Consider the following 72,089-nt stretch of genomic DNA (forward strand, 5'->3'; position numbering starts at 1 on the left):
AAATGTTGCCGGCCCTGTAACACTAACCAGCCCTGTATTAAATATAGGAAATTGACACAAGGTGTCAATAGACAGTAATTAATGAATTACTTGTAGTGAGGTAAACTTAAACATGAACAAGAGCAAATTTAATAACACCATGACTTGGTGGTCACTGTTGATTCATTTAGTGTCACTGCCATGAGAAAAGAACGACATTATTCATTGGCTGAAAGAATTCTTGAGACCAGTCACATTTAGCGTTAGGTAAATGGGCAGGTTGATCTGTGGAAGTTACAGTTTGATTGATCATGAAATATAAAGACATCATCTAGTTACCACAACTGTAAATTATGTTCGAAATATTTCCTGTAGTCAATGACATGGTCAAATATACACCCATGGAAAATGTATTGGCGCACAGGGCCGGCTACAAAATAAAGCTGTAAGCCCGCCATGTAATTAGCAAGCAGCGGGCCGCCGGGCAGACGCTATGTCATACACTGATACAATGCAATGTTTTACTAAATTGAAAAAAAAATGACAACGACTCCACAAATTCACAAATGCTTTTGTTACAACGAATAGTTACAAGCATCCTTACTGATTACGTCCCTGACAAATCTATCTATATCTACAATCAACGAAAGTCCTCTGAAGATCAAGCATACAGGTTACTTGTGATGTAAAATGTTACCGCATGGATAAACGTATACACTGACCATTTTATTCTGCTGCGCTCACTTGTGTATTATGCATCATACATTCCCAAGCAATAAATGTAAGTATTGGCATCTCTTTATGTTAGATACCATACCATACCATACCATACCATACCATACCATACCATACCATACCATACCATACCATACCATACCATACCATACCATACCATACCATATATGGACTACACGACCTGTGGTAAGTTCATCCACGTTTGGTCCTTAAAAACATAGGATATGTTTATTTTGACAGGTTTTGTGTCATATACCAAACTTCTTTTAGACATACATGAACTTTAACTACAAAGTGTAAGTGCTCTGTTCCATATTGTAATTTCACATAAACAGGCAAGTGAAAAGCCATTTCATTTTATATTACATATTAATAACGCATTGCGTTAACCTATATAGAGGGGAAGAAGAAACTCATCGGAAAGCCCCTGAACGTATGTCTCGGGTCGTTATGTAACCAGTGTAGCCAATATGGTGGCAGCGTAGTATTTAAAATTGAGCCCGGTATATTTTCAACAGCTGATTAAGTTTGCTGAGTGTTGTAACAACTGAAATCCAACATGTAGAAGATAGGTTAACTATTTTGTCACTTCAGTTTACGTCAAATAAGTGGTATTAGTGTCAGTATTAGGACAGTCGATTTGTAGTAAAGTCGGTATGTTATAGCTCATTGGCTTCTATTCTCGATTCACCTCGAAGATAGACTAAACTGTGCCGATAAAGACTTCTTTCACACATTCGTTTCATTTTTAGAAGGAGAACATACCTTTAGTTGAAAGGTATTTGCAGGTAATAGTGACAGTTTTATGACTTAAACATTGGTAGGTTGTAATTGAGGTGTGTGAAAACTATGACATTTCGCCATTGAAATGCTATACGCCGTTGTTTGAGTGTTTCTAGTTATTACTTCAAGAACATCTTTCACACACGCCTTTCATTCTTATGAGGGGAATATACTATCAGGTGAAATGTGTTTTCAAGTAATAATGATAGTACCATAATCTAAAACAAAATGTAAGGGTATATTTGAGGTGTGAGAAAAATATGACATATCGCCGATCTGCTCTGATCCGTCATTGAAATACTATACGCCGTTGTTTCAGTGTTTCTAGTTATTTCTTCAAAAACATCTTTCACATACACCTTTAATTCTTATGAGGGGAATATACTATCAGGTGAAATGTGTTTTCAAGTAATAATGATAGTACCATAATCTAAAACAAAATGTAAGGGTATATTTGAGGTGTGAGAAAAATATGACATATTACCAATCTGATCTGATTCGCCGCTGATGCTTGAGGGTTATAGTTCCATAACTTCTTTCTTTCTTGTTGATCTTATTATTTGACAAAACTGGAAAGGTGTTTTAGAACGCTTTGTGGCAGTTTTACACTTTATTTTTGAGGGCAATGTGACAGTGTCAGTTAACATTTAATTAATGTCCATTCCATTCCCCACATGCAATAAGATATCTGAATTAATTCTTAGTGTAAACAAAATCAAAGTAGATTTTTTAAAAGCACAGCTGATGTTAACACAGGTGTTCTCGCGATACTTTTGCGTTCTTTAACATGTTTTGGGAGGGAAGGTGTATCATTTATTCTTTCATTCCTTCACATATGTACTTCTTTCTTTTATGCTTATTCTTAATTTCGTTCATTCCTTCACATAATTCTTGCTCTTAATTCTTACTATAATTCATTCATTCATTGTCAAATTCCAACTGATACAATAAACTGGCTGAAGTTCTGTTAAACCAGGGATAATCTATAACGTATATACTCAATATAGTCTCCCTGGTTAAACACAACTGAAGCTGCACTGGGAACGAGCCAAGTCACTGTGTGTATTGGAGCATGACGAGGCACACGTTAATTAGTACAAATGGTAAAGAAACCAAGCGAGTGACCTATCCCTGTTGTAGATTATCCCTGCGTTAGCAGAATGGATCACAAGTTTACTGAAGAAATATGTACACTTTAGGAAATGTGTGGCATCTTTATTGGCAGGACTTAATACAAAATAAGTTTTCTTCTAGTCACAACTAGTCATAAATTTATGAATTACAACTCCCATTTTATATGATATAATAAACTGTTTCGCCCTTTTTAGAAATTTTGAAAACAAGATATTAAAAAGAGCGCCTTATTTCTTTAAGAATTGTTGGTTTATAAAGATGGCCCCGTTGGTCGAAATGTATACTGGTATGGTGTATATTCCATGTAAAAGATTTTTTTCTCCCTTTTCATTTCTGTGTAAAACCAGGGATACTATATACAGGGGAAGAAGAAACTAATCGAAAAGCCCCTGAACGTATGTCTCGGGTCGTTACGTAACCAGTGTAGCCAATATGGCAGCAGCATAGTATTTAAGATTGAGCCCGGTATATTTTCAACAGCTGAATAAATTCGCTGAGGGTTGTGACAACTGGAATCCAACATGTAGAGGATGGGTTTAAGTCGAATAAGTGGTATTAGTGTCAGTATTAGGACAGTCGATTTGTAGTAAATTTTCAAGTCGGTATGTTATAGCTCACTGGCTTCTATTCTCGATTCACCGCGAAGATAGACTAAACTGTGCCGATAAAAACATCTTTCACATACACCTTTAATTCTTATGAGGGGAATATACTATCAGGTGAAATGTGTTTGCAAGTAACAGTGATAGTTTCATAATCTAAAAAACAATGTTAGGGTATATTTGAGGTGTGTGAAAAATATGACATATCGCCGATCTGATCTGATCCGTCATTGATGCTAGTGATGTTTGAGGGCTACAGTTCTATAACTTCATTCTTTCTTTCTTGTTGATCTTCGTATTTGACACAACTGGTAAGATGTTTACAACGCTTTGTGAAAGTTTTACACTTTCTGTTTTTAAGGGCAGTGTGATAGTGTCAGTTAACATTTTGTTAATGCCCATTCCAATCCCCACACGCAATAAGATATCTGAATTAATTATTAATGTAAACAAAAATGTCTCACAATAGATTTTTGTTAAAAGCCGATGTTAACACAGGTGTTCTCGCGATACTTTTGCGTTCTTTAACATGTTTTGGGAGGGAAGGCCGCAGTGTATTATTTATTCTTTCATTTATTCACATATGTACGTCTTTCTTTTATTCTTTTTCTTTATTTCTTTCATTCATTCACGTATTATTCATGCTCTTAATTCTTACTATAATTCATTCCTTCACTCATTGTAACATTCCCACTGATACAACAAAACTGGATGAAGATCTGTTAAACACAGCTGAAGTTGCGCTGGGAACGAGCCAAGTTAATTAGTACAAATGGTACAGAAAGCATGCTAGTGACCTATCCCTGTTGAAGATTATCCCTGATTAAACTGAGGCAATAAAATCAACCAAATATTAATGAATACATTGTATAGATAACTAGATATTTTGTAATATTCTTTTGAGCATTTGAGTTATTAAACAATGCCAGACAAGTGTACGACCAACCTATATATAAAATCTAAACAAGTCATTATGTACGTTGAAAAGTAGTATGTATGTCAAAGTATATTGTGTCTGAATAGTTTATATATGAATAAATATAGCAAAGTCGTTTTTCTCGTCGTTTTTCTCTCATGACACCAAAGACTAAAAACAAACTATGACTCAGGGAAACAGGTGCGTACATTTCAGTAATTCGTCACATTTTATTGTAAAGACAGAAATTCTGTAATAACACTGAAACATTTGTCAAATTAAATTTCAGATGAATCTAAGGATGAAGTTACTTTTTTAGTCATAGTCATCCACCGCTTCCCTTTTAGCTGTAGAGAAATTAAAATTGAAATCATCTCTTCAATTCCCTAAGTGTTTACACTTTCAGTATCAGTATTTCGTTATAAAAGGTTTGATTCGCGAACGAACAATCAAAATATATTGTAAAGCAGGTAGTGTCCCATTTTCTATAAATACGTATCGTTACCTTTGGCATTCCAACATCAATTTTCTTAATATTTGGCCAGCTTTTATTTTTAGTTTCGAAATGATAAAGGTATACATTAGTACACAGACCCCTTTGATATAACAGCTGTGTCATTCAAAAATTAGAATAAGGTACTATTTTCCGTTACTCTGTTAAAGGCTTCGCCAGTGTACGACAAAATGTGCTGTTTTATTAGCAGAACAAAGACAATACTTGGCTTTGTTAGTTTTTTCAAACATGTTTTCTACTGAAAGCATATTTTGACTGTCATATAGACAATTTAAAGTTACACACAACTGCCAAATGTCGACAAGATGTATGATGAATGCACAGTTCTCTATCTCATGCAGATGGTTGAGAGTGTCGGGTGCAAGGAGCGAACAACAGTCATTTTCGTAAGATTCAGTTTTTAAGAATAGAACGGGCTTTTTATAGAACCTCATTGAGTGGAAACATAGTATTGATAGAACGCTACTAACACGCAGACCGACGAACTATTGATTGAAATAGAAACGACAAACCCTTTTCCACATCCACAAAATTTCTTCTAAAAGCAGCTTCGATTGTACAGTTATCTCTGTATCATGAGCGTATATATATATACACATTTCAGTGGTATTGCAGCTGTATGATGTGGTTCGTAACCAAATCAGGTCTGAACCAGACAGTCCACTGATTGTCACTAGGCGATACGATGGCAGAGCATGTGAATATGAAAAGCTGTAGAATAGTGATGATATCAGTTGTTGGCAAAAAGCTGAGGTATCCTGTATTGTACTTGCCCTACCGGCATGGTAGATGACAGCCCACATCATTACCCTCCCTCACCCGTCCACATATGTATATCGTTCCGTACGAAATCTGTTCGAAGACGTAAATAAAATAATGGCGTCGCAGCCAACGAGCTGATCAGTCAGAATGATACCTCAAACACTGTCTGGGCTCAAATCCTACGCAATCCTGGTGTCTTAGCAGCTGCAAAGATGGGCGTTTCTCTGTCACAGAAGTGAGGAACCCGTATGAACCTGCCCTGCGTTGCACTGGTGGCTTGAGATCAACCGGAACATGTGTAGATCACGTGTTGACCCTGTGTATGGCCTCAGGTCACAATTAATTTCCTCGTTGTCTACAGTGATATGCCAGTCTACCATCATTTATAACGATCGTAGGTTGTCTCCCTGTTGCATGATGATCAGCCCGTCACTTGTCACTTATTGCCATACTACGTTCAATATGTAGTTGAAAATTAATTATGTATACTGGTAAACACATATAAGATGATCCACGAGCTGACAAATGACCCCAATTTGCATACTTGAGAACACCCCACAGAACGATCCACTTGAAACAAGAGGGAGACAGGTTGTCTGATAAATATCGAAATTTGTTTAACAGTATTGAGACAAGTGTAAAACAGTAGTGAGACAGGTGTTACACAGTAGCGAGACGGGTGTTAATCAGTAGCGGTGTTGATTTCATGTCACGGTTAGCACGTATTGCACGTGCATAATCGTCAAGCTACCTGTAGTGCCAAGTGTACTCGCCCAATTCGTTGTACCGCCTCTCTTGTCACAAATGCGTTTAGTGCCCAGGACCATCTAATATGTGTCTAGTAGTAGATTGCATGACGTTTCCCCACAATGTGTTAGGCCCATTTCTGTTGTGCCCCGCCGTGATATTGGTGGACTATTGCTCTAAGCAGCATAGAATCAAACCCACTCACGCACTTGTATGGGAGTCTACTTGATTGTCGTGGTGTGTAAATGCGGGTGGGCAAAATGTCATAAATGCACTGAATGTAATGTCACTTTCAGACAAGATGTATGTCGGACTGCATTGGAACCTTCAGGGTGTATTGTTGTTGCCTATCTGATGTATTTTGGTAGTCTGGAATTGTGGCCCGATGACTGCACTCCTTGTATTGGGTATCTTGCAGCATCAAGGGACTATATCTGTGCCTATTTTATAGGATGTCTGTAGGGGATGAATAGGATGACTGTATGGAATCCAGTGGTCTGAACCGGATGTCAAGGATGTCTGTATACCGGAAGTACAGGGTGTATGCCGTGAATGTATTGGTTGGTTGTACCGGATGTATGGGATGTTTGTGCCGGATGTATAGGATGCCTGTACGGAACGTGTAGGATCTCTGTACTGGATGTACATGATTTCTGAACCGGGTGTATAGGATGCCTTCCCAATGTATAGGGTGTCTGTACCTGATGTATAGAGTGTCTGTACAGAATGTATAGGATGTCTGTACCGGATGTACAGGATGTCTACCGGATATACAGGTAGTTTGATACGGATCTATAGGATATCTGTGCCGGATGTATACGATATCTGTATCGGATGTATAGGAAGCCTGTACCGGATGTATAGTGTCTGTACTGGATGTATAGAGTGTCTGTACAGAATGTATAGGATGTCTGTACCGGATGTACAGGATGTCTACCGGATATACAGGTAGTTTGATACGGATCTATAGGATATCTGTGCCGGATGTATACGATATCTGTATCGGATGTATAGGAAGCCTGTACCGGATGTATAGTGTCTGTACCTGATGTATAGAGTGTCTGTACAGAATGTATAGGATGTCTGTACCGGATGTACAGGATGTCTACCGGATATACAGGTAGTTTGATACGGATCTATAGGATATCTGTGCCGGATGTGTACGATATCTGTATCGGATGTATAGGAAGCCTGTACCGGATGTATAGTGTCTGTACTGGATGTATAGTGTCTGTACTGGATGTATAGGATGTCTGTACGAAATGTGTAGGATGTTTGTACGGAATGTGTAGCATGTCTGTACCCAATCATACAATTAGCTTTGTATGGTTATGTTGAAGCGGATAACAAGTTTTCCTCATGATTCTCTCTCATCGATGATTCACCTGACAAAGCGGTATGTTCATGAGTGACGATCTCAATGTGCCACAGAACCACGCTGACACTTGTTTTGCCAATTTTCTGCAGGTTATTGCATTATTTCATTGTTATTACTTTATGAATATAACACAATTAGTTTTAGATGTAGATGATTATTCTTATCACAATTACAACATCAGCGATGTAGGCACGAGCGAAATGTCTCACCTTTCTTTGTTCAATGGAACTGGATCAGAATTTATTATAGTTACCAATGCTTGTCGTAAGAGTCAACTAACAGGACCGGGTGGCCAGGCTCTCAGACTTGGTTGACACATGTCATCGTATCCCAGTTGCGTAGATCGATGCTGTTCATCACTGGATTGCTTGCTCCAGACTCGATTATGCACAGATCGTCGCCATCGATATTGCTGAATTTGGCGTAAAACTAAACTAACTCAGCAGAATTAAACAGCCTATAATTTTCAATCGATTTCTGTATTTCTTTTAAACTGTCAAATACCGTTGTATCGATCTTTGATTAGTCGAGCTAACGGAAGTCTCGAAGTAAATGCTTGGTCCCTGTATATTTCTTCTTTAGTCATCATTTTGCTGTTGTGTCAAACTTTGGATAACTCGAAGTATTTGCGTGGGCCCTTAATCCTCGACACAACGCTGTTTGATTGTATTGCACATGATGTCTGAATACATAACACCGGTACGGCGGTGGGTGAGCTGGCTAAAGCGCCAGGCTAGTGATCCAGCGAGGTTGAGGTGTCGGGATCGAGCTCACCTGTGACCGTGCTGTGCACGTAAAAGAACCCACGAATCCCTTGGTATATGGCCAGATGGTGACACATGAATACGTGCATACACCTAGTTGCGGGTACAGCAACGTGCAGTAACCTTTGACTAAGTGTTGTGACTATGTGTCCCAGTCCACCCACGTGTGAATTGGGTACCTCGTTAGGATGAAAGAGCCACAATAAACTCGGTGCGCCTTGTGGCAGCAACAGTTGTATGATCCCAAGGGAGTTGAGATTGAAATACGATGTGACGCTGAGATGGACATCCAATGATGGGGGGAAACAAATACCAGTGCCTTGAGCAAGCAGTAGTTGCATGGATATGTTCGCTATATAAATATACAATAATAATAATGATAACAACGAAACGCATTTCATCACCAAACATTTTAACGCAGTTTCATATTGTACCATGACTCGTAATCATGGGAGAGAAGAGAGTATATGCATTTATGCCACTTTTAGCAACATTCCAGCAACACCATGGCGGTGGACACCAGAAAGAGGCTTCACACATTGTACCCATGTGAAGAATCGAACCCGGGTCTTTAGCGTGATGAGCAGAAGCCTTAACCACAGGCTACCACCCAACCCTCCCGTAATCAAAAACAAAATACGCATGTTGACATCACAACAAAACCGCACAGATGGCAACAACAAGGCTATTTATTGACAACTGACATGCCAAACAAAACAAACAACGCCGATATGTACAGCAGTATGTTACAAAACTGCAATAGAAAAGTAAAATATCTCCGTATGTACAACGATCTGTGAACTACAGTGAGACAAGTACTTGTGATACATATTGCTTTGTTCTAATATTAAGATTCTGTGCGTAGAAGCGACCTCAAGACAAATGTACACATACAGGCGAAAATACATTACATGTATATATATAAATTATATATATATATATATATATATATATATATATATATATATATATATATATATATATATATATATATATATATATATATATATATATATATATATACACATCCGGGTACATGTCAGTACGCAGCATGTACCATCTATATGTACACATACATGGAAGAGCATACACGCATTAATTACACTTTGTACATGAATACGGTTTGCCAATATTCAGAGGTGGGCTATAGTTATTGGACTGAAAAACTGCCCTACTCCTTACGCTGTAAATTCACTTGCTGAACAAATCAGTCAAAAGGAATGACTGAGTTTGGTTTTAAACCGCTTTTAGCAATATTCCAGCAATAGCAAGGCGGGACGCCAGAAATGGGCCTCACACACTTTGCCCAAAAGTTCAAAGCCTCTGACAGAGCTCAAAGCAATTTCAACCCGATACCTATACACATGCGAGTGATTTGTGTGTGACGTCCCATTTAACTGTATTCGGTTATAGCATGACGTAACAGATTAATGCGGAGGAGAATTTTGCCATTTCAACGGATATGGAGCTGAAAACATACAAACATAATCGAACCGGAATGACACGGTCAAATGTTCCTGAAGTGCCAAGGGAAACAACTCCGCATAGCAAACTGCAGGACCATCTTTGTCCATTACATCGTACTGTACTGTATATTATATACTGCATATGATGTTTAATAGAGACAGTTATGGGATACAGGAGTGCGCAGGATTAAGATACACGGCAGATTGCTTAGCTAAACAAACCAGCGCAGTCCCACGTCATATATACGTACGTGACGTCATATCCGTTGTAATGTCAGGGCAAGACACACAAAATCGTGTTCGGTTTCCTTACTTACCATTTCAACTTTATCCTGTTACCAAATATTAATAACAGTATCCGATAACGATCTCATGATATAATTTTTTGAATATTGTAATAATGATGTTATAATTAAGTTTTCGTATTTACTATTTAACCTTTATTCTGTTACGTAATGTCAATATCAGTATCTGCAATATCAATATCAATATCAATATCAGTATCAATATCAGTATGTTGAAGTGAATGAACATATCAAAGCAAGATCGATTAGAAACACTGAAATGTGTCCAAGATTGGATAAAAGTACCACAAAAGGATCCAAAATGGACCTTAACAATGCCACTCTTTGATAACTGTCTGAGAGTCTGAAAGCAACTCTAGAAATATCTTATAACAATTTCCGTTACTATTAATGACACCAGAAACTTTAGATTGATGTTACAGCGTAATGTCAATGGTCTCAATATTAGACATCACATTTAGATATTCTACAATTATGTTAAAATTATGATATTTGACAGTACTTTGGAATGATTATTGTAAATACGAATTCGGTATTTGAGTATGGTATATCGACAGTGATGTCACTATCTGACAATTAGCCTGGAACCTGATGAAAGTGTTTTGAACAAACTACTTCAGTATCTGATAACGTTACTTGCACTGTCTGCTATAATACTATCGTATCCCGCTAATGGTCACTATCTATCTCTACATTACGATATACAAAGGAGAACTAACAACTACCAAACATATGTAACAAACATACAACAAACAACTGGTTTGGTGAAATGATTAGAAAAATATGTTTGTCATTTAAATTCATAGTGCTACGACGTAGGCTACAATAAACAACTGGTGTTGAGATATAATTTGAAAAATATGTTTATCATTTAAATTTTGAGGTGCCAAGAAGAAGGCTACAATAAACTGCTTTTGCGAAATAATTTGAAAATATGTTTATCAATTAAGATTATTACAGCAAAGAAGAAGACTATTGTTGTTCCCAAAGCACAAACTAAGTGTTATTATAAGGACCCACACGATATGAATAGATTGTTGATCCTGTATTGGTAAATGAAAATATATTTATATATACAATTCTTCAGCTGTCATTATTCTTGAAAACATGTGTATTGTGAATTTCTGTAGCTGCCTCTTGGCCTGTCATTCAGGAGTGATGGTTAAGACGTTCTCAACAGTTGTATTATGTTACATCTATTTTAGTTTTCAACAAAATCAATGAATGCGTGTATTCTCGCGATAGATTTAAAACTAGATGTTCCCTTTTAAGACAGAGTGACGAGTGTGAATGTTTATATTATTTGTTTAGAGAAATACAATACTTTGGCAGATAATAAATATTATTTGGGGAAAATGAATATCGTTTATGTTTTTATTAGTGGAGACGTTCTATTAAATGCCATCTTTTTTATATATTACTGGGTGTTAGTGAGTGAGTTGAGTTTTACGCCGCTGTTAGCAATAATCCTGCAAATACGACGCTGGGGGACACTAGGAATAGGCTTCATATACTGCACTAATGTGCGGAATCAAACCCGCTTCCCAAGGCCAGCGTATGCATTAGGTAGCCTGAGATGAACCGACCGCCAGTAACACACTAAGAGATCGCAATAAACGGGGATGGAGTAAGGGAAGGAGTTAAACTACTCAAGGGCCCGTCATTGTTAGTTAGTTTCTAAATTACTTATTTGAGGCGAATAGCCACCATGTAGTATACACGTTGGCAACGACCCTGGAAAGGGATGTAAAACAATTTTCAGGACAAGAAAATGTGAGAATAGTAACTCAAACGATTGTATGGACAATAGGGACAACCATTTCTCTCCAGTGCAAGACATATGAAGAAAAACATCAATATAATAGCGGACTAACCTATTAACTTTTGAATTCGTACAAGAAACCATATCATATACTTGTTCAGCCTAATTCCAACTTTCAGCAGTTGCTACGTCATGCCTTGAGCGTCCGATGCCGAAAGAACACTGGCCGTACTTAAGGACCGAAAGGGACGTTTTAATTTAATAGACTTAACCAACCAAGAGTTTGCAATACAAACAGAAACAAAAAAAATCCTAACGTCATAACGTCCTTGTCGTAACGTCATTGCTCTAGTTATTTTCTGTGGTGATGTTTAGCAAAGGATAGGAAAAGAATTTGGGTTGGTGTTCTGAATATGTGACAAGTGGACGAGACGTTTCTGAACAAGAATGCAAGACTTTTTCATAAAGAGGACAGACTAAACTAAACCAATGAAACAGCTCTGTCTTTTGTCAGGATTGTGTGAGTGTCTGGTCTCTGAGGACGATTGTGGTCAGTGGTCAAAACGAATGGTGAGCTGTAGTCCGAGTGTTTGAGGGAGATGATTCTAGGGCTTGATGGAGGCCACTTGAGATCTGTGGGAGCTGGACCATTGGTCTTGGGTAACGTCACACGGGAATTGCAGATATGAGCTCTTTTGAAAGTCCTGAGTTCTTCAACACCTGAATGGATGAATGTTTGTTGTTGAGTTCGGTGTCAGTTTCAACTTATATTTGCATGTCATTTCAAGTATGTGCTAAGCCAACAGTTTCAGAAACAGTAATCAGAATTATACTTTTATCTGAAGCGACAATCGTTGGTGAAAGAACGACTTGCCCATAGTTATACCTCTGTGAAGTCCGGCAGTGATGACCCCCTGATGACGTCACGGTTCAAGGTCATCGATTCAAGGGAGGCGAAACCACGTGGTCAGAACAGATGCTATGGAAAACGACGGCCTTTTCACGATTTCTGTAAAAGAATAAACCGTTTCGATCATTTCTGCAGTACCTTTAGTTACTTCGATGAATTAGATGCAATCATATTGTTAGAAAATCAAGGGCGTGTAACACCCAAAAGCATTTATGGCAAGAAACACAATCTGGCCGAGACCTCCAAGCTGTGACCAACATGCAAGTCACACAGTCATTAGATCATTATGACGAGATTTAGGTACATGGGATTATAACCAGTTTAAATTCACCTTTCGACGTGAAATATCCCTTGTTTTGCTTTTCTTTCTTTGTACGTGTACATAAATTCACATCTATCACTGTTTTAACAGACATATCAGTACCTGAAGACATACATTGTCATCTTCGATTTCATTGCCAACTGGACACCGTCTGACACATTATGACCAAACCCAAATAGAGTATATCCTGCCCTTAATTAAGAAAGGCGTCAATTATACAACGAAAATTAAGTAGACTTTGATCAGTTTGAGAATACATTAAAGCAACTAAGTCCTTTCCACCTCCATCAGGAGCAAGACATTTGTGGAACTAACAACACTAATTGTTTCATGGAGGCGTCCAGGAATCAGGTCTTTGACCCATGTTGATTGTCCTGGGTAATGTAAGAACAGACGCAGGGTGGCACATCTGTCTTGGATCACTAACTTGATCGTCGATCGAAATTCACACATCTCACCCATTTTACAGTACAGCTATGTATCTGTCGGATACGCTTATAACGAAATGTTTGTCTTGGCCACGTCACGAATATTTATGTGCATAACGAACTACGGTTATATCGAGGTATCATATTAGTGGTTATATGGGTGTGTTATATCATTGTATTCATCATGTATACAGTCCAGCGTGCGCTCAACTCTTATCGCTGTAATGACAGAGATATATAGCCACAAGAAATCCAAAATTTGTGTAAGTGTACGAAAGTAAGATATCACTTGACCATGTCTGATATTTCGACAATCCAATGGTTTCAAACATGATCATTTCTTGTGATAGGAATACGTTCCTCCACCTGCCTCCCCTCTCTTCCAACAAACATAATGTACATTTATTTCACAGTCTAGACGATATTAATACTGTGTTTGTGTCGTCGCGTGTGTCTAGCCTGCATCCTGGATTATTGTGTCTGGTTGCCATGGGCAACGGGTACACTACCCAATCACTGATTATAGATCTATATTGCTTTTGTTAGGTAATCGTATCAATACATTGTAGTTGTCGTGTCCAGCTATTCTTATCTCAGATGATATTATCATCCAAAGTCAACTTTTGTCAATCTCAAAATGAATATCTTATTTATAGTTATCACCTTTTAAATAATTAATGAATGTATATGTATAGATGACTATATATATATATGTGTGTGTGTGTCCTGAAAATGGTCTTTGGTACGTAGATGAAAGCATGGTTCAATGGGTATAATGACTATGAATAGCTCATTCATGCATTTAGTACATCCTTACTCAGCCAGATTAACATGTCGCCGTAGAAACCGACGTTGCTGATAGCAGGGGAGCCGATGTCGTTGTGGAGTTGTGGGAGAGAAAATAATAATGTGGTCTTATTTAAAGCTGAAAGTCTCTTGAACATAAATGTCAAATTCATTAAGGGCACCCATGTTACATATCTTACCCAGAAGGTATTCCAGGATGGAACTGGTTTCCAAGAATTTATACAGATCTGGTGGTTGGCTGGTACCTAGTTTTGCCTATCATCAGAGTTCAGATAAGGCAAAAGGTTAAAATAGTTGTGAAAATCAGCGATGACCCACCAAACAATGGTTTGTTTGTGTTTAACACCGCACTCAGCAGTATTCAAGCTATATAATGTCTATATGAGGTCTGTAAATAATCGAGGCAGGACCAGACAATCCAGTGATAACTGCATGGACATTGATCTAGGCAAATGTGATGCGATGAAATATGTCATCAAAGACAGTGATCCTGACCACCTGAACCCCCCCCCCCCCTCTCTCTCTCTCTCTCTCTCTCTCTCTCACACACACACACACACACACACACACACACACACACACACACACATTTTAGAAGTTGGGAGGTTCAATTCAAAATTTAGGGGCAAGCACTGCTTCATTCAAAGCTCATCAGTCACCAAGTCTCTTTCTGTGTCTCTCGCTGTCTCACACACACACAGACACACACAGACACACACACACACACACACAAACACATTTCATTTTAGAAGTTGGGGGGTCCAATACAAAATTTAGGGATAAGCACTTCTGTATTCTGCTTTTTCTCTCCTTTTCACACTGTCCCCAGTCAGGTTAACAAGAGGTACCGTCATATTGTGTGATCCGACTGATCACCTGAGAGAAACAGTATCCGCTGAGCTGCGGGGAAGGTTATACTCGGAATGAAGTACCCAAGTTAACGTCATCGTCATCGATTATCTCGTTCGGCAATGTCGATATCTATTCAAGGTACTGCAATGATTTTGTAAGTCTACCACAAAAACGAGACGTCCCGTCATGACGAAAATTGCCACATTTTATTTTAATTAATGAATTTTACTCATAGGGTGACGTCATATTAATGCAAGTGCTCACAAAAATTGGGCGTTAAGTAGATGAGGATAAACAAAAATAGCAAAGGTTCCTCCGAACAATGGAATGTATACAGTCACCGGTCCCACAGGTTAAGTAACACTGAACATGTACAGGACTCTTATTTCGATTTCTTTGTAGTTTGTAGTGTTAATGCTGTTTACATTTTCCATAATTTGTGACACTTTTCCAAGTTTTTTTCTGGGATGCTTGGAAAAGGTGATTTCAATGCTGAACTGAGAAAATATTTTCCACAAATTACAAAATACAATGCTGATTTGTTCAATGGTTTGTGTCAGCTAAGATCGGAATGTTGATGTTTTGCACCGGTCCTCGGTGTTTACCCGATCTCGATGTCATACACAGACGGTGACACCATGATATTTTATTCTATAGTTATAAACATAATCATTTTTTCTTAATAAAATCTACCCGCCTTGCCATACAAAACAACGCCTTCATAACGTGTTATTATAAACATATTTACATGCTAAAGATACGTATTTATGTTCATGTATCCATCTGTTTATTCGCTTGTGTATATATTTAACTCTTCTTTTGAATCTGAAATGATATATATTTTCCATAGTCGAAACAACAGCATCTCAGAATGGTATATTTTAGATTCAAGGACAAAATACCACCATTATGCGGCAGAAAAAAATGCATAAATTGTCTCATTTATGGTCACTCCTAATATACAGTTACCAAATTTCACCCATAACTGTCAGCTCGGTCGGCGCAATTATACCGCTATGACGTTAAGCGAGAACCACACACACTCACATCGCCCGGCTCTTCCAGGGTCACGTGACTGGCAATACCTCCACTGGCTCATTGAAGACGAGGCCTACGCCAGTGGACTATATTTAGACAGATCGATATTGATGATAGTACTGCTGCATCCCCTGCTATTTCCATCACGACAACGAATTCTGCGTATCGATCCGGCTATGTTTGTTCAAGTTAAAGGGACACGGATAATATTTTTAGTAAATGTATATAACAGAGTGCTGTTTTGCGTGCTGCTTCAGAGCATAGAATAACAGAGCTGTCCAAAGCAGCGAATGAATGTTGTTTATCGGCGCAATCCAGCAATTTTATGACAGCATGCAGAGAGAGTAAACGGCTATAAGGCGCAAGTTAAGACGAACAGACAGATATAACGAACTGGGTTCCGTTGTACAAAGCTACCTTAGCGTTTCACCAGTCGTAACTCTAAGTTAAGATAAGCGGGTTACGATCACTTTAGCGCTACGCCAGTCGTAAGTCTGTGCTAAAGTAAGAGGGTTACGATCACTTTAGCGCTACGCCAGTCGTAAGTCTATGCTAAAGAGGGTTAGGAGCATCTTAGCGCTACGCCAGTCGTACGTCTATGCTAAAGAGGGTTAGGAGCATCTTAGCGCTACGCCAGTCGTAAGTCTATGCTAAAGAGGGTTAGGAGCATCTTAGCGCAACACCACTCGTAAGTCCATGCTAAAGTAAGACGGTAAGGATCACTTTAGCACTAAGACTGCATTATAAACGGCATCCTGGATTTCTAGTTCCCGACATTTGTCATGCACTGCCGTCGAGATGTATGTACACACAAACTAGAGTTAAACTGAACCTTAAAATAGCGAGCTGGATATAACCGTAGTACACTTTTGGGTACAAATTCTCAACAGAGTGTTTTGATGAATTTATTTGTAGTAAGAAAGACTGGGTTCAAATACCAACATGAAAACAGTGTTTGGAGTACGTGGTATCACCCACCATGGTGTTGCTGGGACAGAGATGGAAAGACTGAATATGTTTGTTGTGTAACGTAACGCTCAGCAATATGCCAGCAATCTAGATCAGCCCATCCAGCCATGATCCTATGAGAATTGACCTTAATTTGGCTACTATGTCACGGAATAGGGGAATGTCGATGGCTTGAGGTTATTCATCACACCAAGAAGACGATGCGGTGAAAGAACCCTTCATACATACAATACTTATTTCCAGGAAGAGTTGTTGCAATGGTTATGTTACAAAAGGAATTTAAAGTTTAACACAATCATATTCAGCAATCCCAGTGAGACCTAGAGTTTGCTGCAGCTCTCAAGCGAGCCCGAAAGCTATGATCCTTGGTTCGAATTCCAGACTATTATGTGATTTTGTTTCTTGGTTTCTCTGTCCAATGCGCGAAACCTTACATACGTTAAATCTTACACACTCACAAACTGACAAAATACTTATTGTCGAGGTCAAACGAAGCTCTGAGAAAACCTAGATCAGCTATATGTTCATATCAGTGGATTTCAAAGAACTGAACATCGATGATGAACACGAGTTCAGTAGTTCGACGACTGCTGTCCTAGATCACTTAGCAAACGGCGAACAGGAAGAGTCGGGGTCCGGGTTCCTTCTGCCAGAACTTGTCTGACCAACATCAAAGGAGACAAAGAGGGTGAGATGCAGTTTTTCAGCCCACATCCTTCTTCCATCTTTTTATTCCCCGCAACGCGTTTTGCGGGGGTTATTAAAATGCACTCCGTTCGTGCGTCCGTGCGTATGTGTCTTTTCAGGAGCAGAACTGTAAAACCTTTCGATCTAACCTCCTCTAACATTGCACACAGATAGATCTTAGGGTGTGCTGGTGTCTTTTGGTGGTTTGGGAATACTGAATAAAATGTATTTCTGTGTTTCCATGGCAACATGTTTTACTTTGACTGAATTTGGTGGTAGTGTTCTGTTACGGAGCAGAACTGTAAAACCTTTCAATATTTCTTAATCAAACCTATTACTTAGCTTAGGCTGGGTTTGTACTGGTGTTTTTGGTAGCTTTGGAATTATGAATAAAATATTTTCAGTAATCTCCTTCCATTCTGCCAAAACATTTGACATCATCATAACAGTAGACATATTCATGAAGAGTATTTTGTCATTGCGGGGAATATTGATGACTTTGTCTTGTTCAAAATTGTGAACGGCTTTTATTGTTAACAGTACAGCTAACGAGCTTCAGTGGCTTGTAGGTTAACGACGCCATTTGACTGTGATCTCATGATAACCTTTTCGTCACAACAGTCTACAAAGTATTGTGATGCTATTTGATAATTTGATGGAACGTAAGCAAAATCTGGAGGTCCGTTTTGTATGACACATAGGTATTGTTGTCATTTTAGCCAAAGAGCATCACAACCAAACTTTCTGCATTCATTCGTATCGCGAAATCTTCCTTGATGACCGTGTAGAAAGTCCCTAAAGTCATCATCAAGGGTGACGAAACAAGGACGGCTGAATGTTCTGGATCTAGACTTGAATATGTACTGGGAAGGACCGATATAACTTGAGTTTGGGGACTTTAGGGGTTAAACTAAGTTTATTCTTCTCTCTCATTCAAAGGAAGAAGCAGAGGAGCCTAGAGGATCAAGATCTGGTCTTATAAGCTTCATCCCTCCTGGATGAGCATCTGTGCTATCTGTTCAGGATTGCAGCTGTGGTTCATCAACTATCAACATGAGGTTATGTCGACTGCACATTCCTGAAAGCCCTCAATTGTTTGACACAAGGCAGATGAGGTTGTGTGATACAACACTGTGTCATCAATATGAAGACCTTGTTAGCCATTTCTGGCAATTCTGACAAAGGCTAATTTACTTGATGAGCTTGGTTTTACGCCGCCCTTAGCAATCTTACAAAAAAAATCAAAACAGGGCCCAGTCCAAGAAATGGGCTTCAGACATTGTAGCTATGTTGGGAATTGATTCGAGACGAGCGAACGCCGTAACCACTTGGCTATTTCAATGCCCGCTGCTAAACTGGAGACATCCTTTTATTGTACATAGCAACTGCACTACTGAATAACTGAATGTTAGAATTCAACTTCTGGTTCAGGAAAGAATTCGACAAAACATTACGTCGTGCAGCAACCCATGAAGATCGGGAGAGGCAGACTAAAATAGGGCATAAAACCCCCACTGTACACAAGTTCAAACCTTGCTAGGTTGATCAACAACGTGTAGATTATGAAGCTTGGAGTTGTGGCAGTTGAAGGGGAAACCTCGAAACTTGCCCAAAATGATGGAAGAGATAATCTCAGACCGGGTGTTAGATGATAATCCACACCATGTCTGCCTGTGCAACTCACAGGTATTAAAGGAACTTACTGGCTTGTTTTTCTTCTGTATTTAGGCATCAAAGGTTTTAAGGTAACTAGTAAAGGTGAATCAGGTAAGGGTGAAAGACGTTCCAGAGAGAGAAAGTATGAAGGCAAGGAAATGAATGGTTGTTTTCTGTTGAACGCAGCTCCCAGCAATATTCCAGGTATATTGTGGCGGTCTGTAGAGTCTGGACCAGACAATCCTGTGATCAACAGAATGAGAGAGTAAGAGAGAGAGAGTGAGTGAGTATGGTTTTACGCCGCTTTTACCAATATTGTTACAATATCACGGCGATTATAACCAGAAATTGAGTTTCAGCAACTGCCTGACATACAAGGCAACACTTCAGCCCTCAGACACACATGTGGGTCCACGGCATATTTTCCAAAGTGGCCTCACTCTGTAACATCCTCGCTCCACCGACTGATTGTCCGAATGGAACAACAAGAATCCAAGGACATGTTTACCTAGAAACTACGCTGATGATCTTCTCGCTCAACAACACATTGCTTCACCCACTCTTATCAAACATGAATACTGATAAACCAAATACAATAATATTTAATCCCGTTTTTCTTCCAAAAATTACCATCTATATTCATCTTAATACTACGCTATTTTTTCGTATTTCCTTTTCGAGCATTAGGGGTGATTTCTTCAACAGATTGCGTGTGTAAACGCATGCTGATACTATGCTGGACTACCGCTTAAGGTGCTGTTCGCATTTTCTCCATCACGTAGATGACTGCAGAATGTATTCTTAGCTGTTGATTCTATTCTTGGAAAGAAATCTCATTTTCTTTACAAGAAATAACCATTTATAAATTTTCTTAAACTGTATTATATTTTCTTGAAATGTTCAACCTGACGTAGAGCCCTGGTTACAAGCTATGTCTCAGCCTTTCTCGCCCAATAAACCTTTTTTCTTGAGCTCAATGATCAGCAAGCTAAAAATACGATGGCCCGCTTCAGTATCTCTGGCCGGGAAAGCCTCAGTGACAGCCGACGGCGGCTGTTCAATATGCCAGTGAGCGAGGCATAGGCAAGAGCGTTCTATCATTGATTTCGGGTTGGTTTCTGCGCTAAATATAGATCATGGACAGCTATTCCTGAGCGGAGAAACGTACAAATAGATAGGCGCTGGTTATGGCTGGAACCGCGGCAAGCTCTTGTTTCAAAACTCACGCAATGATCATAGCGCTGTTACAGTCCATGTTGTTCTGTAGGATCAATGGTTTTTGGATAGCTACATCTCTTTCAGATTTGTTTCCGGTTGAGTTCATAATAATGCTTTAATACGACAACGTTCTTGTATTTTTCAGTATAGATGCTTGAAGATGTGTTTAAGTCGTATAAAATTTGTACTGTTATATACAGTGCCCATGAGGGATTTTTTATTTCTCCGAAATGAAACGCTGAGCGTCATTTTCTGGAAGTGTGGTTTTAATAGCTGAATTCTTTTCTTACTGGTGAGATTTCTTTCCAATAAATCCGTAGCCATTTTGCAGGGTTAATATTTGTAAAATATGATTGACGTTAAGCGATGTCAATTGCCAATGACGCGATGAACGAGCTTGGTATGTTGCCTGACGTCACTAAGGGATGCACGCGCTCTCTCGCGCTCAAATGAAAAGATAGAGTGTTAGAGCGTGTGACGTAAGCAAGGGAGAGATCGATAACGGGAAGGGGGAGGGGAGAGAGAGAGGCGAGGGGTGGTGACGGTAGGGACTGGTGGTCAAATGGAACGGAGTTCACAGAAAAGTTTACGTTGAAAAAATAATAAAACACTGAAGAATAGAGGCATTGTATACATAACCTCGAAACATTACATAAATGACACACGTTAACAACAATGATAGAAAAGAGAACTGTCTGCACATGGAGTTGTCGGTATATCACAGCAACGTTTTGTCTCTGAATATATATAAATAGAAACAAACAATTCCTTGTCCACCTCAGTGGCGCCCCAGTGACCTGGAAGACTCAGAGCCTGAACCTGTCTTGCTCTATTCGGGCTTTAGCATTGCAGAAATAAAGCGGTTCGGGGACTGTGGAACAGACTATCTGTATCTGTGGTATCATGGATAATTTGTTTTCAGATTCGATTTAAACATAATAGACAAAACCCTTTCCACACCCAGAAGAAATCACTGCTGAAAGCTGTGTCGATTGTACTGTTGTGACAACATTACAGTTACGATGTTCTTTGCAAACAAATAGAGTCTGAACCAGACAATCCAGTGATCCAATCTGACGTACATCACTGAGGAAATCACAGAAACTTGACCAAGGAAGCAGGAGATAACAATACAAAAACACAACATTGGCAGTCATTCTGTACATCACACTCCTGCGTTATTATTAAAAGGGATGATCTCAACATCACCGGCTAATCTGGATCACCAGAGAAAAACCTAGAAACTACGCTGATGATCTTCTCGCGCAACAACACATTGCTTCACCCACTCTTATAATACATGAATACTGATAAACTAAATACAATAACTTTTAATATCGTTTTTCTTCTAAAACAAAGAATAGTGATCTGGAAGTTATTCTGTTCCAAGGAATTACGTAAGGAAAGACAATTGTTTTGCATGATCATATGGTAAGAAATAAACAGATGCTGATTTTTTTCAGAAATAATGTAAATAAGTTAAATCCCTTTCATTTCATCTGATTAAATGAATAACAACATTTTTTAAAAGGAAGAAAATTGTGAAACACAATCTACACGTTGTTTTCAAGTAGGCAGTACTCTTGTCAGGTTAGAAAACAACCAACTGCAGCTGTTTTTCAGAGAGTGAGGTGTTTGGGATTTCTATTCATATTTAAGACCCCCGTCTAATACAGGCATACAGGCAAATAACAGTATCAATTAAATAGCTGTCTCATTTGTAGCCGGTACATGATGTACTGCCTCAGGTGTATTTCCATGTGATGAGTGTCTGTTCCATGTCTTGTTAACTGATATTCTTTAAATGTTATATCCCAAAAATGTGAAAGAGAGCCAAGGTTTTACCTTATATATTTAGAATGTGTATATATGCTAGTTTTAGGTCTTAGAATACAGGCAACTCAACTGCGTAACCCATTTTAAAACCTAACGATAAAAGGAGCACGTTCCGTTTTAATTAAGTCAATATTTTCTGACTGACCATAAACATCAACAGGTTTGCAAAATATGCTTGGAGTCCTTATAATAAACTAGGTCAGTCCTGAAACTCTGTGGTTAAAAAACGATCAAGCATCCAAACAAAACACTTGTAATTATTTTTATTTGACGATAGGTTCACATGACGACATTGAATAAATCGCTTCAGAACGGAAAAGCCGTGTCTATATCTGAAGCCTTGTCGCGCTGTTTGGAGCTTGAGCGTCAAGAGATTTGTTATGAAGGGACAAGGAAGGAGGGGGGAGGGGCACAGGGAAGCTGGCGCTCTGACGTGGATCACTAATACCAATATTGCCCCTCACAGCAAGCCAGACCCTAAGACCGTTTGTTTAGTATAGTGAAAGCTCCACGTCAATGCATGCGACAGTCGACAAGAACACAATCGTCACATAAAGTCAGGTTTTTACGCAATTGACGCCAAAAGACAATTGCCTTCGTAAACAATCTTCCATGAAAGCTTTACGGGGTCACCTGGGAGATCATATCGCGTTTGGTGGATCGTAGAAATGACTATTGGTGCATTGAGGCTCGAAGTATAACACTACTAGCATACTTCAATTGAATGAAGATTATTGCCATCATATCTGAGTGCTGTCACCGACCTGACGTGCGAGTCTAGTGAAATATTGAGGTGACAGCTTGAAGAAGCATTCATTAAGCTAGAAACGAAACATGGAACACACCTCACTCCTCTGCTCAGGGATTTTATCACAACAATTCATGATTCTGGTGACGACATTGTTTTATTATCTGCATTTAGTCAAATGAACAGAAAAAATCAAAAGCGATTATACATACATCGTAAGCTGCTTGTTCATTGAGTAAAACTGATTAGACACCTATTTATATGAAAAATACATTGCAGACAGACCACCCCCAAACTCGACGATTCAACGGTATCAACTGTTTCGATGCTTTACAACCTAATATCTAGAATTTTAACACATGCAAACCTGTCTTAGTACATATTATTCAAAGACCACAAATGATGACAAGTCCAACCGAATTCCTGCCACAAGTTATCGCAAAGTCTGCAAAGTTAAAACTTGAGACCCACCTCGGTCATCAAAATTCTACTAACCTTAATTGCCCATACCTTTAACTACAGAATACGGAAGACTTCTATGCTACTGTTTTTCGTAAGGACAAAATTCTACAATTCCTTACAAGCCTTTAAAGAACCTCAAAGGAATTGACATTAATGTTCTTAAGGTTGGTTGACAACACCATACCGAGAATCCGACCTTTTTCATTTTCAACAGGAAGCCATATGAATACCACATGAGATGACGAAGGCAAAAACAGACATGGGTGGGGTGATGGATGAGGGGGGTGGCGGGTGGGGGGTGTATGAGGTTTGGTCATGGGGGACAAGGGATGTGATGTTCAACGATTAAGTTTTGTTGTCCCGGCACTTGGTGCACCGAGACGCCATGTTTGTTCTTTAAGCCACCAGCGCCAGAAAATGAGGTCTTCAGCGGGCAGCGAGACAGACGGCGGAGCCATGATGGACATAACTGGACAATACTGGACACAAGCTAAAAATGAAGCAACGACCCACAGAGAAGAATTTATGCAATTGTGCAATGATGCAATTGAATGTTTGTTATCATCTATTTATGCTCGTTTCGTTTTTTTTGCAGCACAGAACCTCAAGTTTAGGTCAGTCAGACCTCTGAGAGTGAAGCATGTTACTGAAGATACACCAGATCGGCGCCTCGCGCCGCATCCCGCAACAAACTCCGTTGACATGGAGACCACGGACCTATGACGTCATTAAACGAAATCAATGTATCCATGGCGACCGTTCCTTGCCAACGTCATACCTACGTGAATGCAACGTGCATTCCTAATGTACTGAACCTGTCTGTCTCTCGCGTCACGTGTCTGTGTATAGAGAACCAACACCACCTTGTGGAGCTATACAAACCGATATCTACGTAAATATGACTATTTGAATAATAACATGTATACGAACGACTTAGTGACGTATGTGACGAGCAGGGCGTATTTTGGGGATATTTGTCAATACATGTCTCACGTGCAGCACTTACACAATATATCTTTGTTAATGGCGTTAAATAAGAAACATAAGCTACATAATAGTTCCCCCTGGCGATCAATAGTGAGCATTTCAAAATATAGAATTCCCTGTAAGACAATTCTAAATGCATCGTCCCAAAATATCCCGTCCCGCATCCAGTTTTAGCTTGCACTGGAAGCTTACAACTGTTTGCATGAATAAGGCTGAGGGAAATCAATGGCGCTTAACGCTGTGTGGTTTTGAGAGATGAGATCTCAACGAACACCAGCCTCATTGATGGTGGACGCTTCCTCCTCTAGAACTATGGTTTAGTTTTTACAGGAATGGTGATGCCGTTCCATGACTTCTCCCCGATACGATATTCACACGCGGGATGATAGATCACGCACTGCATTGTGGTGTGGCACCGCTGTACACTGTTTTCAACACGTGAAAGTATTCAGTATATACCCTATGTGTTCACATGTGGTCTGTGTGCTTGCTTATTTATTGTTGGGAGAGTGTTGACGTTTAATATACTCATTACGTATATTCATCGGAATGCTCAGCGTACATATAGGTCTCTCTACGTTTTGTTCAATGTTCAATAGCCTGGTGTTTTCTTGTTTTTTTAAAGTATTTGTCTTGAGGAAAGAGAGAGAGTGTGTGTGTGTGTTGGAGGGGGAGGGGGAGGGGGGGGGGGGAGACACACACAGGCACAGGTATACATTCACACTCACACATGAATTCAAACAAATACAGATGCAAATAGGACCTCACACAAATACACACACGCGCACACATACACAAATTAATCATTCATGATCATAGACAGTATCATGCCGTGGTTCCCAAGCCTGCAATGTTTCCCATCCTCTTCAGCAACATGCAGTGTAGTAACGAAAACGTTACCCCGTGCCGACTTAATGTTCAAGTGTGGGTTATTTTCATACATTCGTCATTTATTTCATTTTGATATTTGTTATATGGTATCACACCAGATGTACAAAATGGATCCGGGTGGATCTAAACATTCAAGGCGTAGATTAATGTAACAAAATGGTTCGGGTAGAACCAGATATACAAGGCATAGAGTAATGGTAACAAGAGGATACTAATAGTTCCAGGCACCCAGAGTAACGGTGCCAGAAGGATACGGGTAGAACCAGATATTCAAGGCATAGACTAACGGTAACAAGAGGATACTAATAGTCCCAGGCACCCAGTGTAACGGTGCCAGAAGGATACGGGTGGAACAAGGAACAAGATATTCAAGGCATAGAGAAATGGTAACAAGAGGATACTAATAGTCCCAGGCACACAGTGTAACGGTGCCAGAAGGATGCGGGTAGAACCAGATATACAAGGCATAGAGTAATGGTAACAAGAGGATACTAATAGTCCCAGGCACACAGTGTAACGGTGCCAGAAGGATACGGGTAGAACCAGATATACAAGGCATAGAGTAATGGTAACAAGAGGATACTAATAGTCCCAGGCACCCAGTGTAACGGAGCCAGAAGGATGCGGGTAGAACCAGATATTCAAGAGTTATGGTAACAAACTAGATATGGGCAAGTTCCTATACTCACAACGTAAAGTAACGGTTACAAAACAAGTGGAGTCACTGAACTCACCTCAGTCCCTCTCTCCTAAAACTTAACCCCCGTCCATGCTCTACTCATACCCTATCTCCTAAGACAGTCTATGCTAAAGATCCATTAACCACCTGTCCATCGAACCTAACGGTAAACACTACCCCGCTCTTTCGTTTCCCTACAGTGCAGCTCTTTTGCTCTGACATATCCACTCGTTGGTAGAGTGAATATATTCCTGAGTTTGAAGCATAAACCTCAACATTGCTATGGACGTGAATGTTACCGACGTTTCTGCGGTACGACGGGGTATCTGACTGAACGAGAACAGAGCTTAAAGTGAGAAGTGAGTGTCATGCTTACCTGTATCGGCAGCGCCAAGTGAGTGTTATGTTTACCTGTATCGGCAGCGCCAAGTGAGTGTTATGCTTACCTGTATCGGCAGCGCCAAGTGAGTGTTATGCTTACCTGTATCGGCAGCGCCAAGTGAGTGCACATCAACTTGTTGTATGACAGAAGTGTCTGTACAGCCGTGAAAATATGCATCACCTGTCTGACAGACAGTAGTATATGCAAAGCCGTGAGAATGTACGTCACCTTTCTGACTGACAGACGTGTCTGCAAAGCCATGATAATGTACGTCAAATGGCTGTATAACTGAATTATATGCAAAGTCATAGGAATGTATACATTTATACGTCAGCTGTATGTCCGACAGAAGTACCTGGTGAGCGAGGGGATCTGTTGAGAACTATCAAGAAAGCCAAGAGTGGTAAATGTGGGGACAGTAGACTAAAATCAGACAAATATCATGGGGAAAAGTTCATCAGTTTCCAAGGGAACTGTGTTCAGTAACGCATCATAATGGTAGGATCACAGCATATTTGTCCTACCCTTTGCACCCATTTGAAACACATAGTCAGGCAGTCCAGGAATAGGAGAATCATAATTCTTTGGGAAGACAGTATATCCTGGACTAAAACAAGACGATGATATCATGACTTCGACTTACAAACGATGAAGAAATTAATCGGAAAATAGTGTCCACTTTTATTCCATAAAATCTGTTCCAGAAATTCACTGAAATGAAGAGGTAAGCCTGTCGGACATGATTGTGGGTCACAACTGGTATGACACGATCCTATTGGCACTCTGACCCTATTGTGTCCGACTGTCATTGAAAGGGACAAATATTTCAAGGTTATACCATATCAGTTAGGTCCTTACTGGACATGTTACTAAATACCGAGGTGTGGACCTCAAAACATTGTTAACTTCATACTGTCAGAGAGTTCCTTTTCTTCTTTCCATTCAGTCTCAAACAAAGTCCAAGGACCTAGACGAGAGTCGCGACGGGGCCGACAGTCAAGACGATACAGTATTGGGTGCCAGAGTGTAAACATGATCTTTTGGGATCCGACAGTTAAGATATGACCTTATTGGGTGAGACAAACCCTGAGGGGTCAAACAGTCAAGACAATACACATATGGGGCCCGACAGTCAAGACATGATCCTGTTGGGCCATACGGTCAAAACGTAATCCTGCCGAGTGCAACAGTCAAGACACAGTGGAGACTGTCAGTCAAGACATGACCCTGTGTCTGTCGAGAGTCAACGCATGGCACTATTGAGCCCGGCAGTAAAGACGTGATCCTGTTGGGCCATACGGTCAAAACGTAATCCTGCCGAGTGCAACAGTCAAGACACAGTGGAGACTGTCAGTCAAGACATGACCCTGTGTCTGTCGAGAGTCAACGCATGGCACTATTGAGCCCGGCAGTAAAGACGTGATCCTGTTGGGCCATACGGTCAAAACGTAATCCTGCCGAGTGCAACAGTCAAGACACAGTGGAGACTGTCAGTCAAGACATGATCCTGTTGGGCCATACGGTCAAAACGTAATCCTGCCGAGTGCAACAGTCAAGACACAGTGGAGACTGTCAGTCAAGACATGACCCTGTGTCTGTCGAGAGTCAACGCATGGCACTATTGAGCCCGGCAGTAAAGACGTGATCCTGTTGGGCCATACGGTCAAAACGTAATCCTGCCGAGTGCAACAGTCAAGACACAGTGGAGACTGTCAGTCAAGACATGACCCTGTGTCTGTCGAGAGTCAACGCATGGCACTATTGAGCCCGGCAGTAAAGACGTGATCCTGTTGGCCCGACAGTCAAGAAGTAATCCTTACGAAGTCAACAGTCAAGACATGACGCAGTGGAGTTTTTCAGTCAAGACATGACCCTGTTGGTCCCGAGAGTCAACACATGGTACTGTCGGGGTCGACAGTCAAAAGATGACCCTAAGGGATGATACAGGCAAGAAGTGACCCTGCCGAGTGCAACAGCCATGGCATGACTCGGTGAAGTCTGACAGCAAAGACATAATTCTGTGGGTGCCGCGAGTCAAGACAAGATCTAATGGGTACCAACAGTCAAGAAATGGCCCAATATCATTCTAGCCGCTACAGAAATTCAGTATTTTGTCAGGCAGAAAGACCCTATTGTTTACGTATTGTCTGTCGGGGCCAGAACCACCTCTCGGCTATTCATGACCCAGAATGAATATAGGATCTATGACAATGTACACAGGTGGCCGTGAAGTAGCTGACGTGTAGGTGTACAAACCGCATCACCTACACGCCTTCGTCAATGTGATGTGTTTATCTTTAGTAGCAGAACAGCTGTCAAACGTAAAAACATCCTGATACAGCTGTTGTTCTGACGTTGCACAATATACATGACAGTAAATCAATATATTTGACATACTAAATCATGAATGAATTAATCTGAACTGAATCCACACTACCCACTTTTCAATTTACAGAGGCGGTGGAGTAGCCTCGTGGTTAGAGCGTTCGCTCAACACGCCGAAGACCCTGGTTCAATTCCCCTCATGGGCACAATGGGTGAAGAACTGTTTCTAGTGTTTTCTAGGAATATTGCTAAAAGCGGCGTAAAACCACACTCACTCATTTAAATTTACACATGGGGTTCAGTAACATGAACAGCGTTTGTGGAGGGTGCAGCAGTCCTGCAACATTTTCACTTGTTGGTGACGATAACGTCCAAACAATATAAAGTCGTTCACTGGTCGCGAGGGGTCCATGGGCTCATGTACCCTCGTGGTGTGTTTATGCCCCCGCAGGGGCGATTGGAACATAAACAAACCTCGAGGGTACATGAGCCCATGGACCCAGAGGGACCAGTGAACAACGTATTTATATTACCGAACACCTGAATTTTAATTTTGAACTGTTTGGAGCACTTCTGTTGCATGCGAGGCGAATCGCCATTTGCAGACGACACAAGGTAAGATTTAGAGTGATCTCCCTTCCATCGATTTTCAATCGCAAAACTTCGGTAATTTCCGTGTCTGATGCTTGATTCAATGTTATTCGAGGCAAATAAGTACTACCATGAAGCACCAGAAGAGTTCGGAATTCCCAAGGATGTACACTGAAAATAATACATCGCCTGTAAGCGAGGTACATTGAAAATAACAGAATTGCGCTTAGCCAATCAGAAAGCGACATTCATGTGTGAGGTAAGATAATAACATTTGTTATTAAGTAATGTCACTTTATGGGACGGCAAGACTGAATGGGGGCTGTACGTTTTCGATTCAATGTAACTGTAAACAAGGTCGACTGAGTACTGTTATGAAAAACGTTATTCCGTCTCTATGTACACAGAGAAACTGTTTTCGTGACGTCAATAGCACGTGTTGGGAGTTTCGACCAATCAGCGATACGCTAACCGCTTTCATGGTGTAACTTCCTGCCATGATCTGATTGTAAACAACTGTTGTTTTTCTGAATGTGACGTTGAGGACTTCGAATAATATGGGATGCTAACTGTGCAACTAACATTTTTATTCACTTCAGCGCCGTCTGTGAGTAATGAGAGATGTGTTTCAAAAGAAAGAAACTATGATCTCTACGAACGTTTAAATATGAAGTCACCATGGTAGGGCCTCTTGAGTTATGTAAGGCTTGTGTCATCAGTGGCATTTTCTGACAGGGTAAAGTTTTGATGACAAAACAACAAAGGTTTTCCGACTCGACAGAGCATTGTTTTGTTATTCGTTTGATCAAACAGCAGCATCCTGTGGGTAGTTTTGTTTCGACAGGGCAACGTTTTGTTGGTGGGTCTCATCACACGCCAACGGTTTGCTGTGTTTCCTATTTGAAACAGCAACGCCTTGTTCGTTTTGATCAAACAGCAACATCCCGTAGGTAGTTTTGTTTCCAAAGGACAACGTTTTGTTGGTGGTTGTGATGGGTCGCTGGTGCTTCTATTCGACAAAACACCGTTTTGTTGTTGGTTTTGATAAAACAACATGTTATTAGTTTTGTTTCGACAGGGCAAAGTTTTGTGGTTTTGACCTGGCGTCAAGGATTTCTGGTGCTTTCGATTCGTCAGAACACCGTTTTACTGGTGGTTTTGATAAAACAAAACGTGTTAGAAGTTTGGTTTCGATAAGGCAACCTTTCGTTGTTTTGGCAACTCACTAATATCTTGTTGACGGCCTTGACAAGACAACACGATCAGTTGATGTATAGTGAGTGAGTTTAGTTTTACGCCACGCTCAGCAATTAGCGGCGGTCTGTAAATAATCAAATTCTGGGCCAGACAATCCAGTGATCAATCACATGTGGCAACAAAGTCAGCGAGTCTGACCATCCGATCCCGTTAGTCGCCTCTTACAACAAGCATGGGTTGCTGAAGATCAGTTCTAACCCAGATCTTCCCGGTGTTTTTTGGTGTTTTAGTAAATACAGCTGCATGTTGGTGATGCAAATGCCACGCCGGAAAACGGCCTTTAATTGTATGCTATTAAATTGAAGAACGTCAAGGGTATCTTAACGACTGCGCAAAAACGAGCTGTGTTATTTTGCAGTCCTCATACGTTTATCGACACACACTTGCAAGCATTGTCATGTAGGCGCTGTGTGGGTAAATAAGCGATTTTTCATATTACCTAAAACAAAGTCCATTTAACAAGCGCATTGCTACCCAATCGATCGCCCTTCATTGTGTTTTTGGTGTTGTTTTAATTCTGTTGTTTGTTTATTTGATTGTTTGTTTAACGCCAGTCGGCAATATGGCAGCGATCTGTAAATCTGGACTCGATAATCCCGTGATTAATATTGAGAAGAGCCTTCCACGGCGTAGGGATACGAGCAAAAGCAACCAATTCAGTAACAAAACCAGACCACTTAATCCAATTGGACTTATGACCAACATTGGCCTTTGGGACCAAATCCCATTCGTCAAGCGCTCTTGAGACAAAGACCATCACTAGTTAACACCGTTAAAGACTGTTTAAACGTAAAATGTATATGCCATAGAAGCAGAGACGAATCTCTCTTGTTTGTCCTGTGGGTTTACGTGAGTATCTCTGGAAAAATGGTTTGGTTATTACACATGAACAATGTGCGTACTGTTCCTGTGAGTTAAATCACATAAATATGTATTCCAGCACCAAATCTTAACAGGCAATGTTCCTTTATTCTAAAATGGTAAAACTGTAACATCAAGTTTGTATGCGTTTTCAGCATACGTTTTCAGAGTATTATTCAGTAAACATTTTTCTGTGTTCTTCCTACGCAGTTTTAGGTGTATTTTTTTAAATGTCTTCAAGATGCCGATCTTGGTGCGCCCCTTGACTATACATCTTCAAAGGACACTCATCAGCAGGTAGAAAGAGGAAAACCTTATGACTTCTTAAAAATTAATCCAAGCAAAATAGTTTTAATATTATTCCAAAACATGAGCCTTTCGGGCCATATATAAAATATTGTGAAAGGTGTTTACGTCCTCTCACAATATCATGGAAGGTTTGAACATATGTGGGTTGACGGTTATTACCATACAACCAGGAGTCGAAGAAGCTGGTTTCAACAATTGGATGCAAGATTTTCCTCCCTGGCATGACTCCAGCATCAATGGGATCTATTTTCTGGGGACGATCGCGAGCAGAAGGAGGCGTACCACGCCGCCAATTGTCCCCGCCTACCACCGTCATAAACACGACATCCGAGTACACATAGAGCTATGACGTCATCAAATTGATGTGCAGTGAACCTTCAGCTAACCGTGTCCGCTTCATTGAATGTCATTTTCGAAAACCCAATACAGAATTTTTTTTCGCCATGCAAAAAAAATAATAATTCATATTCTGTATTTGCACATATGCTCGAAATTAATTATATTCCCTCTATTTATCTCGTTGACGCTTAATAAATCTGTATAAACAAAGACCATTCGGTTTAATATGACGGCCACAGCTGCCGTGATACATAAAGCGTAAGCGCGTATTTGTATCCGTTCATAGTCAGCTTTGTTTCATTGATAAACTTCCAGTTATCCTTTGTCAATGAGGCAGATATTTATATACACTGAAATTAATGCTTATCCCGCGGGGGTGGACGTATCAATGAAATCTTTAGAATCATCAATCATTTTAACCGGCGAATGCCATTGTGTCAGACACTGGAACCATGTCTGGAAAACCTTCAACACAAAGTGCAACTTACCTGTAACTGTACGTCCTACGTCAAAACATCCACCCGTCAAGCGGCGATGAGGAGGGGGTGTATCGAGGCTGTTCTACACCTACACCTCACCCCCTAATTCATGGGAAAGTATTTCTTTCTCTCCTGTTTCATGATTTCGGCAACTGCACGCGCGGAATATTGCACGCGCTTGTAATGTCCTCTTCCCTTTCAAAAGGCTTGAGGAGAGAGACACCAGTCAGTTCTCGTACCGCTGCTGTCGCTATTCATGGGAACTTCCTACGCAGAGCATTGTCTAAGAATAGCGAAATCAATACTATATACAGCCTAGTGTATTCCCACGAGCGACGAGTTGGTTTGTAGTCTAAACCATGAAATAACGGCGTTTCTGTGACGTCACATAACATCACCACATTCCCTGAACCAAAAGGCGGGGCAAAGCGCCAAGATCAGCCCCTAAAAATTGCAGGAGCCCGCTTTTGATGACGTAGTACTCATAAACGTTGAATGGATCTAGTGTTAGCTTTGGCAGAGGGCTGGAAGCCAGCCCAGCCAATGAGAAGAGGCCTCGGCTCACGCGTCACAGGTATTTTCCGTCAGCTCGGTCGACTATATTTAACGCTGTGACGTCAGAACGGAGTATAAATGTGTGTTTAGAAAGACGCCGAAACTAGAAGGATTTCTCCCACAGAAGAGATAGAAGGAGTGCGGAAGGGAGAGAGAGAGGGCGATAGATATGAGAAACTTTGCAGATGGGAAGGAAAACGACCTGTCACTACATGTTTGTAGTGTGTACCTCGCCACACTGTATTCGGATTTCCTACACTGACGAGGTAATGCTGGATAGATCGTTGTCACTGTTTACTATCATGTTGTCTCGTGGGTGTTGTACCTCAACTTAAGTCAGGTAACTATATCTTTGACTTTACCTGTTTACCTCAGGTCTTGTCCAGTAATCGTGTTGTTTCCAGTCCAGTTGAAATAGGATGCAGTAGCTGTGTCTAGTACACACACCACGGTACGATATTCATTCATATCCTCCCGACTGGTATATTGGTATGTGTACTTTGTTGTGTTGGTGGACTACCCAGGTAACAAAGGTGGCATGTGCTTGCCAAGACCATTCTCTTAGCCGTGCTGTCGCACCCGTGTTGATGTCGCCAAGTGAGGCTGTCTCCGGATACCCGGGACTTTTACGACATAACTGATGATTTATTTATTAAGTATCTTCCTTGCTTCTACGCTGTACAGGTCCAGGTTGGACGTATTTAGCTGTAGCTGTCTTACGAATGAAACACTGTGGCCACTCTGTCCTCGATGGCAGACGGGCGAGTACACGGTAAAATCGGTGACATTACAATGTTTATTACGAGGATGTAACTCTGAAACTACTGTCCCAAATCGTGGTTCGCCGTAACACGGCAAGCTTAGGTTTAAGTGACACGTATTGTCACAATGCCTCAGGATTAATGAGAAAAATATTTAACATTTGGGGATTCATTAACCTTTTCTAACTGAAATAACTGCTGTTACGTTGAACTAATACTGATATCTTTCAGTAGATATACTAATTTTATGTGTTTCAATTTCATTCATTCAGCTGATCCGTAAGCAAAGTAAACAAACGTAATCCTTAAAGCGGTTTCAATATAGGGCTTCATTCACTCGTTGCTTATAATTTTCGGTATTAAGCCATCGTTGACATGACTTAACAGTCCCTTGGTACATTCCATTTATTGACTTCACAGCTCGGTGATTCCATCAGCAAGATACAGTGAGCCTTATTCGATGTAAGACGAGTCCAAATTTGCAATGCTGGGCCTTTTCATACCTATACATAACTACCTTTGGCTATACGAATCATTATGTACAAAGGAGCTGAATTATCTGATGTTTCCTGTTATTGTGTTGTTTGATGAGCACTGTTAATGTTGTCCTTGTTTTGTTGTGAAAATTATGGTAATTGTACAAATAATATCTAACTGGTCCCCTAAACAGAAACCAATGGACGAGGAACGTCTTGCGAATTGTATGTGCATGTAGGCATAACCCGTATTCATAATGATGGGGATTTCTCTGTGAACACATGTAAACAATGTAGGCTGATGTGTAGGCGAAACTCGAGGCAGCACGCTTTAGCCACAAACGTCAAGGTTACTTGTCGATGATGTCGTGAAGTCGGATTAGTTGATGTAGTTGTGGACGTTTTGCTATGTACCAAGGATGGTACAGACCTTGGTGGTATGTATCGTATACGACAAAGTAGGGTTTGTCCGATTCTATGAACAAGAAGCAGTCGTTCTGATTTGATATCTGTCTGATTCATAGTGTGTATATGATCTGTTTTATTAATGGTTCAGAGGCTGTTTTGATGTCCGTCCTATTTATATGTGAGACTTGTCTGAATTGCAGGTTTGAACTAGTCGTAGTTCATATATGAGGTCTGTCCAATCCATGGTTCAGGTATGAGGTCTGTCCAATTCATAGTTCATATATGAGGCCTGTCCTATTCAAAGTACAGATATGAGGTCTACGCGATTAAGAAGTCTGTGTTATACATAGTTCAGATATTAGGTTTGTCCTGTTCATAGTTCAGACATCAGGTATGTCCTAATCACAGTTCAGATCTGAGGTATGTGACATTCATAGTTCAGATATGAGGTATGTCAAATTCATAGTTCAGATATGAGGTATGTCCTATTCACAGTTCCGATCTGAGGTATGTACCATTCATAGTTCAGATATTAGGTATGTCCGTTCATAGTTCAGATGAGGTTTGTCCTACTCATAGTTCAGATATGAGTTTTGTCCTGTACATAGTTCAGATATGGTGTTTCATTCATCGTTCACATATGATGGCTTATTCATAGTTCGGGCATGAGGTCTGTCTTTAGCAGGTTAGGTAAGTCACTTTGTATGTCGGGTAAGGTTTACAGTTTGGATACGTTCTTTGATTGACTTAAGGTATGATATGGGTTTTGTCTCAGTAGTTTTAGTGATTCACATATCAATACTAGTTGATTATATTCAGTAGACCCAACTCGAGTTCAGATGAATTGACTGACGGCAGTGAGTTCGGATCCGGTGGAGAAAGTATGCTTGTAGAGAATCTTGACATACAACGAAGGAAAGGTGTGCATCAAGGCAGGGATACACGTATTACAAGCTACATTCATTTGGCAAGGAACATGCTCAAGACATGCTATATTCACTTGACAAGGAACAGTCTGAGGAAAAGGGATGTATGTTGCGGAGTTATAATCCTAGGACAAGTGATGCTAAGAGATATATTTAGGACAACGGATACCATGTGGAGGAGGTATATTCTTAGGACTAGTGGTGCAGTGTTAGGCCAACAGAGACATTCCTAGACCAATAGGTAATCTGTTGATGGCACATATTCTTAGGACTAGTGGTGCAGTGTTGGGCCAACAGAGACATTCCTAGACCAATAGGTAATCTGTTGATGGCACATATTCTTAGGACTAGTTGTGCAGTGTTGGGCCAACAGAGACATTCCTAGACCAATAGGTAATCTGTTGATGGCACATATTCTTAGGACTAGTTGTGCAGTGTTGGGCCAACAGAGACATTCCTAGACCAATAGGTAATCTGTTGATGGCACATATTCTGAGGACTAGTTGTGCAGTGTTGGGCCAACAGAGACATTCCTAGACCAATAGGTAATCTGTTGATGGCACATATTCTTAGGACTTGGATACTCTGTACAAGAAGTATATCCTTTGGTAAAGTGATTCTTTGATGTCAAGAGATATTCTTAGGACAAGTGACGCTTTAGGAGATGGGATGCTCCAATTAAAGAGATGAGTTCTGGTAGGACAAGGGGAACTCTCATTGAAGGGATGTATTTCCATACCAAGCGATACTGTCTGCAGGATGTTTGTTGTGTCTAAGCACAGGGAAAAGGTTTCATCCTGGAGATGATCGAGAGACATTCTTGTGACAAAGGATACTCAGTTGATGAGTTGTGTTATGAGGTACATTCTTGACACAGGGAAGGCTGTTTTCACGGAGTATATACTTAGGACAAGGATTCCATCGTTTACGATGTTTATTCTCAGGATGAGGGATATTCTGTTGTGAGGTGCATATTTGGGACAAAGTAGGCCCTTTTCACAGACTATATTATTAGGACCAATATTTTGTTGAGGACGGTGTTTTGTTTTTTACTAATTATAAGGGACATTGTGAGTTACATTCTTGGTACAAAGGATATTCTTTTACCTATGTATATTCTTAGGACAAGGATTACACTAAAGATGAGTTATGCGCTATGGAAAAGGGAAGGTATGTTGACGAGGTACGTTCTTGGCACAGAGCATACTGTGTTCGCGATGTATGTTTTTAAGTCAAGGGATAGACTATAGACGTGAAATGTTCATTGCACAATGGATAGTTCGAAGTCGAGATTATTCATAGGACAGGCAAGAGGCACTATATTGATGAGGTGTGTTCTAAGCTCAATGGATACTTTGAAAGTCGGAATATATTCATAGAACAGTGGATGCTATGAAGTCGAGGTGTATTCAAAGGACAAGGAATGCCGTGTTGACGAGGTATGTTCTAAGCACAATGGATACTTTCAAAGCCAGTTGTGTTCATGGGACAGTGGATACCGTTACGTCGAGATATCAAGATATATTCAAAGGACAAGGGGTACTATATTCAAACGACAGTGAATACTATGAAGTCGAGGAGTATTCAAAGGACAAGGAATGCATTGTTGACGACGTATATTGTAAGGACAATGGATACTTTGAAGTCTAGTTATTCATAGGACAAGGGGTAAAATGTTGAAGAGGCATGTGCTTAGGACAAACGGTATTCTTTGAGGAGATATATTACTGGCGGTAGGGGTATTCTGTTGGCAAAGATCATGTCGCGACAAGGTGAGATGATCCTTCTCAGAGAAATCATATGAACGGTCATCAGAGAAATCATATGAGCGGTCATCAGAGAAATCATATGAGCGATCAGAGAACGTTTGATATATTGCCACAGACCAGATTCTAACAGTCGATGGACCGACATGAATATCCGAGGACCATTTGAGGAGGACACGACGTGAAACGCCCGAGGGCAACACGAGGATACATGCACCTCTGGCAATATTGGAGTGCTGCAATGTGTGTCAAGGAAAACTGCCCACAACATGAACTATTTAAGGCTTAATAGCCAGCCCAAGACGAGGTACAACAAATGACTAGTTATTTTGAGCAACAGCCTACAGCTGTGAAAGGATAACTACATCTACAGGATAAAACACCAATATCGTTACTTATAATATGTCACGTAGACACGATCTGAAGTTGCCGTGGTGTCCAACGATACGCATGATAGAGAACCTGGAGACTTAGCCTTAAATATTTATCTTCGAGCTGTTCTTGTCTTGTATTCCTATTTAACGTTTGTTTGTAGTGTGGACAACAGTGTTTGTCAGACTTTGTATACAATTCTAACAGATTTTCAGATGTGTTATTTCCCTTATATGTAATGACCTGCACGAGCTATTCCTTACTCAAGATGAACTTGATTAGACGCCATGGTCAGACGTTCTGAATTAGCTATACAGAATGATATAACGTATATTGTCTGAAGTACTAGTAATGTTTGTACGCTTATGAAAACACGACAAACGGTATCAAAAATCCATTGAATAAAAGTGTAATTCAGTCAGATTATTGTTTAAGTGCCTTTTAATGGCTGACAGCGAGCTCCCAAAGTGTGTTACGTAGGATCTGCAATCGTATATATTGCATTACGTACTGGAGGAATCAAACTGTGGGTTTAACGTGGGTTAATCCAGTTTGTGATCGATACTTCTGGGCATAGTCGGTTGTCCCAGTTTCAGTTTGTTATCCCAAATATAGCTGCCATATCTGTTATATGAGGTTGTTCTGGTGGCAGATGGATATCCCCGTGCAGTCATCTTTATGATCCTTTCCGAGTCCTTCTAGTTTCATTACCTTAGCGATACGAGAACAGTACACTCATCGCACTTTCAGCCAAATGAAATGTACTAGATCATCCGTGTTTTCAACATGATGCAATACTTGTTCCGGCAAGAGGTATCGCAAGTCATTGTGTGGGGGAGGGATTTAGATCTATAACAATTGGTCCGATCTGTCAGGCCTCTTTATAATTCACATGTTACGATCATATGGCAAGGCGGGGGTGGCACGTGTAGGTGTGAAACGTTGGTAAATATCACTGTATGTAAGCCTACGGTTCTATTATGTGGTCTCATTCTGGTGAGTGGGCACTCTCGATTGCCAAATTTTGATAGATGCGTTTAGTTCAGTAGTTCCATAAGGCCAAGGGCGAAAGATAAATGTAAAGGATTTGGCTATTTACTTGAAGTTTTCTTTTTTGTTTACGGTAGTATGTGAAGCCTTACTTAACAGTAAACAATTCCTGATTATTTTGTGAAATATGTAAATACCTTTCAAACAAACCCGACATATATCGGTGGTTTGTGTGTTTCTTATTTGTGAGTGCAGACGACATTTCCAACTCTACTATAGGCTGTGCTTCTCTCGTGAGTGAATGAATTCATTGATTGATTTCTCGGTTTAGAAGCGACGGGCACCGGCTGTCGTTGAGGCTATATGCGCTGCTACTCTCATTCACATAGCTCTCCAACAATATCTGTCGTCTGCGTGTACGTTTGTCGTCTGCCTACACACCGGTCAAACTGTTGGCAGAGATTTGACACCCGGTATGGTGGAAGAAGGTGGACAGTCAACGCCAGCCTGACCAATCACACACAGCGCGACTCAGTGTGTGGGATTCCGATAGTATTTCTGGCTAAACCCTTGGGTCCATGGCTACATTTAGCACTGGCAATAATAGTTCGGCTTTGGGGATATTCTCGCTCAGGAACCGTCAGGTCGGACCGCAATCCGACTGCCCGGACCAACTATGTTATAATTGGAAATTTTTGTCTAAGGGATTTCGATAGAGAGAAAGAAATAAACTTCTTGATTGAATAAACATCGTGACGTGTCAATTACAATGAGATATGATATTACGTCAAAGCCTTGGCAACCCTTAGTAACGACCGGTAGGGGCGCTTTATCGTGACGTCAATGCTCGGGCCGATTAAGTCTCGCGTCACGCCCAAAGTAATATTTCTGTTCGAAATACAATCGTTTAAGCTCCATGTTATAGCTGCTTCAGCAGCAGATTCGGAACAGCCCCTCCCGTCTGTATTTCCACTCCACATCCCAAGTAGTTTCTTTTACACCATCATCGTTCCTGGGTTTAGATGTGATATCGCAGACGCTGGACAATATTGATGAGGAGCACAGTCTCCCTGTGCAACTGTTTTCAATATACTCGCTCTCCAGCTCAGACAAACTCAAATCCACGATAGAAAAATGGCGAAACCAATGATGACATGTGCTATATCTTATTTTAACACACTAACGATTCAAACTATAATAAGAGTGACTATCTCTCTTAAATTGGATCATTAAAATTTGCAGGTCAGTCGTTTGATGGCTATGTTCACTGTAAGTTGAAGTCATGTGAATTGGGGTTTGATATCACGTTCAAGATGTTTTCAGTTGTACAGCAACATGCATGTATGTGCGTGCGTGCGTGCGTGCGTGCGTGCGTGTGTCCGTGTGTGTGTGTGTATGGGGGGGGGGGGGGAGGAGGGGTTGCGGATGAAGGAGGGCTGCTAGCATGACCACGATTTAACTGTGATGTACGTTCTCTTAGCCCGTCTGGGGATGTAGTGAAATACAGTGTAAGGTGAGTTCGAGGTAATTTCAGAGATGTTGGGATGTGCATGGACGTGTGTTTGGCTGCTTTTTATTTGTCCGAACCTCAACTGGTGATACTGCTAGTCCGTGCCGCACATGAGGTCACCTCACACATAGGATATTGAAGGAGCTTAGTTATCCTCTGCACCCACCAATATTCCAGCTATATGACAGCTGTCTGTAGATAATCAAGCCTGAACCATACAATCCAGTAATCAACAGTATGAGCATCGATCAACGCAGCTGGGATATGATTACATGTCAGCGAGTCTGATCATTCGTTTGTCTCCTCTTACGACAATACTTGTTGTAAGCAGATGATTTCTAACCTGGATGTTCTAAGGTACAAAAGATACTGACTAGGATCCGACTAGTCCGATTTAACAACAAGTAGTGTGTAAAAGCATTTTGTTATGACGCGGTTAAGGGCTTGAACCACGGACCATCTGTTCTTCCAGCAAACTGTATCCACTAGCCCTCTGAAGTAGCTTGTTTCTTATGTTCGTAGATCAAACTGAGTGCTTAGTAATTTTCTTGTCGTGGGAGGGGCGGAAAGGTAGACAAGTGGTTGAAACGTTCACCCCTCAAGCCAAGGACCCGGGTTCGATTCTCCATATGGTTACAATGTGTGAAGCCCATTTCTGGTGTCCCACGCCGTTATATTGCTGGATTATGGCTAAAAGCGGCGTAGTTCTAACCGCGTACATTCAGTTCTTATCAAGGTTGCGACTCTTGTCCAGGCCAGACACGTATGTGGTGGGGTTCGACAGCCGGCTCACTCCGGTCGTTTAATTAGCAACAGAACAGTGCCCGTGATTTTTAACTACAGTGTGTTCTCCCGCGTCTTATGTAATATTGTTTTAAGTCATGTTTCACCCAAGTCTCTCACTTGCTCCGACTGATCAACTGTTTATCAACCAGACCCAAAGTATTCTTGGGCATTACAGCGAGAACTCGTTAATCTGAACAGTAACGCTTCTTTTGAATTCGTTAGTATTGAGCAAGCATGGGTTCGAAAAGACAGTGCCCGCATTATTCTGCCGTGGTCAGTGTATATGTGCATTTTTATTAAAATCAGATATTTTTATCCTATGCGATAGCCTTCTTCAGTGACACCACGGGACGGCTCCATGGGAAGTTGTGTCAGGTAAAGTGCGAGCTTGCCAGATGGTCTCTTAGCATTTAACTATGTCCTTTCCAAATATTTTGCTTCATTTAGTTACCTAATTTCTGAAAATTCTATTAAAAAAGAAAATATACACAAATCACGACTATACCTTCGAAGGTACTTATTTGGATGTACATGATTTGGCGCTCAGGAACTTGTTCAACTTCATTTTCGAAATACAGAAATCTGGTTCGAATGCCTCACACACTAGTACCTAGAATTTAGAGACCTCGGCGCTGATTGGTACCTGAAGTACTCCTGGGGTGATTTCTTGTAAAGGTGTTCTTCGCTCGCACAGGTATCGTATCGGAGTTTAAACTTTGATTTTAGTTAAATTAATGACAATAGACTAAAAATGTTGGGGCCGCGTTTGTATTAAAATGACTGCAAAATCAACAACTAACTGCAAGTAAGTGTTATGCTTCAAGTGTAATGTAGATTAGCCAATACTTTGTTTGACTCGATGTGCATGACTGAGTGAAGAAATAAGTCATGGATGAATCATGTCATTTGAGAACAGAATTTGCGTGTCAGTGAAGCGATTATAATCGATTGCATTAATTGTAATTATTTTCAGCTACACCCTGGCTCCGTTCCAACCAATGGGACTCGCGTTTAATGTTACTTGCGCCCAAATAAATATACATTTACACATTTACGGTTAAACCGTGATGAAATATATGAAGATATCCCAATAAAACGTCCATCTACTAGGTCTTCACCGAGGTATTACCATATACTCGTATTATACATGATCCATACAAGATCGTTGTCTCTGAAAATAATGTTGGTAGAAACAAATGATAAATATGTGTTTTAGTGAGTGAGTTTATTTGTACTCCGTCTTCAGCAATATTCCAGCAATGTCACGGCCGTGGACAGAGGAATGGGCATCACCCATTGTAGTCATATGGGGAATCGAACCCCGGTCTTTGGCGTGACAAGCAATCGCTTTAACCTCTAGGCTACCACACCACGCCAATCTATGTTTGAGCCTGTGGTGTCTTTGACCTATTTCATTAACGGTGGAATGGAAAACAGTATAGTTAAGGGACAGTGGGACGGACGAGAGTGCCAGCCATAAAAAAGTACGGAGGGATGTTTGAAACATTTTTTGAAATAATCTAAAACCAGCTTAGTAAGAATATGTAGTATGTTTCATTTCAACGTGGTTCGGCCGGTCATCCGTATAAATAAGCTTTTATTGACAACATAGCTAAAACGAAATTTGGTCTTCCTGAGCGAAGAATAATGTGTCCTATGCTTACGCTAATTAAGAGCGACGCACATAGTATCTACACATGATTATGAATGCTGAATATTTGAAAGTGAACATTATTTAACAGATTCTCCTCACTCAGTCACTGATGACTACGGCGACCCACTAAGTTGGTATTGGGTGGTGGTACAGTTATCTCCCCTGGACTCCCATTTTAAGCCGGGGCCTTGCTTTGTGTAACCGCCAGTCTTGCCGGCTAGCCAACACGTACAAGGTTATAAGGCTGGGTGGACTAAACAACGCACTGCACTTGGCAATCGTAGAGACCATATCTTTCAAGTTTTGTTCAGGATGTGTGATGTCAGGCATGTGATTTAAATTTAACGATACATGTCATATGTTGTGAGAATTAGTTGTATTGAAGATACAATGCCAGCAAATGTATAGACTAGGCTAATTCCTTGGATAGACAAAAGTGATCACGTTTTAGGAGAGATCATATCATGACATACTACTCCAGGTTCAACTGGAATAATCTGTAATGTAAGATATATTTAAATAATATAATTTGTTTTTGACGATAATGTCTCGCACGTTTATACCGGAGTAAATAGTTGGATTTAAAATAATGAAACCTTTAAACATAGACAAGAAACAGCAAGAAAGTCAGCTGAAAGATGAAAAAGTATCCCTATTAAAAACAATCAGTGAGTGTGAGCTTGGTTTTACGCCCCCTTTACCAATATTCGAACAATGCTACACCAGAAATGAGCCTCACACATTGTACCCAAGTGGGGAATCGAACCCGAGTCTTCGGCGTGACGAGCAAACGTTTTAACCAAAAGGCTATCATTTCAATTAGGGTTAGCAAAGATATATTTTTTGTGTTAAACTGTTTCACAAAGGGGAAAATTTATCACAGATCATAGTTTACAAAGCACAACGTACACACATTATTTGTTATGAAAAATCCTAAGAAATAGTTTTGCTTTAGAAACAAATTCGTATTTTTTAAAATTCATGATGGAGTGAGTGAGTATGACTAGACGCTATCTTGAACAGTTCTTTAATTCTCGGCGTGGAATCACAAACTGACGCATGTGTGATACATTTTGTTTACTAGGTGGGATACGTTTTCTATTCAGGTGTGACCCGTTTTCTATTCAGGTGTGACCGTTTTCTATTCAGGTGTGACCCGTTTTGTATTCAAGTTTGATACGTTTTCTGTTCAGGTGTGATACGTTTTCTATTCAGAAGTGATACGTTTTTTTCAGGTGTGGTCCGTTCCCTATTCAGGTGTGATACGATTTTTGTGTAGGTGTGATACGTTTTCGATTCAGGTACAACCCACGGAGACAAACATTCAAACACTGTACGGGGTAACTAGTAAGACTTTCAGATTTATCACAGGAAAGTAATTATCGTTTACGTTAAAAGATAAGTAAGTGATTATTTATCCCATTTTTGCTTCAGGTGATCTGTAAGCCAAATGCTTCAGAAAGAGGCTTTTATTGCTTTGACTGGAGCCATTTTTAGAGCAAAGCAAAAATTAGCGGCAATACATCATAATCGTTTTAATGCTAGAACCGGCGGGGCAACGTCCATAAATAACACTTGTGAATATGTGTTGTGACGTAAGCAGTTTCATGTTACAGTTATTAGAGGAAGGACCGTTGCCAAGAAAAGGACTGTCAAGGTACATGTCGTTTGTTGTTAGCGGTGCTGTGCGAACAATCAAGGTAGCTGCATCATTTGGATCAGTTTTGGAACAGTAACGGCGAGGAATCCAGGTTATTCCAAAGCACAAAGTTTCTAAAGAATGCCTTCGGTTTGAGAAAATGGTTAATGAAAAGCGATATAAAGGTTTGCATTTCTGGATATTTCCCATCAAGGTACTGTTTTTTCAGTGAAAGGATCAGGTAAAATCAGGTAAGAACTATAATATATGTAAAATAATACCTGTAGTGCAAAATTAAAGTCGGACGAAACGAATAACACCTTCGGAGCAATAGACATTTCAAGATGACACGTGGTGTATTTCTAAAATGTGAGGGGCTGTGAGGTAGCCTGGTGGTGAAAGCGTCTGCTCGTCACTCTATAGGCGGGGGTTCGATTCCCCACGTATACAATTTGTGAAGTTTGTTTCTGGAGTCCCCGCCTTGATTTTGCTTGAATGTCGTTAAAAGAGGCGTAAATCCATACTCACGATAAAATCTGTAAAATATGTTAAGATAGGACAGAACCAGGGCCATGCAGATGAATCACGAATTTGTAGGTTATTGATAAAAATAGACGGAAACCATGTGAGAAATCATAGATAAGACATACACATGCAGCACACTAGAAAAAAATATCTTTTATCAAAATTGTGGTTTAAAGTTGTTTTTAATTGTTCCACTGATTTTGTCGAACAGAATATGTAGAAACAAATATAAATATCAATTTAAAGATCATAAAAAGATACGAGTTCATCTTCATCATCATCATCATCATTCTCATCGTTGTCGTTGGCGTCATGTTCGTTACACACATTCAAACAAAATTTGCCACGCAAAAACTGCATTTCAAAAGAAGAGGTAGAATTTAACCCCCACAATGTGACCTCAAATCTAAGACCTCGACAACGATACGAACTGACTTACGAAACCTTTGATCGTGACTCCGTTTGGAATATTTAAGTTTGTAGTTAATAAATATTGCAAAATGCCTCCATTCTAATGACCGCCCACGTGGTAAGAATGCCTACGTCCTTCCCTCTTTGCGCGGTTGCACGCGCGTGTGCGGTGTCACCCGTGTGCACGTGGGCATTGCGCATGTGCAGAAGTGCAGTGCGCATGTCGAAACAGTCTGAGTAACCCAGAATTGCAAAATATCGTCTTAAACTGTGACACTCCACGCTCTGTCAGTGGGAGGTATATATAGTCAGTGGCAGCAGTGTCCAAGAAGCACTCGTCTTCGGACATCGGCTGCAGCAGGAGGAGGGTGACAGTGGTCAAGCTCCCCTCCCATCTTCACAAGCCAAGGCTGATGGTGAAGTCTCTGTTGTTATGTGTGTTCAGGATGCATCGACTTACGTCCGTCAAACTGCTAGGTCTCTGTTGTGCTCTGTGTATATGTGCAGCATTTATTTATGCATTTATATGTGTTAGTGTCTGTGCATGTTTGTTAACCGGTGGGTCTTTGTCGCTGTGGTGATGTTTGTGTTGTTGCAGTGGCACTGTCGACGTCCCCGTGTTCAAGTCGACAAGGATGGTATGCTCACGCGGGCAGTTGTACTTCATCAATTCCTGCAGCACCTTCATGCTACATCGCCTACCTAGTGGTGTTTCGTCGTCTTTGACTGATACAAGTGCTCCTACTACTACTACTACTACTACTACTACTACTACTACTACTACTACTACTACTACTACTATACAACTTCAACTACTACTACTACTTCTAGTACTATACTACTTCTGCAACTAATACTCTACAACTATTACTACTACAGCTACTACTACTACTACAGCTACTACTACCCCCTATACCGGTCCTACTTCACCTCCTGACGCTGCTACAAGTGATTATTGATTATACTTCTACAAATATCCTTGAATGTCTGCTAAATTTAAATTCTATTACTAACCATACCTCCTACTACTACTAACACATTTCTGCTGCTCCTTCTACTGCAACAACTACTACAACTACTACAACTACGAGTGCTGTTGTCGGCATTGCTGCAACTTAAAAACAGACATTACAACCTATAGTGTATAATTAGCAGTACTACACTGTGGCTACTACAACAACTTCTGCTGCTTCTACTTCAAATGCAACTTCTACATTGTCTTCTGTCTCCATGGCTACCTTACCTGCGTCTCTTTATAACTACACGCTCGCCTACAATGCAACCCGCCTGTTACAACAGTGTTATTGTCTTGTGTTGGAGAATCAGTGTGCTCGTGACATATCTCACCACAAATGTCAATGATGCATATGAGTTAAATTGTCAATTTTATAACAAATAATGATAACTGTGGTGTATTAACTGCTATTGTTATCCATTATCGCTTCTCACAAACCGACACTCTCTAATAATCATAATCATTGTATGTTGTATAATGCTGAGCCTTGTTGTCCTCCATCTGTTTTGAGATATCGTGAAATGGTTGTTTGTAGACACTGTTGTTTGTGTCCAATGAATATCTTGATAAACATATCTGTCACTAAAGGCATGCCCTCATTTGTAAACACCATGCTTTGAAAATGTTTCTGTTTAAATTTATTTCAAGATAAGAACTTGTTATTTGTCATAAGTTAGATCTACTTTACCATACTGTTTTCATTGTTGATATTGATGTTGACTTGTGAAATAATAGTTCTTACATAATATACGCTTTGTGAAAAGACTATTTCGAACGAATAGTCACCCATAAAAATAAACGAGAATATTCTTTATAGTATACTTGTATAGTATTAGGTAAGAAAATTAAACTATTTGCATTTTAAACTAAAACAAAATCAGAAATCAATCATTTGCACTGCTTTTAACGCAACAAAATGCTTGTAAAGAAGCATTTTTTTAGTTCGGTCATGGATAAAAAATAATACAAAATGATGGATGACTGAAAAAAATGTGAATTTTTATTTTAATGATAAACTTAAAGGCTTTAAAAAAGTACCCTAGTTCCCGATGTTAAACTGACTTTTAGAACAAGTGGTGGCATTTCTGTTGATGACTAAATTAGCAGGTGGTTTGTACTCCGTAGACGTCGAAATTTATTGATTACATCAAGAACACCACCTATGTAAAGTATTTAAAGAATGATCTGTAGGAAGTATCGGGACACTTTGGAGGCGTTTGCCAGCGTTTGTCTGTACAGCTGCTTCGTTACCTCATGACACACTTGGCGGAATCCTGGTTGACCTACATTGAATCCTTGTGGCCTTGAACTTTTCCTAATCGGGGTTGGCGCGGTCGCATGCACATACACGTGTATGGCTGATGTGCGTGAGACAGCGACCACTTCCGGTCAGGAACATTCGCCATTTCACCATAGAAAGAACAACGAACAAGAACAGTGGTAAAGTATCAGCACTTCAAACTCGACATCTTGGTCGCTACGATATATATTCCATAAATAAAATCACATTTTGATAACTGTATTTTTTGCAATAAGCAATGTTTGTGCTTGTGATATAAATGACATTAAATGTATTATTTGAATTGTTATTTTTGAAATAAATTATTTTGTCAAACATTTACCACTGTCATGTTGTTTTTAGCATTGACCACATATGAATCACTATATGATAAGTGGGTAAATATATAGTAATAGTGAAATAATACAGTGGCATGTAAACAGACTTTTTAAATCGGTGTGCCCATGCATTCTGTATTGGCAGTACTGCCCAAAGTAGTCATTTCACTATACCAGTTATATTAATTCAAATATCTTCTTTTTTTGTATCAGAAATAGCTACATATACTACCTTTAGAATGAAATACAAAAATATAAAAACAAAACACGAGTCCATTGCACATCCATGTAGAAAAATAATGTTAAAAACGAGATTATTTTAATGTACATCTCAGACAATGAATTATTATACATATCCGATTTACATCTTTGGAGGCACTATAAGTGTTATAATGGGGCTGTTACAAATAGACGATAAGGTTGGTCAAACGTTGAGTAGATTGAGGAAACTGAATATTTTGATTTCATATTTTACTGTGTTCCATCGTCGTCGTCGTCGTCGTCAACATCATCATCACTGGAATCAATATTATTACTTACTCATGTATGATTTACATACAAACATCAGAAGAAAACAGTTTCCTGTCAGTCAACAAAATATAGAAGCTGATTAAAGTTAAAAGTCTATTTGTGAAAAAATCAATAATGAAAACTGTCTCAAACAGTTATGGGATACAGGCATCGAACCGCCGAGACGCTTACTTTTCTACTATATTGTTGTTTAAGGTTTTATTAAACCTTGCATACTCACTATTATTTCAGTTTGAAAAAAAATAGAGAGAAATACAGCTTGTGTTGAAAACCTTTGTCCTGGTGACGGCCTTCGTGCGGGTCATGTTGACCTATAATTGCTTGATGTTAATTATATATTTTCAAATCAGGAAATAGTCATGTTTTTCATGTAAATATGAGTGTATTAATCCTTCACAGTTTATTAGACTGATTATTCTGCTGTTAAGAACTATCATCGACAGAAACAAAAGGTTACTCCTACTATGTCCCCATTTATCAAAACATCTCATTTTGACTAAGGTTATTGAAGACAATAAAAAACAAACAATTATGCATCGAGAACGAGAAATACATCAGCCCAAATCTGCCACGTTGCAGTTCATTAATCGTCAAATTGTTCGTAAATTAGACACGGTACATTTATCCGCACGTATGTCCTAGACACATGTGTAATGTCCTAGACACATGTGTAACATAATATGTATCTGAGATGTCATGGAAGCTTCAAGGGTTTTAGTACACGAGGAGGACTGTGAGGTACATACACGACCGGTCAGCCAGGACAAGAATCAATAAATATATACCGTGCACGACCCTTGATAACACAGTTTACACATGGTGACCTGTAGCGAATAATGAAACTTTTCGTAACGGGATGTTTTGTTCGAGTAATGAAACCCCACCCTACATCCTTTGTGGTATGTCGTTGTTTACTTTTATTGGTAACTGGTAAATGAATATTAGACATATAGCCACGTAACTACTATTTGCAGTAGTTTACAAAAACTATTAGTATTACGCAAAATATTTTACAAACAATTTTGCAGCGAGGAACATACGACTTACTTGAAAGATTTGTTTTTGTAAATATTTCTTTTCTTGAATATAAACAACTACAGTGATAATGTTTTGATAAGGTGTTTTTTATTTTCCTGAAACTTTCTATTGCTAAATATACTTGAGAAAATCATCAAATTTTACACTGTCAAAATATCCTGGATCCTACACTGTTGTTTAATAACCATTAAACAAAAATGTACACCCGTATAATAAACGCTTTGAGGTTTTGACTGCTTGAACATAAACTCCAAATCTCAGGAAACGAATTATGAAAAATTGTGTAATACATTTGATTTTATACAATGAAGACTGAGAGTTCTCACAAATATAAATATGAATAAATCGTTGTTGAAGGAATATATATGATGTATATGTTACAGCATTAACAGAAAAAGCTGCTGATCAGAGCTCATATGTGTTTCAAACTGATTTTAAGCATAGAAATTCGTTTAACATCTGGTGTATTTTGTTGTCAACTGTTTTTGAGATAGACACTTTCTACAGACAAAATTGCACACGCAGCCCGATCCTCATCTTCATATGAATTTGTTTACGTGTCTCCGTCTAACATGCTTGTGAAATAGCAATGCTACGGATAGATGCTGAACGTGAAAATACACCTAATCGATGTGCGAAAAGTTGGTTTAGTCCTCTCCGTCCAAATTACAAAAAAAAACGGAATTATTTTTGCTACTCGAAACGGAGTTTTTCGTGGCCGTTGATAAACGTTTTAAATTTTACGCTTGAAATCACATAATCTGGGACGTTGTCTATCCTGCCCGAGTGCTTCCCCAATTTTATAACGTCTGAACAATTGTAATTTCATTTTAAAAATATCCTTGAAAAAATCCTCGGATTCTGCAGTCACAAAATATGTTGCCAGAATTTACACCGATTACGGCAATGGATAAATATTAAAACCATGTAATGCACGTATCGGTACACAAGTGGTCCTCATGCACTACAAGCAAGTTGAAAATTGGACTTCATTTGCTCACACAAAAATCTTAAAATGAGATTTTAAAAAATGTCCTTTGAATTATAAGATTTTGTTTGGTTCTTCTTGATTAAAAGAGAATCATTTTTCTTTGAGGGCAATCGGATATATTCAAAACATATTTCTTGATTACGTTTTTGGTTATCTAACATCTATATCACTGTCCGTAGATGAACAGGTATATGGTAGATGCATTTACTACTAATTTAAGATTACACAGTTTGCTCGTGGATATATCCCTTCGTTGTCTTTTGTATTTAACATTATTTTAAAGATATTTGTGTGCATTTACCATTGAAGATCAGTTGACCGTATCTACAGAAAGTGCTGGTTAGGTTAAGATAGCGACATTGTAATATTATTGAAATCCTGTAGATCTGTTAATATGTCATAGCAAGTAGTGTATTACTGTACATGTTAGATTAACACATCAAACATCAAGAAACGAGCCCGAGACACGAGATGTTCTTGATGATAGAGTGTTTAAAAAGCCATCGGGTTCATCTGCTCACAAAGGGATAATATGCGGAAGTAAACCATGCACTTACAGACGACCCTTGTTTACCGTTATGTTAGTTTTTCTGATTGTGGCACCATGCAAGATATGCAGACTTCATTGTCTCATGGGTTCAAGGCACACGGTGCCATCAAAGACATCCCTTGTGATTCAGTAGATGTTGTTGGATAAAAGACTTACTTAGTTTGAAATACTTGGGATAAGATTCCTGAATATCTCAAATCAGTTTCTGAAATGTCCAAGCTATGTAATTTTTTAATTTTTAAAGTCATAGGAACATTCCTGTTAGCTTCCGAACGATTATAAAAACTTTATTCTTATTTCTAAATTTTCCTATTTCTATATTTTTATTCTTTTTTCACTTTGCCCCTCTCATCAAAATGCATAATATACAAGATGACACCCACTGTATGATTTTTCCGGCACTCTCTTTCGCAAGGAATTCACCTTAAAATCTTTGAAATCTTGAAACAATACTATACTATCTGCGCTATTGAAATAGGTGACAGTTTCATTCTCTAATAAATGGCAATAAGGACGCATAATGACTATAAGGACACATAAGGGAAATATTTATTGCCATCTACCCTAAAAATCTGTATATTTCAAAGAAAGAATACCTTGTCTTACCCTTGTCAGATTGAAGTCACAAGCCTCCAAAATGATATGATGCCGGGTGTTTCAGATGATGACAGCTAAATTACAACGATACTGTGAAGAAAACGGGTTATGTGAAAACTGAAGCAAGAATTCTTGCAAGAAACGGAAAATGATATTTTGAAAATAATGTAATTAAAAGTGTTACTTCCTTTAAGTATCAAGGAATAGTTTTCTCAAGACCTCTGTTGGATTTAACTCGCGATACGTTACATCGATGCAGTTGAATCCGGTACGCGAAATGTTATTAGTATTTGATAATCTGATCATATCATATCATTGCAGGGATTTGTCAGTGCTGAAGTACCACGTCGAAACATGGAGTATGTGTTAACTGCAATGGTGCAATTGAAAGAAGACAGGTGCAAGCATGTCAGTATTTTCTGAGCGTTAAAATATCGTCCTCGAAACATGGCGTTTGATGCCGATGTGGGGAAACACCCATTATATATATCAGTAAAATGTTCGTGTTCGTGTACAATTCTTGCACGTGCCAGAGACAATTGCAAGACTACAGCGGAAATGTAGCGACAGTATAATTTTGCCTATGAATTTTGGCAATGAAACGGAAATGCTTCTCAGTTCGACTGGGGCTTGGGTACGTAAGTGAGAATCAAGAAATTGACATGATACATGTTTTTCCGTTGGGATGTATGGATAGAGTTAAATGTATCTGCAATAAAGATTAAGATGCATCTTTGTCTCTGAGACCAAAAACGTTTATATCAAACAGTTTTGCAAATATGTTCCCAGTAGTGTCGGCTGTGTTCAGATACAGGCTCATGAAGTAGAAATTGAAATTGGCATATTTAGAAATGACTTGATGATACACTGAGGTATAGAGAATATAAGAAATATTCCATGAACCTTCTCCCTCGACGTGCCCAAGTGCTCCCATATGTGAAGGGCCGTACCCATACCAGAAGTTGGGTGTGATATGTCTGTGTATGCAAAAGATTGTATTTTTAATCATTCCTGGTTTCATATAAACATTTGACTACGGAGTCATTATTATCGCTATAATATTAGCACTTCAAAATAAATGCGGACATATGTTGGACATACGTGGACATTATTGCAGGATTCGACCGATAAATTATAGATTTGTTCGAGAACATTTTTTCGGACCACTGATTAAATTCCTGCAAAGTTCTACTGGAAAACATACTGTCCTCTGCAGTCGCCGCCACCGCGAAACAAAAATAACAACCAACAAACGTTTCTGAACATCCTCAATACCGAAGCCCATATTAACCTTTGAAAACAAACATATATAAATGAAAAAAATATTCCTTAAAGGATACATTGAAAGCATCCCACACCAAAATTTCATACGTTTGTACCATATCATAATAAAATGACATGTAAACAATTAAGAAGTAAACAATCTTGAATGAAGAGAACAGCAGGGAGCTATGTATTGCGACTTCTATTAATATACTATTGATACCAAACTGCGTTAAAACGGTATCGGAATCCCTGTTGAAACGGTGCAGTGAAATACTTGGCGGTCGGCTCGGAATCGGTGCACAGTGTCTGAGCGAGGTATCAGGAAAAGAAATCTATTGGCACAAATCATGTGTTGTGACACAGAGAACATACAGAAACCTTACAATATGGACACATGAGTTTATACATCCCAACAGTTAAAAAAATGCCATCATGTACATGATAGATTCCAATTGTGCAAACAATATATATTCGGTTAATTTGGTTTTAATTTCGGTTTCATAGATGAGATGTATTTATCTATTGAGGGATTATTACAAAAAATGCAAAGGTAGACATTTTTCTTGGGGTTAATAGACTTCGGCATGTGAAAAGGAAATGGTACTGGCCACCCCCTGCTTCATTACCTAATGTACATTCTCTGTCAGAACCGACAAGTCTATCTTCCAGTTTCTGTAAGGAATGCACGATTAGCGAGGTATGAGACCATTTGTGCTATGAAACTGACTGACGCTCATATAAGTATATAAGTAAAATTAGACGCGTGTTAAATGTTGAGTAATAGTTAAATCCCATTACTCCAGGCATGATTGGTGTAAAGCGAACAAAGCATCGAAAATTATCACCTCGATCACTGAACAACATTTACATAACAATGAATCGGTACATAGTGTGGTAACATTGTGTATTGATACATGTTATACCTGTAACATAATTAAATCTGCACCAAGGATTGGACACAAGTGGTTGTTACTATGGAGATAACAGGATATTCATCTTGAGCATCATTATCGAAAGTCTGTCATGAAAGCGATGATAATAGGACGTGGGCGTTTCTTGTGTAAATCTTTTTATTTAGAAAACTTAAAAATTCATGTTTGCACTTAAGAAATCCTGCATGTCCAAGCACAGATCATTTCAATGTCTCAGCCAAACTGCCTAAAAACTACATGCAAATAACTCCGCTATATCCTGTAGTTAACTATGTTATATTGTCCAATTGTATGTTTCTCCTGTCTTAAAGACTTTAGGCCCCGCCCACAAACCGACGAAAGTCGTAGACGATGTCGTGTAAGTGTACTGAACGATGTCACTAATTTTGTGTCGTTGTTTAGTGAAATTTATATCTATGGCGTTTTACGTCAACAGTGGAGCTCTTGCAGACCTTTTATTTAGAAAAAATATATTTCAATATTCTTTTGTGCTTGTGGACTTATTCACGTAAACGCGTGTATCCTGTGCAAACATTTAATCAATTCTTAAATGACTAGATGTCTTAGATGTCAAGACAGTTCATTTAACTTTCTATAAAACATGGGTAAGCTGTTTCCACACCACTCTTCTTCACACTGACATAAGATAATCGCACTGCTTCAAACATATTTTAAGGTACGATCGCATTACTTTAGCCTGTTCGCGAAATATTATTTTGCGAGATGCAATTTAGAGCTTTAATGCTGACGTTTGGTTTGGCAAACTAATCCTCATTTTTTCTTTAAAATGGTAATTACATTGTCTTGTTACTGTTGATCACTGGTATGTCTGGTCCAGACTCATCGCTGATTTTCAGTCGGCCATTCATTTCATTTTCACAACAATTTTAACCATTTTTCGTTTTACGTCTGATGATAGTCAAGAGTGGCTATTCTTTTGCACTGACGTTTGACATTATGCTAATGATTATGATATGATATGATATGATGTGATATGATATGATATGATATGATATGATATGATATGATATGATATGATATGATATGATATGATATGATATGATAAGTGTATGCTTCACGCCGAAATCAAAGATTGTATAATAGTTATGGTCGTGACAAGACCTCTGTATTAAAGTATAAACGGAACACAAATTTGTTTTAGTTATTGACCATTATGGTCAATATTTGTTGAAAAATCAGTATATTCAAGTGACATGTGTTGAATGATCGACCAATAGCGTTGTTACCCGAAAGTTCTTAGGCGAGATTGTTTCAAATGTAATATCTTGTCTGGTTTGTAACACCGTATTTCAAACTCATATGAATTAGTCACGTGGCCGTATTTCAAATTAGTACAGTCAAAGGATTAACAACGTTATTCATGTCTTCAGAGGTGTAATGTATAAGAAAAATATTTAGCCTTTGGCTGACCAGCACAACACCATGTTGATGTGTACTAGCTATTACGAAGCCAATGAATAATAAAACAACCATTTCCATGTCAATTTGAAACTCTAAATGACGACTGTAAATTCCGAGGGTATCATTTGTAACCATAAGTTTGTGAATCATCATAGGTCATGATACCAGGTGCTCGCGAAAAGGTGAGCACATGGCGCCCGAGCGGTGGCTTCCCTTTTAAAGAAACGGGGTTGTCCACGATTTACAGCAATGCCTTGACGATTGCCTGTGATTGAAAATATATTTGCAACATGTATGTGCGAAGAAACAATAATTTGTCAACTTGGACCTATTTATAAAGCAAGCACGTTGGGATGGGACTCAAACCAAAAAAGTACTAGAATTTGTACTTTACTAAGAAAGAGAAATCCCAAATATGACATATGTTGCATTTGACCTATTGATATATTAACACCCATCTTTTTTCATTCAGGAACGCTTAACATGTTTGTCTATTGAGTAGTAAATATAGAGATTATACATATTCTACTTTTCTTTTTCCCGATTTTATTGTCATTCAATCGTCACAAAGTCCGTTTAGAAAATCGTTTAGGCTTGAAGGGTGGACTGGATTTTACATTTTGAATTGGGTTTTGTTTCGTCTCGTTGTTTTGCGGGAGGCTGTTGTTTGTATTATGCACGTATTATGCATGGAAATATTACTATACACAATATAGTACTTGAATGTTATAATTCAACAGTCAGAGAATGAAGTCAGCAGCATCGTAACTTCTTATTAGAATTATTACAGTGAGAGAGTTGTAATTCAATGTTACGCGGGCACTTAATAGAATTATTAGAAGACGATAATAATTTTGACCTTACGAAGAAAATACATGTCAGCTTTGTGCCTTACAAGTAATTGAAACTGAGTGTAATTCGCTCCCTCTGCGACCTAGTTAGGGCATTTCGAGAATTTAATATATACCTCTATTTAGCTGTTGCAGCGTCACTGATAAAAATGTAATAATTTGCCTCTAATAAATCCTTTCTGTTTTCTAAAGCATTGTACTAACTTTAACATGACGTCATATTGTCCAAAGAAAATGTTAATTAAAGGTAAAATATTGATGCAAATTGTCATGACATCATGTTTGGATTGTTTCGCAACGTCCCACCCATAGACTCAATGATGCTTCTGTAGGAATCAGAACGGCTATATTCCGGTTGAGACAAACCAACATGCCAAAAGCTGTTATCAAACAATTCATTTATATTTTGTTTATGTTTAGCTTAATTTCACTAGGGCACTGTTTATATCGAAATCTTGAACAACATTTTTGTCGGAGTAAAATGATATGGTATTACATAGCTAGCTTGCAATCTTTTGGTACCTAATGGAGTGCATCGAATAGGTGAGAATACATTGGCCAGTATCATGTCGTTGAGTTCAACTTACTGGATTTTAAGAATCATGTTTCTAGCATTGTCTGTATTGTTATAGTGGGATTATCCTAATGACAAAGAGTTCCGTTTAGAGCACATACGATATTTACATATATTTTAATGTTTACTATGGCCTCTCTTTCTTTTTATAATTCTTTTTTTTGCATGTTGTAGGGAGAGAAGTGTTTTGTCTTTTCGTTTTGACTTCAAATGTTCTCACCCCCTTATCCTGCATCACTCTTGTACGGATTTATATTAGTTAAGATGGTTTAGATCTAAGACGGTACTCATGGTAAAGAGGACATACTAATGTGATGTGGAATTTATCTTTTACAAGTCACACATGAACCAGTTCATGATCAGTCCCACAATAAGTACTAATTTAGAGTAGTTTTGGGAGTACCTATACGATTTAAATTAAAATTATACATTTTAACAAAGGTTTGTCAAACATTTCCGTAAAGAATTGAAGTAATCCTTACAAGATAGTTTTACAGGAAATTAGTTTTTATGGCTGAAAACGATTTGGAAAAAGCCTAAATATGAGTTAAATATAAAAGTACCTTCATTCATTTACATACTCCAAAACATTAAAAACCATGTATCCAATTCAGTCAATCTTTATTCAGAACTGAAGACCACAGGCCCATAGTACAGATGTATAAAAACAGTTCAACAGCAGAGTGGATGTCTTTTCGAAATAGCATGATAAATAAACAAAGCAACATTTTCAATGAGTATCCGATTGGAAGTTGACAGTAGTTGGATAAATTTATGTTTTGACGGTTGTATCGTAAAACAATTGGGTATATATTTGATTCTAATGTTTCTGTAGTAGTCACAAATTAATAGTACATGGTATTCGTCTTCCAGGATATTCAATTTACAGTACTTGCACACGGTGGATTTCTTATGGAATTTTCCTTTATAACAGCTTAAGTCATAATAAACGGAACGGAACTGTGACATGGTTATTCTTACTTTCTTGAGATTAATACAGCGTACATATGGTTCACATACAAAATTTTCTTTAAACAAGGAGTAAGTGAATGCACAGGAACTCTTTTGGAGTTTTGCATGCCACTCCTGTATAAAGCAATCTTGGCTTCTTCGTACAAGCAGATTTAAGAAATTGTGTTTGCTTCCAACTCCCTGCCATATCCACGCATGTCCAAGTCCAAGTCTAAAGAGAATTGTTTTACATGTATCTTGCATCCTCGATATCTCCAATACATTTCCACTACACCTTGGAACTACCTTTGCTGGCTCCACATTCTCACAGTAGTCAATCAGCTTAGCTGCAACCGAACAAAGATAACGGTGGTAGCTGTGAAGGTTTGTTCGCAGTGCGACTCCGATTTAGGGGAAATCATATAGACATTTTGTTAGGTCCAAAATATGTACAAGAGCTCCTTCTACCTCTTTCAGAGTTCCGCTGCATGAATTGTGTTACCAAGTTTAATCAGTTAGATAACTTAAAAAGGGAAAGTTAGTTGTGATTTGTTCGCTCAGCGACCCAGCATAGACACTGATTGGATGAAAAGCAAACCAAGGGAGGTAATAAAATCAGTGGGTCGAGCCGTAGACGCATCCAAAGTATAGTAGACATTTTTCGGGACGTATACCCTGGAGATATCGAGGATGTGTATTTTGAGGAAAAGTAAATATTCTCGCGCGTGTGACAAAATGGTTTTCACCCAATGGCGAATTTTCAATAACGCTCGAAATAATTCGAACTAAGTCCAAAAGATTTAATTTTGGGGGGTCATAATGCTTATAAACATACTCCCATTCATTTATAACCCCTAAAACAGAAATTCTGAGCGATACTAAATATTCTGTCCCTTGAGCGAGTTTAACTTTTGAGTTTTCGAAAACAAAAATCATCCTTACCATGTTTGACTTTGTGAAATCCCTTATCAGAAAGTGACTACATTTTGGAGAGTTTCTGGACTTTCGGGAGGCTAGAATTACTTTGTGACGTGTACTATATATCGATGCCATTTTTTGGTAATACATATCTTAGCAACGCTGTTTAAAATTCTCAAGAAAGCATTTCTAGATCCAACATCTTATGTGCCCATACATAGCCAAAACCGGTTGCGACGTCACTGGTGTCACGCACGGAGTGCTGTTACATCAGCGAGGGTGTGTTTCACCCACGTCAACGAGCCTGAGCACCTAATCCCGTTTAGTCGTGTTTTCGTGTTTAGATTATGTTTGCTTATCCTTCCCTAAGGCTAAGGACGATACCATTATAGAGACATGTACGGGCGAGTGAAAGTTGGCCTGAATAAAAAACCCGGAGCATATGGTACCAGTTCAGTGTTTTTAACTGATGCATCAAATTAGGAAAATGTCATGGGCACCTGAACGTAATCCCATGAAGCATGTTTGGGACATTTGGGGGCCACGGGATATGCCAGAGAGATTCTTCATCACAAAATCCTTGTGATCTTGAACAAGTCCTTCATCAGGAATGGGACGGAATACCTCAACGTCAGATTCAACGTCTCATACACTAAGGGGGACGTTACAGTTGGTGGAGATTACACCAGAAATTGACATTGTGCTTGAGTATTGATTCTTGAGTGATTTCTTGAAGACTATACAGAAACCTGGAAAGTGTGCATATATATATATATATATATATGTGCACACATATATATATATCTGCACACTTTCCAGGTTTCTGTGTGTGTGTGTGTGTGTGTGTGTGTGTGTGTGTGTGTGTGTGTATATATACCAACAATACAAAGTGAGTCATGTATTGCCATGTTTGTTTCTCAAAATAAACAATAAACTACAGGGTTTCGTTCTTTTTGGCTTTTAGACTTGCAAATTAATTAATAATTGAGGATCAGTTTATCCAGAGAGTATGTTTAATTGAGTTTAGGATAATATCGTTCCCTATGGTTAATGGCAACATATTGAACTGTGATATGAAAACTATTATATTGCGTTACTTTATTCCATGTGTATATTTCACAGTTTAGTGGGTCTTACGTCACATCGGCATTATTCCAACCATATACTGACGAGGTCAAACCTGTATTCAAACACATTTGAAATACAAAGATCAAAAAGATGTTTGATTTAAAACAAAACGTATAATTCTTGTATCCTCCGTGTTCTTGTTCTGGCCTCTGTGATATATGTGTGAGATCCTAGATGACACAGGTAAAAAGTCCCTCAAAGTCATCATTAGTGAGATAGCAATCTTGCTGCTGCTCTACATTTAGGACTTCGCTAAAAACAATGCAGGAAATGTACAACCCAGATTAGATGACCTGAATCCTAATCTGACGTATGAAGATCAACACCCGGACAACGCTGGCGTCAGTAATGGAGAGAGAGACCTTGCAGTCAGTGACGTCAGTGAAAGAGTTCGCAGAGTCAGTAAAATAATATGTGGATCGTTATTTCTTGTGCCAAATATAATATTAACACTGATAGTTTTAGTCCACATAATCGAAAAAGAGACAAACCCTAAATCAGCAGATCGATTGTGTGAATGAGAGTGATTGTGAATTCGTGTCTTATTTTGTCCATTATTTAAGTTTCTATTTTCGAGAGGTATTTTAGAAGTTGTGATGATGAAGGAAACCCAAGTTCTATGGATCGTAAACCCCTGTATTACAAAGAGTGCGACATTTTGGTGTAGGCACTAACACTGCTAGCAAGCAAATGATGGTAACAGCATTACTACCTACACCGAAACGTCGCACTCACTCAGTTTACTACCCGTAGAACTTGGGGTTCTAGTCACGTCACAGCTGTTTACTCGAAGTGATGTAGGTCTTGGGTATTTGTCTTTTTGAAGAAACTCACTAGAACGCAACAGCTCTATAAAACACTGAAAGATAGCCAACCCGTGGGTATCCGGGGTAAAATTGTTCCTCAGCATCTCATACATGTCACAAGTGGCGACTAACGGGATCGGGTGGTCAGGCTCGTTGACTTGGTTGACACGTGTCATCGTATCCCAGCTGCATAGATCGATGCTCATGCTGTTGGTCACTGGTTTGTCTGGTCCAGACTGGATTATTTACAGACCGCCGTCACTTACCTGGAACATTTCTGAGTGCGGCGTTACACAACATTCAGTCAGTCAGTGAACGATACTCATTGATCGGTTTCCACTATGAGTGGCTCCTGTCATAGCAAGGGGCCGCAACTGTGCACGGTTAATGCAAGAGCGTGACGAGCAAACGCGTTATCCGCGAGACTACCTCACCGCCCTGTCAGCCAGCTGAACTGTGCTGGTAGTGTTGCAGTACTCTGGCAATGTCATGTTAGAAGGCACCAGAAGTAAGGCTTCACACACTGTGCCCATGTGGCACATCGAACCAATGTCTTCGAGGTAACCAGTAGGCTACTCGAACGCCCCTCTCATATCTTGGCAGTAAGACTTCGTACATACTGGACAAAAATAGTTAGGGATATATGTAAATTTTGAAGTTATGAATAAGAATCTATTTTTTCATTGACACACTGATGAAATATCAATCATTAAAATACCAAAATCCCTAACTTATTTTTTCAGTATATGATTATTTGTCATGTTGACCATATGTTTAACCTTTTAATCCTGTCATGGGTGGTTGGGTAGCCTAGTAGTTAAAACGCACGCTCGTCACATCGAAAGAACTTAGTCTGGAGCAGGTAATCCAGTGATTGGCATCACGAGAATAGATCCACATGGATGGCAGGCTTCAGCCAAGCATTCTAACTTCAGTAGCCGCTCACAAGATGGTTTGCTGGAGACCAATTCTGCCCCGAATCTTCCGACTCATGATATGACAGTATGGCAGGACAGTGGGGGTAGCCTAGTGGCTAAAGCATTCGGTCGTCCCGCCGAAGACCAGGGGCCGATTACCTACATGGTTAAAAGCATGCTCACTCACCAACTCACATACTTTAACCCTGTCAAAGGCCAGTTACTCTAGTGTGGGTACCGATGGATTGCCGCTAAAAGAAGTGAAATACTGAATGTAAACGCAAACGAATACAAAGTCTAAAGAACGAATAAACTAACATTTTTTGTACTCTGTTAGCCATTACATAGGTAAGACTTGTGGTTAGTCTTAAGCAGAACCACATTTTTCCTTTTAAAAAACCCGCTTGGTTATTTAATACGTATAGGCTTCCACAACACTCGCTTCGCATTCAGCATATTTAGCACGGACAAAATGAATCAAAATAAGAAGCACATTTCTGTCAGATCCAACAGTTTTAGATTAGAACAAAGTCCCAAATCCGCAGACAAAGATAACATTCCGACGTCGCCTGACTTTTGCAATACGGCGGTGAGATTTTTATCACTCCACTGCCTGCACGTGTCATCTTATTCACGGAATGAGCTAGGTTTGACTAGGACGGTGTTGTGCCTGCAAGTAGGTGTTTGCACGCAGTCTTATAGCCGTCATCTCGTAATATACCAGACTCGTGAAGGTCCGGGGTAGAATAGGCCGCCAGCAACCCATGCTTGTCGTGCACAAAAGGCGACTATGCTTGTCGTAAGAGACGACTAACTTGACAGGGTGGTCAGACTCGCTGACTTGGTTGACATCGGTTCCCAGTTGCGTAGATCGATGCCCATGTTGTTAATAACAGGATTGTCTGGTCCAGTCTCGATTATTTACAGACCACTGCCATGTAGCTGGAATATTGCCGTGTGCGGCCTAAAACTAAACTCACTCACTCACTCACTCACTGGTAACGGGTCCGTGGGTTCTTTTAAGTGCATTGGGTTGTACACTGTATACTAGGGGCTGTACCATTACTGAAAGAGTGCAAACAAAGCTGCCTCAAGTTCTTTTACACCTGGTCACACTCTTCATCTTCACATCAGTGTTACGTAATTTTAATGGCTACTTTGGTTGCAGCTAACAGTACACTTTGTACTCAAAACTGTAGTACTAATTGTCTGCATAATAATATATTCGTTTCTATCATGTTCAGCTGTTTTTCCGAACTATTCCCGTGATATAGCAGTCATGTTTTCTTCAAAAATACCTACTTGAATGACCATTTTCTTGAAACTGAAAACACCAAGTTCACGAACTTCATGACCGATGCCAATGTAGCATTCCAGGATCTGAAGAAATTCGAGTTCGCCATTATAGTTTAGTTGGTCGTGATCAGAAAATCTTCTAAATTCTGTGTTTACTGTCAGTGTATGAAGCTCCTAGCTAAAGACAGGAAGCCCATAGGGCTGATAACTAAAAAATGCTGTCGGCCTTGTTAACATGTAACAGCCCTGTATTGAAAATAGGAAATTGAGATATGATATTAAAAGAAAGTAATTAATGAGTTATTTGTAGTGAGGTAAACTTAAACATGTGCAAAAGCAAATTTAATAAAATCATAACTTGGTGGTCACAATTGATTCATTTAGTGTCACTGCAATCTGAATCAGAAAAGCAGAAAAGAACGGCATTATTCATTGGCTGAAAGCCCTTTCGAGACAAGTCATATTTAGTGTTAGATAAATGGGTAGGTTGATCTGTGAAAGTTACAGGTTGATTGATCATGAACTATACAGACATCATCTAGCTACCGCAATTGTAAATTATTTTCGAAATATTTCTCTTAGATAATGGAAACTAAACTCAATCACTCAACCGGACCACAACGCATCCATTTACAAGATGGGCACCGAAAGATCTCAGTATTAACATATACAAATGAAGACTGGTTCTTTTTACGGTGTAAAGTGAAAAACTCTTCTATAACTGTCAGCTTCGGCTTTGCCTGTGACAATCGTACATAAATAAAATATCGTTCCTAGTGAACAATGCAGAACAAACCTTTCTCAAAACTGAAAGCATCCCGTGTACTGCAAACATATTCATATGTGCAGAGCTTGACTGCTATGAGCAGAATTGGGCGTTTAGTTATGCAACAGTTAACAGAACATTCTTGGGGGTGGCGGGAAGGGGGTGGGGTGGTTTTGTTTTTAAAGGGACCTATGGAATAAGCACTTCAAGGACCATATATATGTGAGTTCGAGTTATTCTGATCTCAAGAAATTATGTGAACGTGTTGACATTATTGGATTATGTGAATCTTTCGTTCACCCATCTTGGTAAGAAACAGCTATCTTGATACTCATATGGTTACTGCCAGCGACCTGGCGACTTCAATGCCAGACTTAGCGACTTCCTTGATGTTTTACCCTAATGATGACCTTATTTACATACAGGATGACTGTGTGGACTATCCTGAGGATGTACTGGTAGAAAACGTAGAGACAAATGTTATAACTCCTATGGTATTAAACTAAATGGTAGATTATTTGATGACGCTGAGGGAACTTTTACATGTTCTGCATACAAAGCTACAAGCGTTGTCGATTACAATCTTCTAACATATTTCAGTATTGCACAGATTTTAAAATACTTGCAAGAGACGACTCCTGCCATTTTCCTCTTGCATGCACCTTGACAATGGAAAATCTTTGTAATGATGAACATTCAAGCCACGAAAATAGTAACAATAAGCCTATGTAAACTGAATGTGATCCATGGACAAAATATTTGGGGAACAGTAATTCTGTGCAGCCATTCCTGATTAAGTTTCGGAATGCCTTTCTCAGGATAGGTTTCATGATGCGTGTTTATGATCAGGTATATAGACCATCAGAAGAAAATGTAACAACCTGTGTCACAGTACATACGAGGGTTGGCTGAAAAGTTCTCAGCCTGAGTGGTTTTTACCCACCAGGTAGAGACAGGTGTTTGCCACCAATGAGGACAATCATTTAGTGAATCATAGACACAAGAACTACAAATGTACTAATAGTTTTATCTCAACTACAGCGCTTTTGGTAAACCTACCCTCTGAAATCATCAGAAATGGACAAAACTGAATACAGGGCAGTCATCAAGTACTTGCAAAAGAAAGGGATGTCCCCAACACAGATACATGCTGACATGGTCTCCACTCTAGGGGATGATGCTCCTTCATTTTCCACAGTAAAGAAGTGGGCTGCAGAATTTAAGCGTGGCAGACAAAGCCTTGATGATGACCCATGCTCAGGAAGGCCTTCAACAGCAACCACTCCAGAAAACATCACGCGAGTGCTCGATATGTTGATGGATGATCAACGATTGACTACTCGACATATTGCTAGTGTAGTGGGCATCTCTCATGAGAGGGTTGAGCATATTATCACCAACGAATTAGGAATGACGAAAGTTTCTGCAAGATGGGTGCCAAAGCTCTTGACAGCAGAACATAAACGTGTCAGGTTCCAGACGTCCCTTGACAATTTGCGTCGTTTTGAAGCAGATCCCGATGATTTTGTGGCACGATTTGTAACCATGGATGAGACCTGGATACATCACTTTCAACCAGAAACAAAACTACAGTCAAAACAGTGGAAGCATCCTGATGGCATCAGTCTTTTGGGATTCCAGAGGTATTCTGCTCATTGATTATCTTGAAAAAGGTTAAACTATCAACGGCAGATACTATGCTGATCTGCTGAACCAGTTGCGAGAAGCAATCAAAGCCAAACGACGAGGGATGATAGCTAAAGGTGTCCTCTTCCACCAAGACAATGCGCTTCTTCACAAATCGGTGGTGGCCATGTCAACAATCCGCGATTGTGGCTTTGAACTCATTGACCATCCTCCTTATTCACCTGATTTGGCTCCTTCTGACTTCCACCTGTTCCCCAAAATTAAAAAGAAACTCGCCGGTCGCCATTTTGCAAGTAATGATGACGTCATTTCCGCTGTGACTGATTTTTTCAGGGTAGCTGAAGAAGATTTCTTCCTGACCGGGATTCGGGCCTTGCAGCATCGCTGGCAAACGTGTGTGAACTTGGAAGGGGACTATGTAGAAAAATAAATTACAAACGTGGAATTTGTAACTTTTTTTCACAGTGAGGCTTAGAACTTTTCAGCCAACCCTTGTATGCTTGTGATTTGAGGGAACCTCATAAACATGGGCAATCTTTGATAAACCAAATTGGAGACTTGCAACTATCATGGTGGAACAAGGACTTACTGTGTGCTTAAAGGAGAAAATACCCTGCAAAGAACTTTGGAAAATAGTTTTGATATTTACAAACAGCTACGAAAAGATTTTAAATATCTTTTCAGGAAGAATAGGCATGAATCGACAAAATTGTTACTGGTTAATTCTAGAAATAATCCAAGATCCTTTTGGAAAGTTCTCAGAAGGGTGACAAATCCAACCTATTATCTACAGACATTAGTCAAGATGATTGGTGTGACCACTTTGCACACCTGCTCTTCATGCAAAATGTTACTCTGGATTATTCGGCATTGTACTCCATTGAAAATACAGACATAGAATCTGGCAGTTGTATTAATAGACCCCTTTCAGAGGAGGAACTCCTGGGGCGAAACAATCTCAACCTCAATAAGTCACCGGGACCAGATGGTCTGCAAAGTGAATTACTTAAAGCAAACAAAAACTATTTAACACCTCTTCTAACAAGAGCACTCAACACTTTTTTGAACAATGGATCATTTCCCAAACAGTGGGGCACAAGCATAATCTGTCCCATTCACAGATCTAGTAGTACCCATGTTGTTGATAACTATAGACGAATATCTCTTATTGATTTCTTCTGGAAAGTGCTCCTTGCTTTTCTTAAGAATAGACTTCAATGTTGGTCTGACATAAATTTCGTCCTCTTTGAAACACAGGCAGGTTTTCGGCGAAATTATTCTACGGTGGACCACATATTTTGTCTACAAGCGATGATACAAAGCTATTTATCTAAAAAAAGGCGGTAAAGCGTATTCTATATTTGTAGACAATAAAAAGCCTGTGATAGTGATGAATATGAAGAAGCATTTAAAAGTCTAATTAACATGGGAATCAAAGGGAAATTTATAAATTTAATCTCTGTGTATTCAAATTTATGGGCTTGTGTGAGGACAGATCATGACCTAACCAGGTGTTTAAAGTGTAATATCGGTACCCGTCAGGGTTGTATCTTGAGTCTGTTCCTATTTGTTACCTTCATAAATCAGCTATCTCAAATGCTTGAAAGTAATGGTGGAAATTGTATCTTTATTTCAAATGTATTCCCCAGTGTGGCAGCCCTTCTGTTTGCAGATGATGTGTCATGTTTACCTGACACAACGGTACACTTGCAGAGGAAGATAAATGTGCTTGGGTAATTATGTAATGATACAGGCATGAGTATAAACTTGAGTAAAACAAAAATTATAGTTTTCCTCTCCGCCACTATGAGGAATGTTTTCTTAAGGGTAGGAAAGCAGAGATAGTAAATCTCTTCAGATAATTAGGTGTTATGTTTACACCATCTCTATCATGGACTAAGGTTCAGTGCTGTCTTTCTGCTCAAGCACAAAAGGCTTGTATGTCATGGTATAACTATCACAAATGTATTTGGAGCATTTTCGTGTCAAGGCATATTAACCTTTTTAATGCAGCCATTTGTCCAATCTTTTCTCTCTTTTTTCTTTTTTTTTTTCTTTTCTTTTTTCATTTTTGATGGGGCAGAGATTTGGGGCACATCATACAGTAGGCAGATAGAACGTTTGCAAATATACTTTCAAAGTAAGTATATATACCAGTAGTGTTATGTCGCTGGGTGAATGTGACAGAGTTCCACTGCAATATCAGTATATGTACAGATGTATCAAATACTGGTGTAGATTGCTCCAGCTAAAATACGTACAGGTTGTCGTATCAGTGCTACCAGATGTTTATGTAATTGGATAAAGCTGGAGAAATACTTGGGCTAAATCTGTCAAACACATTTTGTATCTGTTTGTTTTGTTGAATTGTATGGCTATCCCAAGATGTAGGTAATGTAAACAGTCTAAATAAACCTAATCTCAGTGTATTTTGTTACACTCCACCACTGAGTCTAACGAAACCTAGTAGAAGCTCGCGTCAGGTAACCTTTGATCGACCAATGACCGGCCAATCAAACGCGAGACGGTTAAGTAGATTTAACTAATCAGACAACGGCAACTATTTAGGGATCGGAGGGACTTTCAAAATATTCAGGTCACTGACACAGATCTCTCCACAAACAAAAATCCGCATATAACACAACTATTTGACCTGCAGTATATACACTTTGGGGTTTCTGTTAACATGGTTACCATTAGCTAATATTTCCGCAATAACATGATATCATTGAATATTGCCAAAAACACTATTTTCAGCGACTGTTTACTCACCGTTGTCATGGTTGTACGTACACCGTGTGCATCACCCGGAAGCGAGCGTACGCTAGATAGCATTCGGAATCGTTCGGGTACGAACGTTTTCGAGATAAAAAGTTCAAAAGGTATGAGCGAAACGATTTGGTTAGCTGTGTTCTGATTGGTCAATCTCAATGGTTACCTGGCGCGACCTCCCATAAGGTTTTGTTAGAATCAGTAGTGGAGTGTAACGAAAAGTACTGAGGATAAGTTTACTTAGACTGGTTATGTAAATCTATATATGCTTACTTTCAAACAAAGGCTGTATGACAGTCTATGTCAAGACTGGCTTTCTTCAGTACATGTATCTAATTAATCAAAATGTAATGTGTATAGTAAATCTGTGTCATTGTTGAAGACCCGTGAAGGTCCCGGGTGCTTGCCATGAAAGACGACTGTGCTTGTCGTAAGAGGCGACCAACGGGATTGGGTGATCAGGCTCGCTGAAACATGTCATCGGTTCCCAAGTGCGCAGATCGATGCTTATGTTGTTGATCACTGGATTGTCTGGTCCAGACTCGATTATTTACAGACCGCCGCCTTATAGCTTGAATATTGCCGAGTGCGGCGTAAAACTAAACTCACTCACTCACTCACTCACTCATTGTTCAATGTGGAAAGATACTTCAAACTAGTTATCGCTTATTACTACTAACATGTCACTGCTTAGTACAGGTGTAATAATTTCCATCTAGCAGTGGAGCTTGGTAGGCACAAAAACATCAGTCATGCTCACAGGATTTTGTTATGTCCTAGTAATGGTATACATTTGGTGGAGGATGAATTCCATGAACTGTTAATATGTGAGATATGAAGATATTAAACATGAATGTTTTCCTCCATATACGCTTGTTAATCGCAGTTTTGATAATTTTGTCAGGCTAATTTCTTGTAATAACACACATACCTTATTTTGTCTGGGACATTTCCTCTCTCAATCTGATATTACAACTTGTGATTCATTGTATTCGCAGTATTAATATTTCAGCATGTACAATATGAGGTCTCCCATTTGCCTGCATCTATGTTTAAATGTCTTAAAATGTGAGAGATATGAAGATGTTTGACATGTACACTTGTCAACCACAGTCCTGCAATTGCAATTTTATACACACATTATTTTGTTGGCCATGTACGTTTCTGCAGAAAAAAATAAGAAACAAATCTGATATTAGAATGTGTAATTCGTTTTATTCACAGTGACATTCAAGCGTCTACGCTATAATGATAACATTGTGGCCAGTTCTGTACCATGTATCTATATGTGACAGATGTAAATATTAGATAAGAATGCTTTCTGTCCTCTTTACTCGTAACCGCAAAACTTTGTTACAGCCTTTGGCCTTGAACTACTGAAAATACATGTCTGTCTGTCTGTCACGTTTCGTTTAGAAGTAAATCAATTAAAGTTTGTTCAGTAGTGAAATTATATTCATTAAATACAGAGGGTTTTCTATGTTTTTCAATACTATCTTAGACAATGCATTTTTTAATTTTCCCAATATCAGTATCATTGCAAATACATGAACAATCAATAATATTTTTGCATTTTATGTAAAATATAATTCAAAACATAAACATTAAAGTTCATGATTCAGAACTATCAGCTCCAGCATATCAGATCCAGCATATTATCACACTTTAAAAATTAATCAGATTCTAAAACACATTGAGGTATGATGTGTACACACTTTCACTTACCCATTGTTGCATATTTGGTTATTTTAATCTCTATTTGTTATCTCTTTGGGGTTTACAAACGTGGTGAAAATACGTATTTTGAACGTTATATATACAGTAGAACACGGATATAACGAACTCCAAGGGACCAAGGGATTTAGTTCGCTATATCCGTTGTTCGTTATTCACGTTTGACCGCCATATTGGCTTATAGAGATGAAGAGACACGTATATACATGGGCTACGTATTTTTATTCTTGTACATTGACATTAAAATTCTGATTTCATTGTTCAAATACATTATCTAGAACATGTTTAACAATCAAAACAATTTCAACAATATAACACTTATCGGCATTTAACATAGTCCACAATTTTGCTCTGCACGCCACGCCCTGCCTATTTCATTTTGTTGACTGCTGCACATACATCTGCTAGAGAGTCAAAAGTAGAATTGTCTGATCCTTCACACATCTATAAACATCAAGATTTTGCGCTTTTGTCTTGCCATACTCTTATCAAGGTTTTTGATCCACTCTGTGAACAATTCACTGGTCATCCAGGCCTTAGCATTTGCTTTGTATGTCACAGGCAGGGTGCGCACATTCTTGAAGCATCTAGGCTTTTCTGACTTTCCGACGACTAACAGCTTCCAGTCATGTTTGCCGCTACCAACAATGTTATCCCCTCCTTAGAATTTTTTCCACCACTGCATTTTTCCGACTTGAAATGAAGCGTTCTGTTTGGCTTCATTTTGTAGAAGAGGCCAGTTTCGTCAGCATTAAAAATGTTTTCAGGTTTGTATTCCTCAAGATAGCCAGGTAGACGAGTTTTCAGCCAATCATTGACGAGGTTGGGGTCAACTGATGCACTTTCCCCGTGAGCTGATTTGCATACGATATCACGCCTCTGTTTGAACCTGTCAATCTAAGCACTGTTGCAACTGAAATCTAAATGACCTAACTTGGATGCCAATTCATTTGCCTTAGTCTGCAACATGGGACCACTCAAGGGAATGTTTTCACATCTTCGCATCTTCCACATCTTGGTCATTTGCAGTTCGTAACTTCTTTGTATTTGTATTTGAATGTCCAGTTTCTGCGATAGAATAGATACGTAATTTGACTACTTCAGAGAAGGGAAACTGTCTTCAAAAACCTCCAGTGAGGTCATGCTATATGTACGTGAAGTACCTGACAGAAAGGACCACATTCCCATATAGATGGTATGCAATAACTATGAATGATCAGGGCTCGATTTAAGAGATTTTAAGGTACTTGCACAAGGTGCAACCTAAGATAAAGACCTTGTTGCACCAACCAAATTCCTGTTGCCACATAGTATGATAAGAGGTTTCGGTGAACAAAAACATATGTCAGTGATGTAGTACACATGGAACCATAGCAACAAAGAGAGACAACTAATCCCTGTTTTCATGAGCTCTCATAGCCATTCAAGATGTAGAAGACAATGAGCTGACATATTTATGCTTATAATGTTAGAATTATTGTTGATTTATTTCTCAAAAACCTTGTATAGGTTACACTAATAACTAGGTTGCACTTTGTAATATTGGGTTGCACTTTGTAATATTGGGTTGCACCAGTGCAAGTAACAAAGCATTAAATCTAGCCCTGACGATGCAGTGATAAATACAAATATCTTCCTGGCTATTCCAGTTTTGTTTTGTCACGTTTCGGTGACATCAGACGCCCAGTTATGATCTTTTAATGAGCAGACGATATTTGTTTATCATAAGGCATATCCGTTGTCATGACGTTAGATTATGTTTATGTCATTGTTTTGTTCACAGAGAGAGATGTCATTGTTTTGTTCACAGAGACAGATGCCATCGTTTTATTCACAGAGAGAGGTGTCATTGTTTTGTTCACAGAGAGAGATGCCATTGTTATATTCACAGAGAGAGGTGTCATTGTTTTGTTCACACAGAGAGATATCATTGTTTTATTCACAGAGAGAGAGACAGGCACAAGGACAGACAATGGACACAGATGAAGATCTCCGGCCGTAAATTCTTCCGTCACTTCATCTGAGGTTTGAAAATCTACGGCTCCTCAGTCCAGCCTCTGACTAGTCATTTGATGTGTAAATAAATGTCACATTAACCAGAAATATCTGTT

General features: G+C 39.3%; 1 long non-coding RNA gene across 1 annotated transcript; it reads right to left on the reverse strand.

Moving 5' to 3' along the window:
• Positions 1-9,338: 9,338 nt before the first annotated feature.
• Positions 9,339-33,055, reverse strand: LOC137261150 (uncharacterized). Its single transcript, XR_010954843.1, has 3 exons — positions 32,890-33,055; positions 12,734-12,856; positions 9,339-12,567 (listed from the first exon to the last, which is right to left on the reverse strand). It is a non-coding gene; the product is annotated as an uncharacterized lncRNA (long non-coding RNA).
• Between the last annotated feature and the right edge of the window lie 39,034 nt (positions 33,056-72,089).

This window comes from Haliotis asinina, chromosome 14 (genome assembly GCF_037392515.1).
Source record: "Haliotis asinina isolate JCU_RB_2024 chromosome 14, JCU_Hal_asi_v2, whole genome shotgun sequence".
Lineage (NCBI taxonomy): Eukaryota > Metazoa > Mollusca > Gastropoda > Lepetellida > Haliotidae > Haliotis > Haliotis asinina.